Genomic DNA, 60,948 nt, shown 5'->3' with positions numbered 1-60,948 from the left:
TCCATATCAGGTCATAATCTCAAAATTCTTAACGACACGCCACATTATTCCTGAAGACGCTGGCTTGTTCTCCACTTCACCTTTCTTCCTTTGGTGTCATATCATGTACTTCCATTGAGATTCTATGCTATAGATTGATCCAAAAGAAATGGGATAATGTGTTCTCTTATCCTTGTTGTTTATCTATATCATCAAGATGAATTTATCTCAACTATATATTTGAGATCAAATATCTCCATAAATCTCAAGTAAATTATATACAAGAGTATGATATATAACAGTTCTTTGAAAAAAAAATTATCCTTCATTTTAACAGATAACAATTGTCTTAACTCGCCCATCATGCTTCCTTTTTCTTAATTTTTTTTAATGAAAACTAAATTGAGCAGTGACAAGATACTTCTCTGACTCTGCTCTCTGTTTGTTTTTATTCAAATAAAGAAATGTTGTTGATTCACATTTAAGCTTGAGCTTAACTGAAGGCATATACAGTTATCTTTTTCCCCTAACCATTCTTTTAAACGAGGCAACAACTTTAACTGAAGGAACCAATAACATTGTAAGAGAATTTTTTAACTGAGGAAAGTGAACTATAGCTAGATTCACAAGTCATAAACATTGGCATTTTCCTGATTCTGAGAGCATATTCACAGAATGACAGAATCAGATCCTAAATTTCCTTGTGATCCTGAGCAGCATGGTGCAACTATAACTGATTAATAGGGTTGCTGTCGCCCCACAGCACAATTAATATTTAATTGAAACTGAAGAAGGCGAGCAGGAATCATTGTCCTTCCTAATATTCCTTCAATTGGCATCCAAGTTTGTTATAAATACCCATTTAAAATCTCCCTCTTAGCTCATCCACTGCAACAAGAGTTGTGAAGAAAACTAGAGGGTTCTGCATCTTTCTCCTCACTTCTCTGCCATGGCCGATGTTGTTGTGGTGTTCGACTTCGACAAGACAATCATCGACTGTGACAGCGATAACTGGGTCATCGATGTGCTTGGTGGAACACAAATCTTTGATGAGTTGCTGAAAACCCTGCCATGGAACTCTGCCATGGTTAACATTTCATAGTTCATGGAATGGTACATGTTCCTTATTTCCTGGAGGACCTTCTTGGCTAACTTTTCGGAGCATATTTTTGTCTTCAGGATACAGTAATGAGGGAACTCCATTCGATGGGACGAACGATTGAAGATATCAAAGAAAGCCTGAGGAAAGCTCCTCTGCCATCCAATACCATTTCTGCAATCAAATCAGCTTATGATCTCGGGTAACTATTTAGTTCCTGCAATCAAAAATCTCAATGTAATCTGACTCTTGTGTCCTATGTGGTGGCTGCAATGCGATTCTCAGGTGTGAGCTGCGGATTGTTAGTGATGCCAATAGAATGTTCATTGAGACCATTCTGGAGCACCATGGCCTAATCAACTACTTCTCAGAAATCAACACAAATCCATGCTCTGTTGACGAAGGGAGGCTGAGAATTTTTCCTTATCATGACTTCCAGACTAATTCATCCCATGGGTGCAGCCTCTGTCCTCCAAATATGTGCAAGGTGAGTTGTCTTCCTGTTCTAAGCTCTCATGAAACTATCATGTAATGCTTTGCTAATTTAATTATATCCTGGAATTAGACTTTCAGAAGGTTTCTGGATATGCAGGGTATTATTGTGGAGAGGATTCAAGATTGGGCATTGGCAAAGGGGAAGAGAATTATTTATCTAGGTGATGGAAAAGGAGACTACTGCCCTTCGCTGAAGCTCAAGGAAGAAGACTGTGTAATGCCGAGGAAGAGCTACCCCCTCTGGGAGCTCATAATTGGCAATCCTCTGGCCGTCAGAGCCAAGATCCATGGATGGAGCGATGCAGAGGAGCTGGAGAGAATCTTGCTTCAGCTCATCAAAGACCCGAACATGGCTGACCACCAGAATGCTGAACTCTTCATTTCAAGTGATTGCAAGTCACAGACTGTGCCACTGTCTGCGCATGAGGCTTTGCCGAAGGCTCTGCCTGTTCCTAACTAAGACGAAACTGGCTCAATTACCATGACATAAACATATAAGACGAGTCCATTTTCTAAGAGCTTAGGCTTTTAGGATTATGGTAGTAATTAAGCACCATTAATTAAATATTAACTGTAAACTATCTAACTAGGGACAAAAGTCCCACCACCATATATTGTGTTCACGCTTCGCTCAAGTTTCTGAAATAAATTAAGAAGCTCTCCCTATAGATCTTCATAATCATTTTTTTTTTAGGAAATGATGACATTGCACTCTCAAATGCTCTTTCCCTATAGATCTAAGTTAATCTTCACTTAATACAATAGCTTCAGTTGGAAAGAGTGAGCAGCTATGTATTGATTCACTGACAAACTTCAAAGAGTGAACTATATTTTGAATGTTTATATACTATTTCAACCAATTAATCAATCACTTGTTATTATCTCGATGAATCTCCTCCAATTTACCATCAAAGTTTTAGCTAAAGAATTTTGATGGTAAGATAACCTAATAGTTTGGCTACATAGATGAATTTCTGGATGTATGCTTGCTTAATTTACTAGAGTTAAATTTAACGATGATGCATAAATATACTCTATTTAAATCAAACGATTCATTGCAGTTGCAGACAAATTCAAATAGGATCCGCCATCGGATGTGGATCTATGCGACCGAGACGTGATCTTAATCGATCCATTAAGGGAGATAAGACAAAAATCAGGTAGAGTAGAATCCTATATAATAATAATAACAATAATAATAATAATAATAATAAAAGCAGAGCAGGCGAGGACAAAATCCAGGTTTCGGCATCTAATCCTTCCGATGATACTGAATTCAAGGCTTGATAATATTACATCTCAAACTCCGCAAAGGTGGGACGACATACAATCACTAGCTACCTTCAACTATGGAATTTGGATTTGGATGGCCGGCGGCGGATTACATCTTCACAGCGGCGGCCTTGTCGGTCGGCTTCTTGCTGTACTTCTACGCGCCGTGCTGGGCGGTGAGGAAGGTCCCCGGTCCGCCGGCGCTGCCGCTCGTGGGCCATCTTCCCTTGCTCGGAAAGCATGGGCCGGAGGTCTTCGGTGTCCTCGCTAAAACCTACGGGCCAATCTTCAGGTCAATCCGTCCCTCCCTCCGTCTCTCATGCATGAATTTCCCGCTTCGATCGAGTTTTTCAGTTGGAAATTGAGATTAGATTAGATTTCAAACCAAATCGGTGTACGTCCTGATTCGCTAACTGATCTTCAGGTTCCACTTGGGGAGACAACCCATCGTCATCGTCGCCGACGCCGACCTCTGCAAAGAGATAGGAATCAAACGATTCAAGAGCCTTCCCAACCGCGCCCTCCCTTCCGCTGTTACTGGATCTCCCCTCCACAGCAAGGGCCTCTTCAACACCAAGTATATCTATATATTGGAAATTGGAATCGTAAGATAGATCGAGAATTAGAGCTAATTCGTTCTATTGCAGGGATTCAAGGTGGTCCGGCATGAGAAACACCATCATTTCCATGTACCAGCCCGCCCACTTGGCCTCCCTCATACCCTCCATGCTATCCTACATCAACACTGCGACGGAGCAGATCGCCGCCACGCCGCCACATGAAGACGTGGCCTTCTCCAAGATCTCGCTCCAGCTGTCCACCGACATCATCGGCGACGCCGCCTTCGGCGTAAACTTCGGCCTCTCCAAGGGAACTGCGCCGGACGGCGATGATGAGGTGTCTGAATTCGTCAAAGAGCACTTGTACTCCACCACTTCCATCAAAATGGACCTCTCCGGCTCCCTCTCCATCATCCTCGGCCTCATTTGCCCCGTCCTGCAAGAGCCGTTTCGGCAAGTCCTGAAGAGGATCCCGGGGACGGCGGATTGGAAGATCGAGAGGACCAACTTGAATCTAAGCAGCAAGCTGAACAAGATAGTCGCCGGCAGGGAGAAAGCGAAGCGAAGGGGGGCCAACGACTTCCTGTCATTGATACTCAACGCGAGGGACGCCGGTGGGGCGTCCGAGGAGCTCTTCACGGCGGACTACATCAGCGCGCTGGCGTACGAGCACTTGCTCGCCGGCTCGGCCACCACTTCCTTCACTCTGTCGTCGGTGATTTATCTGGTGACGCAGCACCCGGAGGTGGAGGAGAAATTGATTGGGGAGATCGATAGGTTCGGGCCGTTTGATTTGGTTCCGACTGCAGAGGACCTTCAACACAAGTTCCCCTACCTTGATCAAGTCTTTGCCTCTTAATAATTTGTATTCATTCTGTAAATCCAAACAAGAACAGACCTGCACTAATTTCCATCTATCGCTTGCTTGCAGGTTATAAAAGAATCCATGAGATTCTATACAGTGTCGCCACTCATAGGTAGGCATGCATCCCAAGATGTTGAAATTGGGGGCTATTTCCTCCCCAAGGTACGTATCATCACCACCATTATATATTCTCAAGTACAACGACAATGGATTGCTCGATGTCTTTAACCAAATGGTTCTTGTTGCAGGGTACATGGGTTTGGCTAGCTCCGGGGGTGCTGGAGAAGGACCCGAAGTACTTCCCTGAGCCTCACTTGTTCCGGCCGGAGCGGTTCGATCTCGCCGGTGACGAGGAGAAGCAAAGGCATCCGTACGCGCACATCCCGTTCGGGATTGGCCCCAGGGCTTGCATTGCCCAGAAATTTGCAGTGCAGGAGATCAAATTGGCAGTCATCTATCTGTATCGCCACTTTATTTTCAGGCACTCTCCTAAGATGGAATCCCCACTGGAGTTTCAGTATGGAATCGTGGTCAACTTCAAGCATGGAGTCAAGCTTCGCGCCGTCAAGAGATCCAGAGCTTAATTTGCGGTGCTTCAATTCTGGGTTTTCTGCAAATCAGAATGTGTGTCTATGGTTTTTTTTTTTTTTTTTTGGATCGGCCGCTTTTTAATGTATGAAGAAATAAATGCTTAGAACGTTGAAGGAAGCAGTACAAAGGAAGATTCTGAGCAATCATATATTCATATTGTGGTTATTGTAAAACACACTCATATTATCTTTATATAAATTTAATTTTTAATATGGCGAGTTGATCCTGAATGGTACTAGTTTTTTGGTTGTTTTTTTAAAAAAAAAATAGCTTACGTAGAAAAATTATTTAAAATATAATATAAAAAGGCTTTGGTGATCATTTTGAATTGATAATTTTTATGTAAAAATCATACCATAAAATGATTTACAAGATAATTATGTTTGGTAATTAAAATTTGTAATGTAATATAATATAATATAATGTAATGTAATTAATATTAAGAAAAATTATCTATGTGGTTCTTGAATTTTTTAAATCATCTATTTTTAGCCTTCTAACTTTTTTAATTGTCTACTTTTGGCCCTCCAATTTTTTTCTGAACAAATCAATCATTTAATTATTTTTTAACTAGTCACTTATGACTCTTTCGTCAAGTTTTTCTAAAAAGATTAACGAAAATTACGAAGCGTATCTCCTGCGTACCTTTTAGAGGGGTAAAACATAGAAGAGGTGGCAGATCTCATACCAGTAGCAGCATTAAATAAAGCGAAGTTATAGAGCACAGCGCTGCCAACACCCTTCCACAAAAGGCTGTAGAACTTTTGGCGGTCAACTAGAGGAGTGAATAGCCCAGCAAAGAAAAACAACCTTCCTTAAATTTTATAGCTTAATAATTATCAACACTTGTAAAAAATAGTTAAAAGACTAAAAAAGACAAGGCACAAAGAAATTACTTAGTTACAATCGGGAAGGTTGTTAATTCAAGAAAGATGTAAAGCTCACTAAAATTCTCCTCTGGGCGAAGAAGTCTCTTACAGCAATTAGATATCACAATTAGAAAGTTAAACAAAAGAAATTATTTACAAGTGTTCTGTCTAAACTTCTGGGACCAGACATATATTATAGCTCTGGTCGGGGTGCCTAGAAAGGGACAAACTTTTATCCCCGTCATAATAGGAAGCGCCATGTTGCGTTTCGGATTACTTTTGGTTTCTCATCCCTCGAGTACAAAAAAAAATATATTATTATGTTTAGTTAAAGAGTTGGATACTATGTATATATATAATCTTTGATTATAAAAATGATTATATTCTTTTGTTTGATGTCCATTATTTTTTATAAAAAATTTAATTTATATTATTATAAAATAATAAAAATATTCATATAATTAAATTTAAGTAATTTTATTACTTCTCTCAGATTAAACCAGACTAAATTAAATCACTACCACCTCTGGATGGTGACGCTGCCATGGCTCACCCAAGGCCACGCCTTCCCCTTCCTCGAGCTCTCCAAACGCCTCTCCGTCCTCGTCCACCTTGTCTCCTCCCTCGCCATGCTCGCCTCGCTCTAGCCCTATCTCCATTCCGAGTCCCACCCTTTCGTCCACCTTGTTGAACCCCCACCCCCACCCGAAGAACCTCTGCGCCCCTGATTTCGACCACCTCCTCGCATGCCTCCACCCCAATGTTCTCTTCTATGACTTCATTCAACCCTAGGCTCCCCTCGTTGCCTCTGTCATCGCCATCTCCACCATCCAGTTTCTAACCACCGCAGTCTCCACCGCTATCTTCAATTCGCGCACTATTCCCGCTACCCCAATTAGGATCTCCCCTTTCTGTCACTCTGCCTCGATGCCAAGGAAAACCTCAAGCACATTGCTGGGATGAACCAGATCGCCAACGACATCTCCGACCTCGACCGCTTCTTCTAGTGCATGGATTGATCCACCGGCTTCATCGGCGTAAGAACCTTTTGGGAGATCAAGGCCAAGTATATCAACCACTTCGAGTAGGAGATCAGGAAGGAGGTCATCCCGGTGGGCTCGCTCATACCGAACAATGACAATATCGATGGTGATGGAAGTACCCTTTCGGTGATGAAGTGGTGGGATGAGAAAGTGGCGGATTCGATGGTGCTCGCCACGTTCAAGGGCGAATACTTCATGGAGGTGGTGTCAGTGCAACTTGAGGGCTGGTTTAATCGAAGAGATGATAGTACTATAATTATATTTGACATTTAAATTTTAGTTAAATATTGGACCTGAAATGTAATTGGATTACATGTTATTAGCCTTTTAATCAGATTATAAAAATTTATTATTTTTTGTAATCCAGAAAATTATACCAAATAAAGTAATCAATCTTATAATATGATCTTGATTATATTACAAGGTTGATCACCCATTACCAAACATAGATTTTTGAAGAGAACTCAGAAATTAAAGAATTCATCAATAAGACATTAGGTTGCATTTATTTAGGGGTAATGTAATTGAGCTTGTTAATAAAATTTATAATGTAATGTAGATAAAAGAGTCGTATAATAATCTTTGATTACAAGGATGATTATATTCTTTTGTTTGATGTCCATTATTTTTTTATAAAGAATGTAGTTCATATTATTATAAAATGATAAAAATATCCTGTAACATCTGCCAGCGGCAGCGGTCGATAATGGTCAACGACGGCTGACGGAGGTGGTAGGCGGTCGGCGACCGACGGCGGCAGCGATGTCAATGATCGATTGGTGTAGGAAATAGACTAGGGATATATTTGGTATTTAAATTTTAGTTAAAGATTTAGTTTGGAATGTATTTTAATTCACATGGTCTTGGCATTATAATCTAGATTAAAAATTTTATTATCTTTTATAATTTAGATTATATTAAATTATAGTTTTAAAACGGTACCAAATCTATCAAATAAAATAAAGTAATTAATATTATAATATAATTTTAATTATATTATAAGACTGGTTACCGAAATGATTAATTTAAATCTTTTAGAATATTTAAATAAGATATAAAATTAGTCATTTAATAATATCTTCAACATTGTCAAACCTGGCCTTTCGGTATTAGAGACAGCAAAAGCATGTTGACTTCATATCTCTTATTTGAAGATTCTATTTGACTTTGTATTTTAATGAATGTGGTAGGTGATGAAATACTTAGTGGTGTTCATATGAGTTCATGGCGTCGTGATGGCCAGATTTATCTTTAGTCTAAATGTATATGCACATATTCAATGAATAATTAATAAATTTTTAAATATAATAAAATAGGTATTAATGTGTTTGATTTAAATTATCATATATAATTTTAATTATATAATTATCAGATACTCATATGAAAAATTAAATATAACTAAATGTTATTTAATTTAATCTAAATAATCCAATAAAAATATATTTATTTTAAGAATTTAATCAATAATCTAATTTAATATTTTATTATATTACCTCAGTTATAAAATCAACTATACATATTATTTTTTCAATTTTTCTTTAATTTTATTTTTTTTATTTTATTTTATGTTTTTTTAATTTTTACTTTTTTTACTTTTTCATGGTTCATGTTTTTTACGTTTTTTTTTATTTTTTTACTATTTTTTTCCTTTTTTTACAATTTTTTATTTTTTATTTGTTTTTTTACGTTTTTTTATTTTTTATTTATTTTTCTACTTTTTTAATTTTTAATGTTTTTTTTTTTTAAATTATTTTTTTTTACGTTTTTTTATTTTTAAATGCCTTTTCTCTTTGTAATTTTATTTTAGATTTTTCATATTTTTCTCTTATCGGAGGATATTTTTAGTTACAAAAATTTGTTGGCCCTGAAAAATCTCAATTTTTCAAGGTTTTTCGATTCCAAGCTGCATGTTCCTTTTACTACAAAAAAATACTGATTTAGGGACGAAAATTTAGGACAAATATTTTTCGTCCCCAAATCGCAACAAGTTTGGCGACAAAAATAAATTTTGATCCAAATTAGCAACGAAATCTGCAACAAAATATTTTCGTCGCAAATTCCCAACGAAAACTATTTTCGTCACAAAATTCGTTCCAAATTCTAGGACGAATTCTGGATTCGTCCCAGATTCTAGAACAAATCCAGGATTCGTCCCAAAATCTAGGACGAATCCAAAATTCATCCCAGATTGAAAAAATTTAAAAAATATTAAAAAAAATTATAAGGGATGAATCCATGGATTCGTCCCCAATTCTGGGACAAATCCTGGATTCGTCCCAAAATCGAAATATTTTTTTTTAAAAAAAATAATCGAAAATTTTAAATATGGATCTTGAGATATCAAAATTTTATGATAAAAGTTTCTATGTGTTTTTATCATTCTCCTAATGGAAAAATATCCTCAACTATAATTTTGACCTAATATTTTGAGTGTGGTGATTTTTTAATCTGAATTTGACGTAATTAGGGTAAAAAAATCACCACACAAAATATATTAGGTTAAAATTATGGATGAGGACATATTTATGATCGGTACAAAATTAGGAACCCATACAAACTTGTTTCATGAAATTATGACATCTCTAGATCCATATTTAGTGTTTCCGATTAATTTTATTTTATTTTTAAATATGGCACGAATCCAAGATTCGTCCCAGATTTTAAAAAAAATTATTCGAAAGCCCCAAATATGGACCTAAAGATCTCGAAATTTCATGAAACAAGTTTCTATGAGTTTGTATTTTTCTCCCCATCATAAAAATATCATAATCCAGAATTATAACCTAATATATTGAGTATGGTGATTTTTTTTAACATGAATATGACCTAATTCATGGTAAAAAATCACTACACTTAATATATTAAGTTAAAATTATGAATAAAAATGTTTTTAAGATAACGAGAAAATTAGAAACCCATAGACACTTGTTTCATAAAATTTCGGCATCTCTAGGTCCATATATAGTGAAACATAGATTAATTATTCTTTAATTCTTTTTTTTTTTAATCTGAGACGAATCTTGGATTCGTCCCAAATTTTGGGACGAATCCAAGAATTTGTCTCAAATTCTGAGACGAATCCAGGATTCGTCCAAGATTTAAAAAAAAATAAAAAAAAAAGAAAATCATTCGGAAGCCTCAAATATGGACCTAGAGATGTTGAAATTTAATGAAACAAGTTTCTATATATTCATATTTTTCTCTTCATTATAAAAATATCATAATCCAGAATTTTAACCTAATATATTGAGTGTGGTGATTTTTTTTAACATGAATATGACCTAATTTATGGTAAAAAAATCGTCACACTCAATATATTATGTTAAAATTATGGATGAAGATATTTTTAAGATCACAAGAAAATTAGAAACTCATAGAAACTTGTTTTATGAAATTCCGAAATCTCTATATCCATATAAGTGAAACATAGATAGTTTACTATTAATTAGATATGTTAACGTTCAACGCATGTTTGAATATGTGTCTAACACCTAAAATATAGATCTACAGATGTCAGAATTTCATGAAACAAGAGTCTATGAGTTTCTAATTTTCTTATGATCATAAATATATCCTCATCCTTAATTTAGAAATAATATATTGAGTATCATGATTTTTTTAACTTGAATTAGGTGAAATTCGGGTTAACAAATCACCACACAAAATATATTACGTTAAAATTATGGATGAGGACATATTTACGATCGGTACAAAATTAGAAATTCATAGAAACTTATTTTATGAAATTCTTAGATTTCTAGGTCCATATTTGGGGCTTCTGAATTATTTTATTTTTATTTTTTTAAATCTAGGACGAATCCAAGATTCGTCCCAGATTTTAAAAAATTTTAAAAATCATTCGGAAGCCCCAAATATGGACATAAAGATCTCAGAATTTCATGAAACAAGTTTCTATGGGTTTCTAATTTTCTCTTTATCATGAAAATATCATAATCCAGAACTTTAACCTAATATATTGAGTGTGGTGATTTTTTTTAACACGATTATGACCTAATTCATGTTAAAAAATCACCTCACTCAATATATTATGTTAAAATTATGGATGAAGATATATTTAAGATTATGAGAAAATTAGGAATTCATAGAAACTTGTTTCATGAAATTCTGATATATCTAGGTCCATATTTAGGCCTTCTGAATGATTTTTCTTTTCTTTTCATTTTTTTAAAATCTGGAACGAATCCTGGATTCATCCCAGAATTTGGGATGAATTCCTGGATTCGTCCCAAATTCTGGGATGAATCTAGGATTCGTCCCAGATTTAAAAAAAATAATAAAAAAAATATTCAAAAATCTCAAATATGGACATAGAGATATGTGAATTTCATTAAACAAGTTTCTATGTGTTCTTGATTTTCTCCTCATCATGAAAATATCATAATCGAGAATTTTAACCTAATATATTGAGTATGGTGATTTTTTGAACATGATTATGACCCAATTCTTGTTAAAAAATCACCATACTCAATATATTATGTTAAAATTATGGATAAGGACATATTTACGATTGGTGCAAAATTATGAACTCATAGAAACTTATTTCATAAAATTTCGACATCTCTAGGTTCATATTTGGGACATCCGAATATTTTTTTTTTATTTTATTTTTTTTTAAATCTGGAACAAATCCTAGATTCGTCCCGGAATATGGGATGAATTCAGGATTCATCCCATATTTTTAAAAAAAATAAAAAATGAAAAATCATTCGAAAGCCCCAAATATAGATCTAAAGATGTCAGAATTTTATGAAACAAGTTTCTATGGATTCCTAATTTTCTCCTCATCATGAAAATATCATAATCCAGATTTTTAACCTAATATATTGAGTGTGGTGATTTTTTTAACATGATTATGACCTAATTCATGTTAAAAAATCACCCAACTCAATATATTAGGTTAAAATTATGTATGAAGATATTTTTAAGATCACGAGGAAATTAAGAACTCATAGAAATTTGTTTCATAAAATTTCAACATCTCTAGATTCATATTTAGTGAAACATAGATAGTTTACTATTAATTAGATATGTTAACGTTCAACATATATTTGAATATGTGTCTAACACCTAAAATATAGACTACAGATGTTAGAATTTTATGAAACAAGTTTCTATGAGTTCCTAATTTTCTCCTCATCATGAAAATATCATAATTCAGAATTTTAACCTAATATATTGAGTGTGGTGATTATTTTAACATGATTATGACCTAATTCATGTTAAAAAATCAACCCACTCAATATATTTGTTAAAATTATGGATGAGGACATATTTACAATCGGTAGTAAATTAGAAACCCATAGAAACTTGTTTCATAAAATTCCAACATCTCTAGGTCTATATTTGAGGCTTCCGAATGATTTTTTTTTCTTTTTAAATATGTGATGAATCCTGGATTCGTCCCAGAATTTGGGATGAATCCTGGATTCATCCTAGATTTAAAAAAATAAAAAAAATCATTTGAAAGCCCCAAATATAGACATAGAGATCTCAGAATTTCATGAAACAAGTTTCTATGGGTTCCTAATTTTCTCTTCATCATGAAAATATCATAATTATAACCTAATATATTAAGTGTGGTAATTTTTTTAACACGACTATAATCTAATTCATGTTATAAAATCACCCTACTCAATATATTATATTAAAATTATGGATGAAGATATTTTTAAGATCACGAGAAAATTAGGAACTCATAGAAACTTGTTTCATGAAATTCCGACATCTCTAAGTCCATATTTGGAGCTTCTGAATGATTTTTTTTTTTTTTTTTTTTTTTTTTAAATCTGGGATGAATCCTGGATTTGTCCCAAATTTTGGGATGAATCCAGGAATTCGTCCCAAATTCTAATTCTGGGACGAATCCAGGATTTATCCCAGATTTAAAAAAATAAAAAAAATTATTCGGAAGCCCCAAATATGGACCTAGAGATCTCGGAATTTCATGAAACAAATTTCTATGTGTTCATAATTTTCTCCTTATCATGAAAATATTATAATTCAGAATTTTAACCTAATATATTGTGTGTGGTAATTTTTTTAACATGATTATGACCTAATTAATATTAAAAAATCACCCCACTCAATATATTATGTTAAAATTATGGATGAGGACATATTTACGATCGGTAGAAAATTAGGAACCCATAAAAATTTGTTTCATAAAATTCTGACATCTCTAGGTCTTATTTTATTTGTCAACGTGTGATTATTTAGCACGATCGACAGATAAATGTGGGTACTTCTTACCTTGATTATATAGTGCTTTGATCTTAGTGCATGAGCTATATTCGGATAGTTACTGTATTTACCTTGACTCCACTCATATTTTTCCTGAGTTTGATACTTATCCACTCGATCTTTAAGATAATCGATTTGATGTCTATACAGTCTCTCGTTGTCATCCATGATATATAGCAGATACTAGATACCATGCTTACTTGCTTTGATTGTTGTTTATTCACATACCTTATTGAGCATGCTGGTTTACTGTAGCATACCTGACTTCTGTTTATATATATGTGAAGGTTGCTGCATCTTGCGCATCATATCATTTCGTGCATGTTAATGACAAATTCTCCCTTGTGGTCGAGAGAGTCGTTGAACAGGGTCACACACTCGGCCACTCATGTGTAGTGGTAACTGGAGTGTGCTGCTTGTCTTGTAATTCTCCCACTCGATCACTCATGGGTAAGTAGCGGCTGGAGATGTGAGCAGTAGGGACCTCCGTTGCTATGTAGATAGTTAGTTACTATACGCCTATTCACTTGGTCACTCGAGAGTAGTAGCAGCTGGAGTGTTGTACAGTTGTCATTGATCCGACTTCTCGACCATACAGGAGTCGTGGTGCAGAGGGATGGGCAGAGTGACTATCCATGCATGCGCTGTTATTATTATACCTGCTAATATTGTTAATTGTTACTTACGCAGTTATTTTATTATATCCATGTGATATGCTTACATATGTTGAGATATATACCTGTTGCATGTGCTTAGACACTGGCTTACTTGTTAGCAGTATGTATATACCTCACATGTTACCCTTATAGTTATGAGTAGTACTATTGCAGTTTCTTACTTCCCTTGACTTTCTATAACTAGCTTGATATATGGATTCAAGTATGGACATTTATTATGATACCTCTGTAGTTTATGATACTCTTCCTTATGAGATTGCATACCTTTAAATCTCTAGATATATATATTATACTTATGTATTATCTATCTATTACTCGCTGAGTTCCAACACTCACCACCCCATGAACACAACAGATCTTCTGTCCTAAGATTTCCGTGTCCCCATGTCTCCTCACCGATCGGACAGTCATGCCATCCTCATGATATGCACTATATCCTTGAGATGTGATCTACCTCATTCGATCGGCAAGGGGACACGGGTATCTTGGGACAGTGGATATGATCTCCCCCATGAACTGATTTTCCTCCACCAGGTAGTAGGTAAAAGATTTATGGAGTCGTCTGAAGATCCTGTCTGCTAGTTCCATGCGGGTGAGCTAATTAATATACAACTACTTGGTTATGCTCTTTTTGTTTCAGCCATGTGGGTTGTGTATATAACTACGTGGTTGTATTTTATATCCGCCGTGTGGGCTATTGATAGCTTGTGAGTAACCTTATGGTATTGTATACATGTTTCATTTGTCATTGCTATAGGGAAGGTGCTGTCCGATTTTCATCGGACAACCTTATCCTTGGGGCGTGACATCCCAAATTTGGGACGAATTTCCAAGTTCGTCCCAAAATTTTATTTTTTCAAAAATCAAAATAAATGCGTCTAAAATGTAGAAGATGAACCTAGAGAGTTGTGAATCAAATGAAGTTCCTAAAGATTCGTATCGATCTCCTGATCACAATGATACCTCAAATATCTAATAAAATTTTTCAATCATAATAATAATTAGATGAAGTTTATAAATTATATGACCTAGTGAAAAAGAGTTAGAGTTTGAAAATGGTAAAGTAATTTTGATATCCAAAAATCACTCACCTAAATATATTGTGGAAAAATAATATTTGAGGCCATCATTATAATCAGGAGATCGATTCACACCCATAGGAACTTGTTTCATGCGATTCGGAACTCTTTAGGTTCATCTTCTACATTTTGGATGCATTTATTTTGATTTTTGAAAAAAATTAAATTTGGGGACGAACTTAGAAATTCGTCCCAATTTTTTTTTTAAGTTATATTTTTAAAAATTGGAAGATAACCCTAGAAAACTCGGAATGACACAAAACAAGTTTGTATGTATTCATGTTGTTCTCCTGATCTTATTAATGGACTCAAATATAATTTTTAACCAATATAATGATGTTTATAAATTGTTTATCCCAAACGAGTAATAAATATTTAATTCTTATTTCAAAAATTTTAAAACGTTAGTGTATTAATTAAAAATTATGTTTGAGTCCATTAGTAAGATCAGTAGAATAATACAAATCTATAAAAACTTATTTCTTGTACTCCGAGCTCTCTAGCATCATCTTCCAATTTTTAAAAGTATAACCTAAAAAAAAAAAAATTTGAGACGAATTTGGAAATTCGTCCCAAATTTGTGATGAAATTGGGGACAAATATATATTCATGGCCAATTAGTGATGAATCTAGATATTTGTCGCAAATATTACTTTGTTTATGTCAGCTTCTACGTTAAACAATTTTTTTTGTTGCAGTTTTTATAAATTTTTCAACGAAATTTATATTTCGAAGTTGATTGACAATGAATTCTGCTATAAAAATATATTTATTGTTAATTTATGACAAATTTATTTCGTTGTCATTTTCATTGCTAATTAGCGACGAATTAAGTTTTCGTTGCAAAATTCATCGTATATTTGCAATGAATAATATTCGTTTCTAAACTACATTTTTTTATAGTGAATTCACCTCCTCTAGTCTGTCCACCCGATCTAACAATAAGAACATCTTGTAAGATGTTTTTCTATCTTCAGAAGGTATCCGAAAAAGAGAAATTCATAGTAAAGGTAGATCACTAGAAGTAGAGCATTAGATTAATCACTTAACATTGATGTCTTAAGACAGCTAGCTGCAATTTCATAGAGAGGAGAGGAGAAGAGTTGAGTTGCATGATTTGTTTAAGAACAGAGGAGGAAAAAGGAGAATTTTGCTGTTTAGAATTTTACTGTTTGGTTTATATAAGAAAAATCAAAGATATTTTAAAGAATAAGTGTGTTTTAGTAAATACTAAAGTTAGATGTTATTTTTAATATGTGATTTAGTAAATTGCCCTTAGTTAGCTGAATGTGCGTCCACTTAAGTGTGTATCGGCTTTTCAATGTTTGAAGACATCAATGTTAAGTTGACGCACTGCAAAAAGAAATAGTAGTTGAATAAGGGATGATTTCCAAGTAGCTAGGTTCTGAGCATTCATGCCGTGGTTAAAATAAAACATAGTAATAGTTTAGAAGATTCACTCGGATATATAGTTTAAAAGTGAATTTGCACCGAGATACTGAGCCAAAGTTAATTAGACCGATCCGATGATAAAGCAAAACAATGACATCCTTGTTGAGATCAACAATTGAATTGTTAACCAGTTACGCACTTGGATGGATTCGATTTATGCCCAAATCAGCTGCGAAGTACTGCACAGATCCCATCCATAATTCCATATCATGCATTATTTCTTTAAACTAATACTGACGTGCTCAGGCAGAAGTCAAGAGAAGAGATCTATCATCCAATGCAAGAGATGCCTTCTAATCAGACACCAATCAGGCTTCCTTTCACTTACTGGTGCATCGATTCATTTTTTGCGGTGTGGTGTCTTTCCGAATGCTCTCGTGGCCTTTTCTTTCCAGATAACGATTGATTTTGCTGGCATCATGGCTACAGAGGTGATAACGTAAGCGTCTGACGTAACAAAGAAGGAATCGACGAACAGATGGACCCAATCCTAATAAATTCTCCAGAAGTCAAGTGCCGCGTGAAAACAAGAGAAAATGACAAACAAATAAAAGATGATATTAAAATCACGGTTGTAAGTAGTGAAAAGGTTAGTTGTTCGCCCAATGATTACTAACAATTAATGTAGTAATTAAGTGTATTTAAAAAAATAAGTGTGGTTTTTAGTAAATATTAAAGTTAGATGCAGTGAGTTGGTAACTTGCGCGTGGTCGAATGCCGACCACTGATTAATTTATTTTGTCCGTTATGAAGATGTTGACTTGGTCAATAATGTTAGACAAAGACTCACGAGGTCAAGTTGCATTAAAGCGTTCCAACTGCTATTTCGGTGAATTGACAAATATTAAAATAATAAATATACCTTTAACACATTGATTATAATATAGTATAAACTAATTTTAAACTAAAATTTGGTGGTAAAATATAATTAGATGGTAACCACTGTTCAATAAAAATAAAAGATATATTTAGCTCAAAAGTTTATATATTGTGCAAATTCTATTAAGAGTTAATTGAGCATTAAAAATATGATGCAATTTTATAAAAAATGAAAAAACAAACACGTGACTCACGTGCGTTGTCTCTTCCTCAGCCCTTCTATAGAATACCAGCTCCGACTCGTAATCTCCTCATTCACTCCGCCGTCTCCCCTGCATCGAGAGAGAGAGAGAGAGAGGATGTTGGAGGCGTCGGTGTCGTCGATCTTAGCGTCGGTATACTGCTGGTTCACACCGGGTGTCCTCTTCCTGTTCCTCAATCTAGTTATCGGCGGCATCGCTTTCGCCTCCGTATTCACCTCCCGCCACCAGCCCGGAAGCAGCGACACAGGAGCTTACGCCGGACACTACCTCGCCCGGTCACTCTCCCGAAGGTCCTCCGTCGTCCTCGACCGCTTTCGCACCTTCAAGCTCCACGGCGACGAATCCCTTGAGATCCCCGATCTGACCGCCGCCGCCGCCACAGAGGATGCGGACAACGCCAAAGTATCTTCCGGTAACTTCGTCGTTCGATCCCTCTCACGCTCCTCTTCCATCGTCCTCGACGGCCTACGGTCGTCCTTCTACGCCCGTCGCTACGGCTCCGGCCATATCGAGGATCCGACGGACGTCGCGCCTGCCGCTGGGTACGAGGTCAGCGACGATGGCAGAGGGTACTCCGCCGTCCATTCCCTCGCCAGATCCATCTCACGCTCCTCCTCAATCGTACTCGACAGTCTCCGATCCTTCAACCTTCATCGAAGCCCTCCTCCAGACGCCGCCGCCTCAGGCGAGATCGTGGACGAGGGACCCCTGGCCCTCGGGGAGCCACAGAGGGAGAATGAGGAGGACGAGGAGCTGCATCACTTGGACCGGAGCCTTTCGGATACGCATCCGACGGCGGGAGAGATGCCGCGGAAGCTGGCGGTGCGGATGAGGAAGTCGGCCAGCGATAATTCGGCGTTCGCGCACTTTAGCAAGGCGGAGGTGGAGGAGGTAGCGAGGGGGGCCGAGGATGTTGCGGAAGGAGACGCCTACGATCAGGTGGACGCGCGGGCGGACGACTTCATTAACCGGTTCCGGCAGCAGCTGAAGCTGCAGCGTCTGCAGTCCATTTTGAGGTACAAGGAGACACTTAACCATGGAAACTAATTAAAAGGTCAGATCTGGCCATTAAGTTACAATTTATGTTTTTCTAAATAGAGTGTATGACCTTGAATGGAGTATATTATATGTTTCTGCTGTAATTTTGCCTGTATCTTAATGTTGTGTGTTCGGATGGATCTAGTAGTTAATATGAGATATTATTATTATAAGATCTGAGTTCGAATTTCGATAAAATTAAAATAAATAATTTTTTTATATATTAATCAAAAGTTAATAGTGATAAGTGATTTATCATTTTCGCGTTAGACCACGAATTAATAGAAGCGAGACGTACATTAATTACCTTCTGGCTAGCATAATCGTACTTCACACATTCACGTAATTTAACACTATACATGTCCCACACTTTGACTTAAAGACTAGGTCAAAGTCACGAAGATAGAAGGATGTCTAAACAATTAGAGGGGATCGAGCAGCTACCCCACGGCCACCCATTCATGATACGAAGATAGTGGATCGAGCCGTATCAATCTTAGGACGATGTTGTCTCTGATGGTGACCCTAAAGCATATAACAAATGAAACAAAGGGCTTACTTTTCTAGACCAGGAAAATTACCATAGAGAAAGTAGACAGACACATTTTTTAGGACGCACTAATGAAGTGAAGTTAAGTAATAATAGTCCCTTCAAAAATCAATCTGATGCGTTGATGATTGATGATGAAGGATTTCATTCTGTGATCAGGATAGGGGTTAAAGTCAAAATGATTATTACGTGGATAGCATCGATCGATCAGGTGAAACATGTTCCGACCGGAAAAGAAGGTCTTGATCCACCGTCGCCTTCGATACGGGGTGAAACGACCAATGCTCAATGGATTATTGGACGCCGAACAGAGCAGGCGACGAGTTGCAGAAGTCAGGCCGAGCGGCTACCTCGCTCGGCCAGACAACGGAGTTTGATATAGACAGAGTTCAACTTCAGCCGAGCGGCTATCCCGCTCGGCCTGGCAGCAAGTCTCAGCAGTGGCATTGGCAGAGGGGAACTTCGGTCGAGCAGACACGCACAGGAGTAGCGAGGTTCTAGCCGACTGGGACGGGGAACCAGAGCGGCGAGATCTCGGCCGAGCAGCCAACCCGCTCGACCTTGCAGTATACTCCCTTTGATATCCAGTGACATCCTTTTGGGAGTTGGTGCCGCCCAACACCAGACATGGACAGCCAGAAGATCATACGGCGAAAGCTTCCACTGTCACTTCAGAGATATGCTCGGTCCGTTAAGGTACTGTGTCATGGACATTTTACTGACAAGTCTTTTCACGAAAAACTTTGAGAAGCGTGCTCGCACGCTACCGGAGCTCTATATAAAGGGGGGGTCCAAGCATCGACGGTGGTATGCAATCTTCACTGTTTGCGCTGCAGTCTTCTTGTTGCTCCGCCTTATACTTCATCGTCAGTGACTGACTTGAGCGTCGAAGGGCCAACGCCGGAGACCCTTTCCCTGGTCCGGCACTGATGTAGTTTGTGTTGTAGGTCCGAGCGGAGTCTGCAGGCGGTCAGTGGGAGTGCCACATCTCCGACTTTCCATCTCATCGACTTTCGGACATGATCATATTTAGCGTCGTATGTGGGAACTTAACCTGCATCCAAGCCGAAAAGATGGAGGACGCTGGATGATGTTGGTACCCCAAGGTTGTTTTGATGTGATCAAATAAGTTAAGTTAAATCCTGTTGTGTTTAACCCTGTCTAAGTGTGTAAGAACTTAGGATCACAGGAAGTCGAGCAAAAGACGCAGCTAGCGAGAAGGACGGCACGGGAGAGAGTCGATGGGCTTGGTGCGTCTGAGGGACGAGGTGCTGTGGAAGAGTACGCGGGCAGACGAGAAAGAGGCGCGCAACGTTCCGAGGGACGAGAAGCCGGAGCAGAAGGTTGCTCGAGGAGAAGGCCGAAAGTTGGGCTCGGGTGAGTCCTATTCCGGATGATCGAAATCACCCAAGCGAGCAGAGCCGGAGCAGAAGACCCGAACCAAAGCAAGCGGAACTGGAGCGGAAAGCCCAGACTGGAAAAAGTCAACATGGTTGACTTTCTTGGTTCGAGCGACCGGAACCGAAGTTTATCCGGATCACGTTTGACCGCGATCCGTTGCGAAGGGGATAAAGTTTTATCCTCGCCCAAGTGCCTGGAACCCTTCCAGGCGCCCCAACTAAGGTTATAAATATAGCTTTGGCCCAAGAAGCTAAAAACAACAAGCATTCTTGCAACAACACTTATACGTTTCCAATTTTTCATTTAGCTTTCTGTTTTCATGCAATTATTGTTGTAAAGAGGTTTTTCAACCTAAAGGAGATATTAGTGCGCTTTACTTTCTTGGATTAACAATCTCCCCAGTTGTAACCAAGTAAAAACTTATGTGTCTCTGTCTTTTTGGTTTCCTTATTTTTTTATGCAAGTGTTTGTTTAAGTTATAAGTTGAGGAAAGTATTTTTGTTTGATTTTGTGCATGGGCTATTCACCCCCCCTCTAGTCGGTCGCCAAGGGTCCTAACAAGTGGTATCAGAGCAAGACTCACTTCAGGAGGACTAACATCCAAACGAAGCACACGAGATGGATGGACCAAGCATTTACCCACCAAAGTTCGATGGGGAATTCGCGAGCTAGAAAAAGAGAATGGAGGTATTTTTCAAAACAGACTTTGATTTATTATTAATAATGGAATTCAGTTTTGAAGCGCCCGAAGGCAAGCAAAAGTATTAATGGACGAAGAAGGAACAAGCAGAATTTGTGGCATACGGCAAAGCAGAGTTTCATCTGCTGAGCATCCTCCCGCCACAAGAAGTCAATCGGATCGGAGCTTACGGGTCTGCCAAGGAGCTCTGGGAAAAATTCCTGGAACTTCACGAAGGAACCTCAGAGGCGAAACTTGCGAGACGGGACTTACTTTATAACCAGATCAGCAACCTCTAATTAGAAGAAGACAAAACAATTGCACACCTTCACACGATGATCAAGGAGCTCATCACCGTACTTTCAAAGTTCGGAGAAAAGGTAAGCAACCGAGATTCGCTAAGGTACGCTCTTAATACATTCCCTAGAAATATGAAATATGCATCATTTGTAGATGTCTACTATATCTCTAAGGATTTAGAATATGTTACCTTAGAAGAATTATTTTCAACCTTTGAAGCCCATAAATCGAGATGTACATATACAAAGAAGGAGCCAAAGTACGACATTGCCCTAAGGCAAAGATGGACGAACCAATTTTAGAGTCCTCTCTCAACGACGACGAAACGGGTAGAAAGAGAAAAACGATCAGATGCTACCACTGTAATGAAGAAGGGCATGTTAAAGATAACTGCCCTAAGTTAAAGATCAACAAGAAGGACAAAGGCAAGAACAAGTACAAGACCCTAAAGGCGACGTGGGATGAAACGCCATCCGAATTGAGGTCGAAGCCTTTTCCGGACTTGCGTTGATGGCAAGTCATCAAGAAGACAAACACGAAGAAAGCTCGTCCAAAATGAGCATCGAGAGCATCGATGAAGAGGGAGCGTCAATAGAAGAAAGCATCAGTTCAAGGGGAGCTACGTACAACGAAATTGACAAGGTAAGTCAGGTACGATCTCTTCCACCTAATAAGTTGTTAAAATGTATTAAATTATTAACTAAAGATTGTTGCAAACTTGAAAAAGAAAATAAAGAGTTGAAATTAATTCTAGTTAAATCTTGTCTATTAGAAGAATTTGACAAAGTAAAATTAGAAAATGACATTTTACAAAAAGAAATAAAGAACTTGAAAAATCATGCATGCTCATATAATACAAGTAGTAGAAAATTTAATGGTCTAAATTGGTATTTTTATCACCACAAAGGATAAATTAGAAAAATTTCTCAGAAATATATACCAAAGAAATTTCTAGTTAATTCAGTTGGAAGGAACCTATATTAGATTTCAAAGACTTGTCTAAATTAAAGTTTAATTATACTTAGAGCTTTCAAAGACTTTGTCTAGAAGTGATTGATGATCCAATAACCAAGAAAGCCTACTGTCTCACCACAGCCTAGAAACCAATTAACAAAATAAAATGTTTAATTGACTAACTGATAAATCACTTAATTATAATTAAAAAATACTTTAAATAGTTACTATTTTTTTTAATCTTTTTGAACTTAAAAATTTTAACTTAAAAGTTTTTATTTTAAAGTATCAGCTTTACTTTTTCCAAAATTATTTCTACAAAATTAGTTTTTGCAAACTTAGAAAAATATTGATTTTTTTATGATATCAAAAAAAAAAATTTACTTAGAAATTTTTTCTAAAATTATTTTAAGTCATATAAAAATAATTTTCAAAAGTTTCAGAATTTTTCAAAATGTTGAAAATCAATTTTTTTTACTAAAAATTTCCTTTTTTTTTTTTTTGAAAAATTTAACCCTTTGATTTTTTTTGTACCCCATTTTTTATGTGATCAAAGAGGGAGAAGGGAAGATTAAGTCTAGGGGGAGATATTAATTTCAAATTTCACTTTTTTGCACTTTAATTGCAAAATTATTGCTTTTATTTTATGTTGGTTTACCCTAACTTAATTTGGGTTGCTCACATAAAAAAGGGGGAGATTGTTGGTACCCTAAGATTGTTTTGATATGATCAAATAAGTTAAGTTAGGTCCTGTTGTGTTTAACCCTATGTTTAAGTGTGCAAGAACTTAGGAGCACAGGAAGTCGAGTAAAAGACGCAGCTAGCGAGAAGGGCGGCACAGGAGAGAGCCGACGGGCTCAATACGTCTGAGGGACGAGGTGCTGCGGAAGAGTACGCGGGCGGACAAGAAGGAGGTGCGCGGTGTTTCCGAGGGACGAGAAGCCGGACCGAAAGGTTGCTCAAGGAGAAGGCTGGAAATTGGGTTCGGGTGAGCCCTATTCCGGATAACCGAAATCACCCAAGCGAGCGGAGCCGGAGCCGAAGACTTGGACCGAAGTAAGCGGAAGGCCCGGACGGGAAAAAGTCAACATGATTGACTTTTTTGGTCCGGGCGGCCAGAATCGAAGTTTATCCGGATTGTATTTGACTACGATCTGTTGCGAATGGAATAAAGTTTTATCCCCCTCTAGGCGCCTGGAACCCTTCTAGACGTTCGGAACCCTTCCAGGTGCCCCCACCAAGGTTATAAATACAACCTTGGTCCAAGAAGCTAAAAACAACAAGCATTCTTGCAACAACACTTGTATGCTTCCCGTTTTCGATTTAGCTTTCTGTCTTTGTGCGATCATTGCTGTTGATACGGATATATGGCAGAGTGGTAAATAAGTGGAGAGGGGAGGGAACTTTGGCCTTTGGGGTGGTGAGGGTTTTAAGGGGGAAAGGAGGGCACTGTAGAGATGGGGGGTTCGTTTGGAGCTTCCGTCGCCAGCAGAGTTTCCTCTGCCTTCTCCTCCTTGCCGGCTCCGACGCCGGCCACCGCTGGTCTTCACCTCTTCTCGTCTCTCTCTCCTCACCGTGCCGCTACCTCCCTCTCACGATCCTCGCCAGAGTCGCCGTTGGCTGCCATGCCTGCTCCTCTCCACTGTTAATACAGTCTGACCTGGCTGTTGTTTTGATATTGACACTAATTTAAGTTTGTATCAGATATTAATTAAACTCAGACTGATTAATGATCAAGGTTGATCATGTGGAGAGGAAAAGTCCAAGTACGGATACTTGGCACGCGAAGTCGGAGAGGGCTCGGCAGCTCGTTCTCCGGACTAGGTCGGAGAGGGCTCGGTAGCTCGTTCTCCGGACTAGGTCGGAGAGGGCTCGGTAGCTCGTTCTCTAGACTAGGTCAGAGAGGGCTAGGTAGCTCATTCTCTGGACCGGACGAAGTCGGAGAGGGCTCGGTAGCTCGTTCTCCGGACTAGGTCAGAGAGGGCTCGGTAGCTCGTTCTCTGGACCGGACGAAGTCGAAGAGGGCTCGGTAGCTCGTTCTCCGGATTAGGTCAGAGAGGGCTCGGTAGCTCGGTCTCTGGACCGGACGTGGAAGTCAGAGAAGGCTCGGTAGCTTGTTCTCTAGACTAGGTCAGAGAGGGCTTGGTAGCTCGTTCTCGAGACCGGACGTTAGGGTTAGGGAAGCTCTAAAACTAACAGAGACATTGGATCGATCTGTTGACCGATCCATGATATTGATTGGATCGGTCATCGACCGATCATCTGGATTATCTGATCGGTCTCGTGACGATCGGTAACCTACACAAACAATGGATTATCTCGATCGGCCTCGTGACCGATCGGTAACCACAAAGCAATTGTATATCCGATCGGTCCGTGGACCGATCGGGGAAGAAGGATGCGATGGGATTCGGAGCGATAGGGGGATCGGTCCGTGGACCGATCCACCATAGGCTGATCGGTCCACGGATCGATCAGAATCCTGGATCGATCGGGGTGTCCTGATCGGTCAGGCTATGGATCGGTCTGCTGACCGATCCACAACAATGTCGTTTGTCTTCTGTTGCTTTCATTCACTTCGATTCACCGATCAAATCATCTGCTGTGAGATTTTTGAGTTACAGTTGCGGTGTCATCAGTGCTTAATTTCAAATTAAGCTCCATCGAAAGAATAAGACCAAATGCTCTTTCTATCGTGTTTCACTGCAAATGGTGCAATTGGAGCGTCAACATTCACTGATCAGTTGGCAACAGCTTGACTCTTGCTTATTGGTTCGAGCTCAGAGACACCAGTGAAGACCATGGATGGTATTGGTGTGAGTTCAGAGAACCAGATGAGGAGGAAGAGTGATTGGCGACGCCTGAGTTGGTCGCAGTGATTCGATACAGGTGACAGTGATTCGGCTCTGGCTGAAGACAGTGAGAAAGAAGCAGAATAAGAAGAAGGCAGAAGAGAGGTTTGGTAAGATTTTTAAAAAACTCTCTGTCGACCGAAGCAAGGGTGCTGTGTTGTTGAGCTCTTGGCTGAGGAATCTCTTCTGTCTTTGTGTTCTGCTTCATGGCTGTAAGTTTCATTGTTAATTTCTTTTGGCCACTGAACTCTGTAAGTCTTGTGCTTCATTTCAAATCTTTTCTGTGACTTTGTGGAGAGGTTACTCCACCGAGAAGGAGAAATACTTAGCCGGAATTTGTTCGGGGTGTGATCTACCGAAAGATCAAGAGATCGTCCACCTTACGGACACGCCGAGGAGTAGGGGCAAGTTATCCCCGAACCTCGTACATACTCGTGTAAGCTGTGGGTTGTGTTTCTTTCCTTGCATCAGTTTTCTTTTTGTTTATTTCCGCTGTGCTAACAAGCTTTTGTGAGGAATTGATTGAGTTTTTAGTGGAGGCTATTCACACCCCCCCTCTCTAGCCGTCCGAAGGTCCTAACAAGTGGTATCAGAGCAAGACGCTCTTCATCCGGATTAACACCCTAAAGAGCAAGAAGATGGCTATGAAGGAAGGTTTTAGCACCAATCGTCCACCCTACTTTGACGGAGCGGACTTCTAATATTGGAAGAGCCGTATGGAGTACTTTCTCAAGACCGACATCTCCATGTGGTTCTCGGTCAAGGAAGGGTTCACACATCCGAAGGACAAATTCCCGGTCGGTCTTTCAGACCAATTCCCAGTCGGGCTTCCAGACCAATTCCCGGTCGGGCCTCCGGATCAATTCCGGGTCAGGCCTTCAGATTGCTTTTTTGTCAGGCCTTAAGATTGTTTCCCGATCAGGTCTCCAGATCAAGTCCTAGTCAGATCTCCAGATCAATTCCGAGTCAGGCCTTCAGATTGCTTTTTTGTCAGGCCTTAAGATTGTTTCCTGATCAGGTCTCCAGATCAGGTTCTGGTCAGACCTTCAGATCAATTCTTGGCCAGGTCTCCAGATCAAGTGCTAGTCAAGCCTCCGGATTACCTCCCTATCGGGATTCCAGACTCTCGCCCAAGTGCTAGTTATAAGTGAGCATGACTCTCACGCCCAACGACCTTCCAGGTCGGCTACTCCAGACTCTCGCCCCAGTGCAAGTTATAAGTGAGCACTGCTCTCACGCTCAACCCCCCAACGACCTTCCCGGTCGGTTGTCCCAGACTCTCGCCTCAGTGCGAGTTATAAGTGAGCTCTGCTCTCACGCCTCCAGACACTCGCCCCTGTGCGAGTTATAAGTGAGCAAGGCTCTCATGCCCAACGACCTTCCCGGTCGGTTGTCCCAGACTCTCGCCCTAGTGTGAGTTATAAGTGAGCAAGGCTCTCACGCCCAACGACCTTCCTGGTCGGCTGTCCCAGACTCTCGCCCCAGTGCGAGTTATAAGTGAGAATGACTCTCACGCCCAACGACCTTCCCGGTCGGCTGTCCTAGACTCTCGTCCCAGTGCGAGTTATAAGTGAGCAAGGCTCTCACGCCCAACGACCTTCCCGGTCGGCTGTCCCAGACTCTCGCCCCAGTGCGAGTTATAAGTGAGCAAGGCTCTCACGCCCAACGACCTTCCCGGTCGACACTCCTCACTTCACTCACTTGCCGCTCTGTCCGGCACTCATCATACTCACCGCTCACTTACCGTTCTGCCCGGCACTCATCATACTTACCGCTTCACTGGCCGCTCTGCCCAGCACTCATCATACTCACCGCCCACTCGCCGCTCTAGTCAGCACTCATTATCCGCGCCGCTCATCGTTGTTGCCCGATCGATGCTCATCGCTTCACTCGCCGCTCTGCTCGGTACTTGTCATTCACGTTTCGCTCATCGCTGTTGCCCGATCGGCGCTCACAACTTCACTCACCGCTCTGCTCGGCACTTATCATTCACGTTTCGCTCATCGTTGTTGCTCGGTCGACGCTCACCGCTCCACTTGCTGCGCTGCCCGACGCTCGCCATTCACGTTTCGTCCATCGATGTTGCTTGGATGTTAGCTTGATCACTCGAGGGTACCACTCGGCTACTCGCTTTATGTTGATCAGCCTATCGCTTAAGGGTTTTCTTGGTCGCACTCACGCCTTGGAAATTCCATCATTCTCTCTACTTTCCCGATCGTGATTTATCGTCACTCGGTCGGCACCTTCTCGGTCGCACTTACGGCTTCGCTCGTCGATCAGTCTCTCTATTATTCGATCGCGATTTACTGTTGCTCGGTCGACGCTCTCCTGGTGGCGATTTATTGTCGCTCGGTCGACATTTTTCTCGGTCGGGCTCACAACTTTGCGCGACCATCATTTTCTTTATTGCCCGGTTATGATTTTCGGTCGCTCGGTTAGCACTTTCTCGGTCGCGCCCACGGCTTCGCTTGTCCATTATTCTCTCTATCGCCCGGTCGCGATTCACTATCGCTCGGTCGACATTCTCTCATTCGTGCTCACGGCTTCGGCCTTCCATTATTCTCTTTATTGCCAGGTCGCGATTTACGGTCGCTCGGTCGGCACTCGCTCGGTCATGCTCTTTATTGTCAGGTCGCGATTCGCTGTCGCTCGGTAGACACTCGCTCGGTCACGATTATGATTTTGCTCGTCCGTCATTCTCTCCATTGCTCGGTCGCGATTTATCATCGCTCAGTTGGCACTTTCCCAGTCGCGCTCATGGCTTCGCTCGTCGATCAGTCTCTCTATTGCCCGGTCGCGATTTCTCGTCGCTCGCTCGATTCTATTTGGGTCCCTTGCTCAGCATCGCCACAGTTACTCGTTCGACGTTATGTGACAGACCCACGATACGACTCTGTAGTTAGTAGTGATTCTGTGTTTCATTTGGAGGGGTCTAGTCAGTTGGACTTGCACCTCTTTCGACTAGACTTGAGGGGGAGGCTTGTGATACGGATATATGGCAGAGTGGTAAATAAGTGGAGAGGGGAGGGCACTTTGGTCTTTGGGGTGGTGAGGGTTTAAGGGGGAAAGGAGGGCATTGTAGAGATTGGGGGGGGGGGGGGGGGTTCGTTTGGAGCTTCTGCCGCCAGCAAAGTTCTCTGCCTTCTCCTCCTTGCCGGCTTCGACGCCGACCACCGCCGGTCTTCACCTCTTCTCGTCTCTCTCTCCTCACCGTGCCGCTACCTCCCTCTCACGATCCTTGCCAGAGCCGCCGTTGGCCGCTATGCCTGCTCCTCTCCACCTCCTCCTCCTTCGTCTCTCTCGACGACACCACCAACAGGAGATGCTCGGGAGGGGGGTTGACGCCGACGAAGCTGCCGGTGCTACAACCCCCACCACATCCCTTTCTCTCTATCTCGCAGCCCTAGTCGCCTAAGCTCACCAGCCGGACTGACAACCTCTCTATCCCTCCTCCTCGCGATGTCGCCGCTAGACGCACACCGTTGTCGCTTCCTCTCTCGCCGACAGCAACTTCCAGCCACCACTTCCTCTCTGCTCCCCTTGCGCATCACGACCCCCATTGCGAACGGGGACAACCCTTTCTCCTTCTCTGTGTTGACATCGTATTTGTCGGAGTCGTGCCCGGCACTACTGGTCACCCTCATAGTTAGGGCCTTTGCGACGCAGTTGTTGCTCCCTCCGTGTTATGGCTAAGGGTCGCCGCTTTTAAGTTTCCGACGCTTATACGGCGTAGCTGCCTCGTCGTTGTAGGCCCCCGACCTACGTGCCATTATTGTGTTCCGATTTTGTGCCGATCTGGCTTGTGGCATGTGTTCCAACCTATGCGTTGTGCATGTCTGTATGTCATTTCCCGGCCTACGTGCCGATCGCGTGTCCCGGCCTGCATGCCGATCTCGTATCCCGGCCTGCATGCCGATCTCATATCCTGGCTTGCGTGCCGAAGTCATATCCCGGCCTGCGTGTTGATATTCTATCCCGGCCTGCATGCCGATGTCGTATCCCGATCTGTGTGTCGGTGTCTTATCCCGGTCTGCGTGCCAGTGCCTTATCCCAGTCTGCGTGTTGGTATTATATCCGGATCTCTAGCTCGTCTTCCGGCTCCGCGTTGTCAGATCCAGCTCTCCATCCTGATCAGGAGTCGGCTACTCTTCCGGGTCGCGACAACTCAAGTCGCGTCCCATCCGAGGGCGCCCCCTGGGCCAGAGTACGTTCTCCGTTCATATTCTATGCATATTTCATTATTTTATGGCTTAGTCTTATACTCATATGTTCGTTGGATCCGCCTCGAGCCTCGGGGTACCAGGGACCGGGGGGACCCGGTCGCTGGCTACAGGTAGCGTTGACCAGAGGACTTCTGAAGACTTGGTTAACGTAGAAGTCATCTCAGCATACCCCCCTTCGGGACACCGCAACTTCGTCAACATTCCATCCACTTCGCCCGGCGGTTCGTCTGACTCAGATTCCGGATGGGATCAATTTCGGGGTACTAGGGACCGGGGGGACCCGGTCGCTGGCTGCAGGTAGCGTTGACCAGAGGACTTTTGAAGACTTGGTCAACGTAGAAGCCATCTCAGCATACCCCCCTCCGGGACACCGCGACTTCGTCAACATTCCATCCACCTCGCCCGGCGGTCCGTCTGACTCAGATTCCGGATAGGATCAGCTGTAAAGAGTCTTCTCCACCTGAAGGAGTTATTAGTGCGCTCTACTTCCTTGGATTAACAACCTCCTCGGTTGTAACCAAGTAAAAACTTCTATGTCTCTGTCTTTTTGGTTTCCTTATTTTTTTTTATGCAAGTGTTTGTTTAAGTTATAAGTTGAGGAAAGTATTTTTGCTTAATTTTGTGCAGGGGCTATTCACTCCCCCCCTCTAGTCGGCTGCCAAGGGTCCTAACAGATGACTCACCACCGTGACGCTCACCCAAGAAGAGCTCGACATGCTCGTGTAAGCTCGAGCGGCAAAGATGATCGAGCAACAACAACACAACAGGCGTTAGCCGATCGACAAGCGCCGCATCTTGCAACATCGGCATCCGAGAGACGAGCGGGGCAGGAAGACCGAGCGGAGCAAATCTCTGTATGGGGGCAGAATAGAAGGTTGACCGACATACAGGGGGAAGCGCCGCCTGCACCGATCCTCTTCCATCGCGCCTTGTTCCAAACCCCCTCAGAAATAGCCCAGGCGAATTAAGAACGAGGATCGTCTTTGGATGATGCTCCCATTCGGGACGCACGAAAGGACAAGGCGCCCCGAAGCCACGTGTCGCCCGAATAGATCAATCGGCAGTTCTCTGAGGAGATCTTACAAGACCCTCTGCCCAAACACTATACCCCGCTGGCAATCGGGACATACAACGGATCGACTGATCCAGATGATCATCTGGATAGGTTCGATAATGAAGCCACACTACATTAGTATACAGATGGAGTGAAGTGTCAAGTCTTTCTCACTACCCTCTCTAGATCGACGCAACGTTGGTTCAAAAGATTGCCAAACAGATCTATACGCAGCTTCAAGAACTTTCGAGCTGCATTTTTACATCATTTTGCTAGTAGCCGATGCTATCAAAAGACGAGCGTCGGCCACTTCTCCTTGAAGCAAGGATCAAAAGAAACGTTCTGAGCCTACATACAGCGTTTCAATCAAGTAGCCATGAACATCGCCTCGGTCTCATCCGAGACAATGATGAACGCCTTCACTCAGGGGCTCGTCGAAAGAGACTTCTTTCGATGTCTCATCAGGAAGCCGCCCAGGGACTTCGACCACATGCTCAAGAAGGCCAACGAATATATAAATGTGGAAGAAGTCCTAGCGGCGAGAAGAAAAGAGGCGCCAACCGAACCCTCGGCGGCGACCGAACGCCGACAGTCAAGTAGCCATTAGCCGCCCAAAAGGCCGAGGGTCGTAGGAGCGCGGCCACACTAGGAGACTAGGACACATGTCGTGTAGCATGTGGCTTTCGGTCGGCAGAAGGCGACAAAAGACAAGGTGAGGACATCGATGTTCTGTTCTTTCCACCAGTCGGCAACCCACAACACATGTGATTACCACGGTCTGATACCAATTGTTAGCCGACTGGCTCCAAGAGGATTCCGCCATCGATCTCCTTCATCCGATCGGTGACAAACACATTATCTACTGGGCAGCGGGAGGATGAAAGAAGGGCGCCCGAGCGACACCATCAACATCAACGGAGGGATGACACTGATCCCTCCTGAGTCCCGGTCGAGCGAAATAGACCTTCCGCTCAGGAAGAGGAAAACAGAAGCAACACATCTCGAGGAAAAATAGGCATAATCGCCGGAGGGTTGATTGGCGGCGACTCTAACAGAGCCAGGAAGTCGTACGCTCGGCGGTTGGAGATCCACGTGGTGGGATGTAGCAAGGAGAAGGTCGAAGGGTCCGAGATCAACTTTGGCCCCAGCGACTTGGAGGGAGTAGAGATCACTCACGACGACACACTGATCATCCGGTCAGTAATCGATAATTACACTATTCACCAAACTTTTGTTGATGTAGGGAGTTCGGTGAACATTATCTTCAAGAAGGCGTTCAATCTATTACAAATTGATTGAAATGAGTTGCTGCCCATGACGACTCCTTTTTATGGTTTCACAGGCAATGAAGTGCTACCGCTCGAACAGCCCCGACTTGCCATCTCGCTCGGGGAAGAACCATTGAGGAGAACCGGAACCACGAATTTCATCGTGGTGGACGCCCCGTCGGGCTACAACGTCATCTTGAGCCGACCGACTCTCAATGAGTTTTAGGCGGTAGTGTCTACTTATTGTCAAAAAATCAAGTTCCCGGTAGACGACCGGGTGGGCAAGGTTAAAGGTGATTAGCTGGCCACTCGGTGATGCTATTTCGAGATGGTCAAATCCGTAGCTAGTAGTGCTCGGAAGAATCCACGCTTGGAGGTGAACGTAATCACTGAAAAGCCTCTCACATTGGTGTATGAAGAAAAGGAGGAGGTTCAAATCCATCCCAGCCGACCGGAAGCAACCACCTTTATTGCCACCGACTTGGAGGTGGAGAAGAAGGTAGAGTTGATCACCTGCCTTAAATAAAATTATGACGTGTTCCCCTGGTCGGCACACGAGCTTCCCGGTATCTCCCCGAGCATGGCTCAGCACGAGCTTCATGTCCGACCGGACGCTCGGTCGGTGAAGCAAAGAAAGAGGGACTTCAGCGCAGAGCAAAATTTGATCATCCGAGCGGAGATAGAGAAATTGCTGGAGGCTGGCCATATTAGGGAAGTTCAATTCCTGAGCTGGCTGGCTAATGTCGTGTTAGTCTCCAAGCCGGGCAATAAATGACGGATCTGCATCAACTTCTGCGATTTGAACAAGGCATGCCCAAAGGACTTCTATCCGTTGTCCCGGATAGACCAGATGGTGGACTCAACGGTGAGTTGCGAGCTGATCTACATGCTCGACGCTTACCAAGGGTATCACCAAGTGCCGCTCGCCCGTGAGGACCAGGAGAAGGTCAGCTTCATTACGGCCGACGGAACGTACTGCTATAACGTCATGTCGTTCGGACTCAAGAATGTTGGAGTCACTTACCAAAGGCTGATGAACAAGGTGTTCCGATGATAGATCAGCCGTAATATAGAGGTATATGTTGACGACATATTAATAAAATCCCTCCAAGTTGCTGACCTATGCACAGATATCGAGGAGACCTGTTGAACGTTGAGGACTTATGGGATAAAGTTAACCCCGACAAGTGTCTATTCGGCGCAAAGAGTGGTCGCTTCCTAGGTTACATTGTCATCGAGCGGGGCATCGAACCCAATCCCAGCAAAGTCTGAGCGTTGCAAGACATGCCGTCGCCTCGGAACTTGAAGGAAGCTCAACGGCTGACCAGTCGGAACACCGCGCTGTCCAGATTCATATCCAAGTCATCCGACCGGAGCCTACCATTCTTCAAAGTGCTTCGCCGAGCTAGAAAATTCCAATGGGACGCCGAGTGTGATCGAGCATTGGAAGAGCTAAAGCAATATCTTAACTCCTTGCCTATATTAGCTAAGCCAATTGTTGGTGAGCCACTTTGGATTTATCTATCATCCAATGAACATGTCATTGGATCGGCTCTAGTTAGGCAGAATGTCCAAGAGTAGCATCATGTATACTTTTTGAGTCATATATTGAAGGATGCAGAGTCTCGCTACACCAGTCTTGAAAAATTAACTTATGCTTTGGTTCTCACTGCTCAGAGGCTTTGTCCGTACTTCCTAGCACACACAATCATTGTGCTAACTAATAGCACCTTGGGGCGAGTCCTTCTCAACCCCGAAGCATCAGGAAGGCTAATCAAATGGGTGATCGAGTTAAGCGAATTCTGTTGGGTTCTTCGGGCCGCGAAAACCGCTTTTCGCGTCGCGGAAACCCCGAATCACCCAAAGCCGTAGATCCGTGCAAAGAAAAACCGAACGAAAATACGAGTACGAGTTTCAAAGACTCTAGATCTACACTAGATGAGAGTTATACCTTCGAAGCGTGCCCTTTCGCGTTCCCGCTCGTCCAAGGAATTGCCGGATCTCTAGAGTATCAAAATAGATACTCCTCTAGAAGTATCCACACGAACACGTAGGTGGAGAAAACACACAAAAGGTGTGCTAGCACCTTGTGTGGTCACGGTAAGAGGAGGAAAGGGAGAGAGCTCTCTTGAGGAAGAAGAAGAAGAAGTAATGCCTTGAATGAAAATCAAATTTCATTCACCACTTTTGTGTGGCCGGCCACTCCATGGAGTGTAACTCCCATTCCACATTAATCACAATTAATGTGAAGCCATTAAGAGGTGTTGTGTAACTCCTATGATGTGACACATCATGAAGATGTGGACCATTACCATTGGTCCACATCTTGCCACCTCACAATGATGTGGCAAATGAGTAACCTCCACTCATTTAATGTGGCCAACCCACATTAAATGCAATGGAGGCTTGTAACCTCCATGAGGTGGCAAAACAAGATGATGTGGAATAATACTATTGGTCCACATCTTGCCACCTCACTCATGATGTGGCAAAGAGTCAAGTCAAACTTGACTCTTCCTCTTCCTCTCTAGTCAAGTCAAACTTGACTCAATCTCTCTCATGGTTGATCTAATCTAACCATTTGATTCAAGCCAACTTAATATAATGAATCTAATTCATTAAATTAAATTGATCTAATGAGTCATAATCTAAATTAGACTCATTAAATACATGAATCAACTTGAGTCTAACTCAATTAGCCCAATTTGGATTACTTTTAATCCAATTTGATTCATAAATGAATCTAATCCTCTTGGTTCATCATATGAACCAAATCTCCATCTAAATGTCCTAAGTGTGTGACCCTATAGGTTCTTGTAACGTTGGCAATGCCCTAAACCCATTTAGGAGCATAAGTAATGAGCGGTATCTAGCAACACATCATTACTACCCAAGTTACAAGAAATGTCGAGATCCAACATCACCTTGTGACTACTAATTGTGACTGCTCACAATATGTGACATTGTCCTTCTATCCTAGACATCTAGATTGATCAATGTGAGGCATAGACCGTGTCATCCTCTAATCAATCTAAATCTTGAACTCCAAGTAGACTCACTCGATCAAATGAGTTCAACATCTAATGTTGACTCATTTGGGCATGGTCATGCACTTCGTGGTCTAACTCTATCAAGAATACCGATGTCGCTCCCGTCATATGGGAGGGATAGATCCCATCTACATCACTCACATCCCTCTGCATAATTCATTACATACCCAGTAATCGCCTTTATAGTCCACCCTGTTACGGGTGACGTTTGACGAAACCAAAGTACATAACTCCTTATGTAGGGAACCATGGTGACTTCAGGTCTAAGGACCAATAGTCATACTAATAGTCACATGAGAAAGTATATGACACTCATATAACGATCCATGATACTTTCTCATGGTGGGTCATTCAGTATACATTCTCTAATGCATACCCATGTGTCAGCTTGATATCTCTATATCCATGACTTGTGAGATCAAGTCATCGAGCTGACCTACATGCTAGTCTTATTGTATTAACATTGTCCCTGAATGTTAATACTCGACTAGGAATGATTTAGAGTAGTGTTCCCTATATCATCTCACTATCGATTCAACCAATCGATTGATATAGGTAAGAACCTTCTACTCAAGGACGTTACTATACTTATTTTATCTGACACTAATACAAATAAGCATAATAACCAAAAACCAAATGCCTTAATATAATAACAAGAATATGATATACATGAGTCCATACAATCATCAAATGATTGGCTCTAGGGCTCTAACTAACAAATTCGACATACAATATCAACCCCGAGCGACAATCAAAGCTTAGACCTTGGCAGATTTCATCATAGAGGTTCAAAATGTCGAGCCGGAGGTAACATGGAAGATATATGTTGACGACTCATCCACTCGGCAAGACAGTGGAATCGCCATATTGCTTATCTCACCTTGGGAGGACCGGATGCAGCTCTCCGCACGGCTTGACTACCGAGCCTCCAATAATGAAGCAGAATATGAAGCATTGATAGCAGGCCTACAGGCATCTCGACATGTGGGAGCCGCTAAAGTCCTCATCCACTCAAACTCTCAGTTGGCCGCTTAGCAGCTATCCGAGATGTTCGAGATAAACAATGCCCGACTCAGGCTCTATGCGGAGGCCTTCGAGAAGCTGAAGACTAACTTTTAGGAGGTCATTATACAAAAGATCCCCCGATCGGAGAACCAGACAGCGGATGAGTTTCGATGATCGCCATAGGGCAGCCGATCGAGCAGGTCTCGCTTATGGCACATATTGACCAAATGGAAGAAATGACCTTCCCGAATGACTGGAGGACAGCTCTGACAAAGTTTCTGCGGTCGGGAGTAACACCTGCCGATTAGGAAGAAGATCGCATGCTAAAGAAGAGAGCGGGACAGTTCACCTTGATTGGGGACTAGCTTTATAAGAGAGTCTTCTCCAGGCCCCTACTCAAATGCGTCGGATCGGAAGATGTCGAGTACATTCTGGGGGAGGTGCGCCAAGGCTCCTGCGGAGGCCATCCGGGCAGTCGTGCGTTATCTCGAGAGATACTCTTGGCCGGATATTTTTGGTCGACCCTCCAAGAAGATGTCGAGTAGACGGTGGCCACCTGCTTGTCTTGCCAGAAGTATCATAACCTTCTGCACCAACCGACCGAGGAAATGAAGGCGTTCACAGTATCTTGCCCGTTCGACCAATGGGACATGAATATCGTTGGGTCATTCCCCATGGCGATCGGTCAGCAAAAATTTCTGCTCGTCGCGATCGACTACTTCTCGAAGTGGGTGGAAGCCGAGCCGCTTGCAAGAATAACCGAGCAGATGTGTTGGGATGTATACTAAAAGCCTATTTTTTTATATGAAGATAAGAATCACATTGGTCAAATATTTGTATTTATGTTAAATGTAGTTGTTCATTCAATTTATATTGTAGATAACATGATGTGTGGTGCCACACAGAAGATAATGTTATAAGTTCCTTATAAATTATAAATAGTAGCTCACAATCAAGATTGATTGGGACAAACCATTGGAATGGTTGTAGTGTAATTTGGTATTAGTTTATCTTGACTATAAAGTTACACTAGTACACTATGTATGTATTGAGCAGGACCATTTGAGGTTGTTTCTTTTTATACTGACTGCATAAAAGAACAAAACCTCTGTTATTATGGTATGTGTATTCTTAATCCCGATATAATAACAAGCACATAGATTTAGTATTTATTTCTTTAATTTATCAATGGGTGAGATTTAGTTCGTTAAATCAATAGGCCCGATAAGTTGGGAAATGATATTATTTATATGGTGTGTCGTTGATTATAGAAGGAAACTGTGTCCTAGTAATCTAGGTTGATGATGTCCCCTTGAGGAGCTCATAAGGATTGTCATGTAAACCCTGCAGGTGGACTTAGTCCGACATAACAATGAAGTTGAGTGGTACTATTCTTGGAGCTAGATATTAATTAAGTGAGTTGTCAGTAACTGATTTAATTAATGGACATTCGATATCTTAAACACCGGGAGATTAATGCACTCATGATAAGAAGGAGCCCATAATGTAATTTGGGATTGGTGCGATAGTTCAATAATAACTCTTTAGTGGTATGAGTTATTATTGATGAACTTGAGTTCAGTGTTCAGGGTGAACATAGGAAGCTCAAGCTCATCGGGAGATCAAAACCAATTTCTCCTCTCGGTCTCTGTTGTAGCCTCCATAAAGTCCACTTCTTACCCAAGTAATGGGTCGGCCACATCCTTACTTGGTGCAAGGGGGCTGGCCAAGCATAGGCTTGGAAGCCAAGAGGTGGTCGGCCAAGCTTGGTGCCCAAGCTAGGGGCCAACCACTAGAAAAGGAAAAGGAAGTTTTCCTTTTAAAAAATAAAATTTTGTTAAAATCTTTCATTTCTTGTAGTTATCTACAATGGTTAAAAGAAAGATTTTAATTTTGTTGAAAACTTTCCTTTTATAGCTATTCACATGATTTTAAAAGAGAGTTCTAAATTTTTAAAATCTTTCCTTTTATAGCTATCTACAAAGGATTAAAGAAATATTTTAATTTTGTTAAAATCTTTCCTTATTTGTAGTTATCTATAATGCTTAAAAGAGAGATTTTAATTTTGATAAAACTTTCCTTTTTTGTAACTATGATTTAAAAGAGAAGTTTTAAATTTAATCTTTCTTTTTTTTTTGTAGTCGTATACAATGTTTAAAAGAGAGAGATTAGTTTTTAAAACTTTCCTTTATTGTCATGTACAATAGGAAATTTAGAAAAGAGAGATTTTAATTGTTGTTAAAATTTTCTTTTTTAAAGGAAGGTCACAAATAAGGAAGTTTTAATTATGTTTAAAACTTTCCTTTTTTACCGTGACCAAAGATTATAAAAGAGAGGTAGAGGGTGCCTCAAAAAAAATAACACACATAACCTTAAGCCTTCTCTCTTTTCCTTGGTGTGGCCGACCCCTTCCCTTCTCCCTTTCTCTTAGGCCGACGCCCCACTTATCTCCTCTTTTGCTTCCTTAGGGCCGGTGGTATCAAGGATTGAAAGTCCTTGTGGCCGGTTGCTTGGAGAGGAAGAAGAAGAAGAGGAGAAGCACTTGGTGGCCGGTTGCTTGGAGGAGAAGAAGAGGACAAAAGTTTCCTATTTTGGCATCCCTTGGTGGCTCGAGAGTCTTGGAGGAGAAGAAGTGGTTCGGGTGGATTCCATCTTGGTAGATCGTTGCCCACACAACGTCCAAGAGGAGGAGAGGAATATAACAGAAGATCAAGAGATCTTTAGCTACAAAGAAAGGTATAACTAATTAATGGTTTCCGCTTCAAATTAATTAGTTAGTTTTCTTTGCATAGATTCTGAAACACCAACGCAAGAGGCTAGCGATTTTATGTTTTGATTTCGTGCTACCGATTTTGTATTTCGATTTTGCATTTCGATTTTGTGTTTCTATTGTGGTCTCTGTAGTTAAACATAAGGTTACTATAAGAAGTTAAATATCCAATTTCTTTGAAAGGCTTTATCTAGGAAGTGGTGGATGGTCCCATACCAAGAAGACCAAGTGCCTCGCCATGTTTAACCTGGAAGCCAATCTTTGAAATGGATATTTAATTAACTTCTGTAATATGGTTTAACCTCTAAAGAACACATGGGTTAAACTTGGAGTAAAAATGTTAAGTATCGTTTCCAATCCAAGTTTAACTTCTGAAGAACAACTTGGATTAATAATGTTAAGCATCGTTTGAAATCCAAGTTTAACTTCAGTATAGCACATGGATAGCTAGGAAAAGTTCTGTGCTTGTACAAAATTTTTATACAGGGGAACAAAACGAAATCCAGGTGTAGTAACCAACAAGATGGTCATTAAATTCGTTTGCCAGAACATCATATGGCAGTTCGACATCTCATGCCGACTCATGTCATACAATGGGAGGCAATTCGTCGGTCATGGGCTCAGAGAGTAGTGCGAGGGTTATGATATCTAACATGCCTTCACATCAGTGGCCTACCCCTAGGGCAAAGGATAAGCCGAGGTCGCCAATCGAGAGATCCTCAGAGTTTTACGCGCTCGACTCAACCATGTTAGAGGCGGCTGGGTCGATGAGCTCCCCAGTGTGTTGTGGGCCCTTTGCACGACCCCGAAGGAGGCGACCGGCGTAACCCCCTTCCACTTGGTATACGGCGGTGAAGCAGTCGTCCCCGTGGAGGTCGGAGTAGAATCCGATCGAGTGCAGTACTATGATGAAGGAAACACCGAACGAAGGCTCATAGAGCTCGACTTGGTGGATGAAATGCAGGCGAAAGCAGCTGTTCAGCTCACGGCGTACCGGCAACGGATGAAATAGAACTACAATCGGAGAGTGATCCCGAGGTCCTTCTAGGTCGGTGATCTCGTCTGAAAGAAAGTGAAGTCGGCCGGCGACGTCACCAAGCTCGAAGCCCCATGGGCAGGACCTTTCAAGATCGTCTAAAAGCTCTTTTCAGGCACTTATTACTTGGAGGATGAAGATGGAAGGTAGCTCGAGAGACCATGAAGCGTGAATCATCTCCAACCCTACAGGGCCGAATGAGAGGTGTGCGAGTGAATACCATGTATTTTTGTATGTTTCCTGAACACAGGGCAAAATATGAATAAAACCCGAAGGCCTCTTGAACCCGGGTCTACAGCAACGGTCGAATGGAGACCTTAAACCCCAGTGTTCACCTAATCTTTCTCAACGGTCGAGCGGCAGCCTTAAACCCTTGGCTCAGTAAACGGGCAAGCGTCGATGAATAGTTGACCGTGAACCTGGGCTACTCAAAAGCTCGAAGTCTTCAGAATATAGTGACCGCTCGGGACTATTCTTCAAAATACTTCCAGGGCTGATCGGAAGGTCGTAGAATCATAATAGAACTCTGAAGACAAAGGATCGATCGTCTGATAGACTCATCGTGGATGTTCGGAGGAGTCACAAGGCCACGAGTTCTTGCAATGCTCAGAAGATGAGTTGAAAAAACATACCAGGAGATAAAACTTGTTCGAACGGACAAGCATTCATTTAAACTTCAAAAATTTTACAGGAACTCTCGGCCTCACTCAAGGTAGTCTAAAGTGTCGTCGGGCAGTGACACGATAAGTTTGTTTCGGCTGATGATATCACTGGTCAGAGCTACCGACAAGTAGCCACCCTCTTTGAGCTGGTCGATCATCCCATCGATCGCCAGGTCGAACAAGCGAAGTGCCCGGTCGGTAACTTTGTCGTTGAACTCGTTTGAGCGGATGTAGTTCTTCTTCATAATTTCGAACCTGCCAGCCTCGGCATCTTGGTAAGTCTTCAAAGTCGCTCGGGAGGCCTACAACTCGTCCTTCGCGGTGGCCAAGGCATTATCTTTGTCGGCGAGTTGACCACAAAGGGCAGCTTCTTCGGCTGACAGGCTGTTCCGCTCGACGACTAGGAAATCCTCAACTTCTTTGAGTTTCTGGGCGAGGGCCCATGCCTCCTTATTCTTTAGCTCAAGTTTTTTGATGGCCCGATTTTTCCTCACATTGGCTGACTCGATCTTGTTGTCGAAGGTGGTGACCTACTTATTGAGCCAAGCCAGTAGAGTGGCCTGCCCTGAACTCTTGTCCCGTTCGGCCTCGAGCAGTTTTGTTCTCTTCTCTAGACCGGCTCGCAGTTTAGCCACCTCGATGTTCGTCTGCTCTTGAGCGGCAAAGGATTGGACGCTTGACGCCTTCATCTTCTTTACTTCCTCCTCCAAAAATACGAGCCTTTGGCACATGGCCAGACTCTCCACCCAGTACTGCAAACAACAAAGAGAATATAAGCGTCGATCGGAAATACACTATGAAAATGCAAAACTTACCCCAATAGACATCTGGGTGTGGTTGTCCGCAAGCGCCCTTGGAGGCATCATCGCTGCACAGGCCCGGGCATCGACCCATATTTAGGGAAGCGGTCCTTGGATGATGATTTTGTGCTCGGGAGCTTGGGATGCAACGCATGCCGACTCGCACCACTCTTCGATCGGCGGGTGAAGAATCACTGTAATATGGCGTTGGTCACTCGAGGCTAATTGTGTAAAAGCAGCTCGCCCGGACGGTCGGGATGAAGAGGCCGGGCGGATGCCGGACTTCTTGGCCTTCGAGTTTGGTGGCAGGAAGGCTACTAGCGGTACACAGAGGGTTCCTTGTGGCAAACCGAAGAGGGAAGGAGTCCGATCTTGTGGTCAGATCTGGCCATTAAGTTACAATTTATGTTTTTCTAAATAGAGTGTAGACTTTGAATGGAGTATATTATATGTTTCTGCTGTAATTTCGCCTGTATCTTAATGAGCAAGTAGCCGGGAGCATATTGTCTTCTCAGATGGATCTATTAGTTAATGTACGGGGTATTATTATTATTATTATGAAATTGGGGATTTGAATCTTGTTAAAATTAAGATAAATATTTTTTTTATATATTAGTTATTATTTTAAAGATTAATAGTCATACTTTTCGTGTTAACCTGACGAATGGATAGAAGCGAGACGTACATTAATTACCTTCTGGCCTATAGCATAATCGTACTTCACACATTCACGTAATTTAACACTATACATGTCCCACACTTGACTTAAAGACTAGGTCAAAGTCACGAAGACAGAAGGATGTCTAAACAATTAGAGGGGATCGAGCAGCTACCCCACGGCCACATGATACGAAGATAGTGGATCGAGCCCTATCAATCTCGATCACGATCTCACTGATGATCTAGGATAGTGGATCGAGCCGTATCAATCTTAGGACGATGTTGTCTCTGATGGTGACCCTAAAGCATATAACAAATGAAACAAAGGGCTTACTTTTCTAGACGAGGAAAATTACCATAGAGAAAGTAGACAGACACATTTTTTAGGACGCACTAATGAAGTGAAGTTAAGTAATAATAGTCCCTTCAAAAATCAATCTGATGCGTTGATGAAGAATTTCATTTTGTCATCACGATAGAGGTTAAAGTCAAAATGATTATTACGTGGATAGCATTCATTGATCAGGTGAAATATGTTTTGATCGGAAAAGAAGGTCCTGATCTGCCGCCGCCTTCAATACGGAGTGAAATGACCAATGCTCAATGGATTATTAGACGCTGAACGGAGCAGGCGACGAGGTGCAGAAGTCGGGCCAAGTGGCTATCTCGCTCGGCCAGACAACGGAGTTTGATATGGACAGAGTTCAACTTCAGTCGAGCGGCTATCCCGCTCGGCCTGGCAGCAAGTCTCGGCAGTGGCATTGACAGAAGGGAACTTCGGTCGAGCAGACACGCACAGGAGTAGTGAGGTTCTAGCCGACTGGACGGGGAACCAGAGCGGCGAGATCTTGGCTGAGCAACCAACTAGCTCGGCCTTGCAGTATACTCCCTTTAATATTTAGCGACATCCTTTTGGGAGTTGGTGTCGTCGACACCAGACATGGACAGCTAGAAGATCATACGACGAAAGCTTCCACTGTCACTTCAGAGATATGTTGGATCGAGACGCGCTAGAGGGGGGGGGGTGAATAGCGCTCGCGGCTATAATCGTTCGATTATCGGAATCGTAAAACGTAAGAGTTAATGCAGCGGAATAAAGTAACACAGAGAGACAAGGGATTTTTACTTCGTTCGGAGCCTATGACGACTCCTACTCGAAGGCCCGCGATCCTTGATCGCTTTCCGTGGGCAACAACTATAAGCTCGACAAGAGTACAAGTATTACAGTTAAGTATTAAAAAGAATACAGTTATACCGACGACGATATCGTAATCTGAAGATTTCGGAGCTCCGGGTCGTCGGTGTCTCGTAGCAGCACTTCGGGATCGTCTCGTGAGCAGCTTGTAGCAGAAAGATCGCTTGGAAAATGTGTGCTGAAGCTGCTGGTCGAGACCCCTTATAAAGGGGGTTCAAGGCGCCTTATACTGTTCACCAAGGCGCCTTGAAAGAGCCGAGTCACCCGCGTGGATCAGCACGGACCTGGTCGAACTCTATCTGGTTCAAGGCGCCTTCAGCCTATCCAAGGCGCCTTCAACCTCCGGTCCAAGGCGCCTTGAGCTCCATTCAAGGCGCCTCCAGTCTGCTGCGCTGGCCTTTTCCTGGCTCGCACCCGAGGCGCCTCCAAGCTCCATGGAGGCGCCTCGACACTGTTCATCCGAGGTCTTTTTTCGCACTTTGGTCCCTGCAAGATATGTTAATCCCAAAAATACCCTGCAGCACAAAGTTAGCACAAAACAATGATATAACTATTGAAATATTTAACAGTCTCTGGACTGTCCGAGTCTGACTTCAGGTTTCCTTCCGGAAACCCTAGGTCGACCCAACGCCTACTGTTCCCTCTACGGGGAACGCGTCCTCACCTACTCCACTCAGGAGATTTACCTGTTGCCAGTACGATCCTCCAGATCGACTGGACTTTTGCTCGGCACTCGATGCTTCCGGACTTTCTGCTGAACATCCGCTTCACCGGCCAGTTCAGACTTTCACCTGGTTCGCGACACCAGGACTTTCCTCCTAGGGTTACCACCCCCTAGGTCTTTTGCCTGAAGCCATCGACCTGCCAAGACTTTCCGCATAGGGTTACCACCCCCTATGACCTAGGGTTACCACCTCCTAGGGTTTTACCTTGCCTAACCGCAGTTAGGACTTTCCTGAAACACTCAGCAAAAGCTGTCAGATAACAAAGCACCTTAACTTTGAATCCTTTGCCATTATCAAAACTTAGGTTCGATCGTCGGATGCTTCTCGCACCAACAATCTCCCCCTTTTTGATTATGGCAACACGTAATTCAAAGTTAAGAAAAACAACATATGTAATAACTGCATAAAGTTAACCAAGCTTAAGTAAATAAACTTCAAATGCAATAACAGTTAAGCTGAAAACTTTTAATTTTGTAATATTAAACTCCCCCTTTATAAAAGCCCTCCTTTGAATTTTCCTTTAACTTTAATTTACCTACTCTCCCCTTTTGCCATATATCAAAAAACAAACCAGTTTGAAAGTAGATTTGTATTTTTCTGAAGGAAAATTTTAATAAAATAAATTTTCTTCTTAGAAAAATGACTTAGCTTTTTGAATTTTGGGATTTGCCAAATTTGAAAATACTTAGCTATATATTCAGCTTCGAAATGATTTGAATTGAGAAAATATTTTGTCAAATAGCTAAGTTTAGAGTACAATTTAACTAAGTCTAGGTAAAATGGTCTTAAAATTAACTAAGTTTGAAAATATGAGTATTTGAATACTCAATTACATGGACAAGTTTTTTGAAAGACTGTAATTAACTAAGTTTTTTTTAAAAAAATATTTAGTTTTAGAACAGAGGGAGTAGTAGTAGTTTGTTTTCTAGTCCAAGCATGAGTCAAATTAAATTATTGAGTTTAATTTGATTAAGTATCAGAGCCTTAAAATACTCAGGTAAAGTAAGTACAATCATGCTTAAAATTGAGACACACTTTTCCCAATTGTCTAACCTTTAGCTACTTGCTGATTGCCTAGAGGGCAGTAGCTTTCACATGGTTAGTCAAATTAAGTCCATTTGGTCCAGTTAGAGTTGGCTAGAGCTGGAAGACTTGACTTGATTATTATTTATGATGTGTTTAATGCCCAGACTCATATTGATGCACAAATATAAGCATTCCTGAGTCCAGGCTGTACCCTATGCATCTCACGCCATTCTAAGTTTGTCAAACACACGCAAAGTATACCTAGGTGATTGTGAGATGCTCTGACTTTAATCTGGGGGTACATGATATCTAGGGGAAAACCTAAGCTAAATCCAAATTTTTTAAAAATTCTAAGAAATTAGAATTTTGAAATAAATATTTTCCTAGAAATTTTAAAAGCAAATGATAATCAATTAAAAAAAATTGTCTATTCTACCCAACACATTCCTATTTGTCTTCTAAGTGAGCTGAACTCAAGTTCAGGTAAGGGTTTTGTGAAGATGTCAGCTAGATTTGATTTTGACTCAACATAGTTGAGTATAATATCACCCTTAGCTACATGATCCCTTACAAAATGGTGCTTCACTTCTATATGTTTAGTCCTTGAGTGATGAATTGGGTTTTTTGTTAAATTTATGGAACTTATATTATCAATTGAGATTTTTGTGTTATGATAGTTCAGTTGATAGTCTTTAAGAGTGTGCATCATCCAAAGTAATTGAGATGTGCATTCACCTAAGGCTATATATTCAGCTTCAGTGGTAGATAAAGCAACACAATGTTGCTTTCTACTTGACCAACTTACTAGGCATTGTCCTAGAAATTGACAACTACCACTTGTGCTTTTTCTATCTAACTTGCATCCGGCGTAATCCGAGTCAGAATAGCCAAGAAGGTCAAAGGTGCACGTTCTAGGGTACCAGAGTCCTATATTTAGAGTACCTTTAATGTACTTAAGTATTCTTTTAACATAGGTTAAATGTGACTCTTTTGCACAAGATTGGTATCTTGCGCACATACCAACCGCAAATAATATGTCGGGTCGGCTTGCAGTTAGGTAAAGCAAGCTTCCTATGGCACTCCTATAGTACTTTGGGTCTACTGGTTTTCCTTCAGGGTCAGAGTCTATGTTAATGTTGGTTGCCATTGGAGTATTTATTATTTTTGAATTTTCCATGCAGAATTTTTTAATTAATTCCTTTGCATATTTAGTTTGATAAATGTATATTCCATCTTTAGTTTGTTTTATTTGTAAGCCTAAGAAAAAATTAAGTTCACCAACCATACTCATTTCAAATTCATTTTCCATTAATCTAATAAATTCTTTTAAAAATTTAGAGTTATTTGATCCAAAAATTATATCATCAACATAGATTTGAGCTATGAAGATGTCTTTTTCTACAGTTTTTACAAATAGAGTTGGATCTATTTGCCCTTGGTTGAAACCTTTGGATATTAAGTGATTTGATAATCGTTCATACCATGCCCTAGGGGCTTGTTTAAGTCCGTACAAGGCCTTTTTTAACTTAAATACATGATTAGGATATCCTAAGTCCTCAAATCCTGGGGGTTGGCTTACATATACTTCCTCCTTAATAAATCCATTTAAGAATGCTGACTTGACATCCATTTGGTATAGTTTAAATCCTTTGTTTGCCGCATAGGCTGACAACATTCTAATGGATTCGAGTTTAGCTACTGGGGCATAGGTTTCATCATAGTCCAAACCTTCAACTTGGCTAAATCCTTTAGCTACAAGCCTAGCCTTATTTCTAATTATTTCGCCTTGATCATCTAGCTTATTTCTAAATACCCATTTTGTATCGATTATTGATTTATTTGAGGGTCTAGATACAAGTTCCCAGACTTGATTTCTCTCAAATTGGGCTAGCTCTTCCTGCATAGCTATGATCCAATCCGGGTCAGGTAGTGCTTCTTCTATTGTTTTTGGTTCGATTTTAGAAATTAGGGCAATCTGACTGTGGATTCTATAGGAGGATCTAGTTCTGACTCCTAGATTTGGATCACCCAAAATTTGATCAGATGGGTGAGAGGTACTGGCCCTAGTTGGTCTTATAAGTGGGTCAGGGGCTGGTTCCTCTGGTTTGTTAAGATTTGGTTGAATTTCATCATCTTCTATATTTCTTGGATCAATATCAACATTCTCATTTATATTTGGTAGATTATTTTCTTCATCAAATATTATATTAGTTGTTTCTTCAACTTTTAGGGTGTTTTGATTGTAGACTCTATAGGCTCGACTGTTTGAGGAGTATCCTAAAAATATTCCTTTGTTAGATTTGGGTGTAAATTTTCTTAAATAATCTTTAGTATTTAAAATGTGAACTTTACATCCAAATACTTTTAAATAATTTAAGTTAGGAATTTTATGATAATATAGTTCATAAGGGGTTTTCTTGTGAAATTTGTTGATAAAAATTCGATTTTGAATATGATTTGCAGTATTTATTGCTTCTGCCCAAAATTGGTGATTTAAATTATATTCATTTAACATGGTTCTAGCGGCTTCTTGTAGAGTTCTATTTTTACGTTCCACCAGACCATTTTGTTGGGGGGTTCTAGGACATGAAAATTCACGTTGATATCCATTTATTTTACAAAATTGGGTAAATTTATGATTTTCAAATTCCCCTCCGTGATCACTTCTTATTCTTTTAATTTTAGTATCTTTTTCATTTTCTATTAATTTACAAAAGTTACTAAATATTTCATAGGTTTCATCTTTAGTTTTTAGGAATTTTACCCATGAAAATCTAGAGTAGTCATCAATTATTACTAAGCAATACTGGTTCTTGCTTAGTGACTTAGCTCCATGTGAATCAAATAAGTCAAGGTGAAGGAGCTCAAGTAAGGAGCTGGTTCTTTCAAGATTTGTTGATTTGTGTGTTGACTTAGTTTGTTTTCCCTGTTGACAAGCATTACAGATAGAATTTTCAATGAATTTTAGTTTTGGTAAACCTTTAACTAGACCATTATGACTCATTTTTGAAATGAGTCTAGTGTGAGTGTGACACAATCTTCTGTGCCACAAATCAATTTCCTCTTCTTGTGTTAGAAAACACTTTGTTGAGGATGTCGGTAGATTAATTGAATACATATTATTTATCCTAAGTCCCTTAAGTAAGATTTCAGGATTTTCAATGTTTTTAACTAAACACCTGGTTTTGTCAAAAGTTACTAAGTATCCGCTATCACACAATTGACTTATACTTAGTAAATTAAACTTGAAATTTTCAACTAAAAGGACTTTTCGAATAATAAAATCGGAGTTGAGTTCGATATTACCTCTTCCGATTACCCTAAGTTGACCTTCGTTACCGAATGCAACTGATCCTAAGTTCTTGTACGTGAGTTTAGTAAACTTCAATTTATCTCCAGTCATGTGTCTGGAGCAGCCACTATCCAACATCCATTGATCCAATTCCTACATAGGAAGTGGTTGAATTGTTTTAATGGATTTCACGATAGTTAAATTGAAGTAAACTTGTTAGAGATAAATTTTGCAAGAGTTTTGAAATAATTTTGAAATTTAATTTTAAATTTCTTAATCATCTCACCCGGCCTAGATTTTCAATCAGGTAATCCTATAATTGTTGTGAGATGAATTATAATTCAATTTTAAGGTTTGGGTTAACTTTGTGTTAGACTCAGGTTTAGCTTTGGGTTCAACAAGTAAGCATTCTTTGGATAAACTTCTGGGCTATGGTGAGTCACAAGGAACTCATTAAAGTAACCATGCCTTCGAGGTTTTCCAAATAGTCCTACCCATTGAGCTTAGTACTAAACCTTGGTCTAACTAGTTTGGATCCATTTAAGGGTAGCTTCGGTCAGTTCCACTTGGCCAAATGCACCAGGTCGAAGCCATATCTTCCTAGACATGCGATGCCCAAGCTTCCCTAACGTACTATCATCCAAAAACTTCACCAGTACTGTGGTTCAAGTTAACTTTAGTCCGTTTTAATCTAACCTTAATTACCCTGCCGAGTAATCTACTCTTGTTTTACCCATTTCGGGTAGATTAGGTTCAGTTACCCTGCCGGGTAGTTTAGTTGAGGGTGCCAGCGAGTCTGGATCCTCCATTTTGAGTTTTAATTTAATTTCGAATTTTGAATTTATAACTTAATTTTAAATTTTGAAGTTGATTTTAGTTTTGAATTTTATAATTTAATTTTGAATTTTGTATTTAATTTTTAATTTCAATTTCGAACTTTGAATTTTGAATTTGATTTTTAATTTCAATTTCGAATTTTGAATTTTGAATTTAATTTTAATTTTAATTTCGAATTTTGAATTAATTTTAATTTTAATTTCGAATTTTGAATTTTGAATTTAATTTTAATTTTAATTTCGAATTTTGAATTTAATTTTAATTTTAATTTCGAATTTTGAATTAATTTTAATTTTAATTTCGAATTTTGAATTTTGAATTTAATTTTAATTTTAATTTAGAATTTAGAATTTTAAATTTTTAGGATTGTTTTTCTGTTTGCTCCCCCTGGATCACGGCCTTGATATGGTCTATCGAGGTAGTATATTTGATCCTTCGGAACCCAGTATTGGCCAGGTCCAACTTGATTGACCAAGTTAGACTTGGAGACCCATGCTTGGACTGATTTAATACTTTGTTTGTTTATTAATGATAAATAAGATCTATATTTACTTTTGTATCCCAGCCCAGTTCTGTTGTAGACGGCTCTTTGTGTCCCAAGAATCAAGTCCAAATTCTTGGAGCCCAAAGTAAACCGTTCTAAGGTATTTTCTAAATCTTTGACCTGATTTGTTAGACTTGAATTTTCTTCCTCAAGTTTTTGAACTTGAGTTGGAAATTCAGTCTGACTCTGGTCAGGTAAGGGTTTGGTGTTAGCCACTTCTTTAAGAACACTTACTTCCTTTAGAAGTGACTTAACTTTCAGGTTTGACTTAGCTAATTTGCGCAATAAATAGCTAACTAAAATGTTCAACCGGGAGATACTTACAGCGGGGTCTGGTCCTTCGGAAACGGATACGGATCCGTGGCTTTGCTCGGACTCTGCCTCAGACTCGCTCTCGCATCCGTGGCTTTGCTCGGACTCTGCCTCAGACTCGCTCTCGCATCCGCATTCGACGACTTGGTCCCGGGCCATTAATGCGAGTAGACTCGTTTGTTCGAGCTCGTCGTCGTCGTCCTCCGATGAAGATTCGTCCCATGTTGCCTTAAGGACCTTTTTCCTTCTTTGCTTTTTGACCTCCTTCAGGTTAGGGCAGTTGGATTTGATGTGCCCTTTTTGGTTACACCCGTAGCATGTAACTTCAAACTTCATCTTTGTATTTTGTGGGCCTTCCTTTGATTTTACTGCCTTCTTTAGATCTCTTTTGTCGAATCCTTCGTCTTGTAGAGCTTCTTCACGAGGTTTACCAGCTCGGTTGTAATGTCACCTTCTTCATCGTCAGAATCTGGTTCAGCTTCCGATGCTGGTTCGGTTCTCCGTCGTGGTCTCGGTTCCCGGGTTCGGCTTGTACCTGCAACCAACGCAATACCTTTCTCGGTTGGCTGTGCATTAGTCTGCTCATGAAGTTCAAATTCACTAAAAAGTTCATCTAGTTTTAAAGAAGATAAATCCTTGGAAACTTTGTAGGCATCTACCATTGATGTCCATAATGTATTCCTTGGAAACGAGTTTAGGGCATACCTTATTACGTCCCGATTTTCTATCTTCTGGCCAATTCCGTGAAGAGAGTTAAGGATGTCTTGTATTCTCGCGTGAAGAGAACTCGCCGTTTCGCCTTCCTGCATTTTTAGATTATATAATTTATTAAGTAAAAGATCTCTTTTACTTACCTTGGTGTCGTCAGTGCCTTCGTGGAGTTCGATTAGCTTTTCCCAGAGCTCCTTTGCAGAGGAGAACGGGCCAACTCTGTTGAGTTCTTCCTTGGTAAGACCACACTGGAGGGTGCAGGTAGCTTTGGCGTCGGCTTCCACCTTTTTAATTAGAGAAGCGTCCCACTTCTCGCAGGGTGTAGTTTTGCCGTCGTCATCGATTGGCAGTTTCAGTCCCGTCTTTATGATCATCCACGTTTCGAATTGTATCTTAAGATACGTTTCCATTCTTCCCTTCCAGTAGCCAAAATCCTCTCCGGAGAATAGCGGGGGACGTACCGTGCTGAAACCCTCTTGTTGGGCCATTTATAATATGTAACAAACGAAAACAACAGAATATGTTCCAAGACTAAGTCTTGGATTAGTAGTGCTGGAATAAAGAATAATAAAAACGAACTCGAGTGGTGTTGCACCTACTTCGAGCAAAAGTCGATTCGAGGGAAAAAATTTGAATATAGCTATAAGGCTAAATTCTAATTCGACTCCGAAAACGAAAAAAAACTGCGAAAAATCTGTTTTGAAAGGTGGTTGCACCAATTCAAAACGGCCCCGCTCTGATACCAATTGTTGGATGCAGCGGAATAAAGTAACACAGAGAGACAAGGGATTTTTACTTCGTTCGGAGCCTATGACGACTCCTACTCGAAGGCCCGCGATCCTTGATCGCTTTCCGTGGGCAACAACTATAAGCTCGACAAGAGTACAAGTATTACAGTTAAGTATTAAAAAAGAATACAGTTATACCGACGACGATATCGTAATCTGAAGATTTCGGAGCTCCGGGTCGTCGGTGTCTCGTAGCAGCACTTCGGGATCGTCTCGTGAGCAGCTTGTAGCAGAAAGATCGCTTGGAAGATGTGTGCTGAAGCTGCTGGTCGAGACCCCTTATAAAGGGGGTTCAAGGCGCCTTATACTGTTCACCAAGGCGCCTTGAAAGAGCCGAGTCACCCGCGTGGATCAGCACGGACCTGGTCGAACTCTATCTGGTTCAAGGCGCCTTCAGCCTATCCAAGGCGCCTTCAACCTCCGGTCCAAGGCGCCTTGAGCTCCATTCAAGGCGCCTCCAGTCTGCTGCGCTGGCCTTTTCCTGGCTCGCACCCGAGGCGCCTCCAAGCTCCATGGAGGCGCCTCGGCACTGTTCATCCGAGGTCTTTTTTCGCACTTTGGTCCCTGCAAGATATGTTAATCCCAAAAATACCCTGCAGCACAAAGTTAGCACAAAACAATGATATAACTATTGAAATATTTAACAGTCTCTGGACTGTCCGAGTCTGACTTCAGGTTTCCTTCCGGAAACCCTAGGTTGACCCGACGCCTACTGTTCCCTCTACGGGGAACGCGTCCTCACCTACTCCACTCAGGAGATTTACCTGTTGCCAGTACGATCCTCCAGATCGACTGGACTTTTGCTCGGCACTCGATGCTTCCGGACTTTCTGCTGAACATCCGCTTCACCGGCCAGTTCAGACTTTCACCTGGTTCGCGACACCAGGACTTTCCACCTAGGGTTACCACCCCCTAGGTCTTTTGCCTGAAGCCATCGACCTGCCAAGACTTTCCGCATAGGGTTACCACCCCCTATGACCTAGGGTTACCACCTCCTAGGGTTTTACCTTGCCTAACCGCAGTTAGGACTTTCCTGAAACACTCAGCAAAAGCTGTCAGATAACAAAGCACCTTAACTTTGAATCCTTTGCCATTATCAAAACTTAGGTTCGATCGGATGCTTATCGCACCAACAAGATATACTCGATCCGTTAAGGTACTGTGTCATGGACATTTTACTGATAAGTCTTTTCACGAAAAACTTTGAGAAGCGTACTCGTGAGCTACTGGAACTCTATAAAAAGGGGGGGGGGGTCCAAGCATCGGCGGTGGTATGCAATCTTCATTGTTTGCGCTACAGTCTTCTTGTTGCTCCGCCTTATACTTCATCGTCGATGACTGACTTGAGCGTCGCAGGGCCAACGCCGGAGACCCTTTCCCTGGCCCGGCACTGATGTAGTTCGTGTTGTAGGTCTGAGCGGAGTCTGCAGGCGGTCAGCGGGAGCGCCACATCTCCGGCTTCCCATCTCATCGACTTTCGGACATGATCATATTTAGCGCCGTATGTGGGAACTTAACCTTCATCCGAGCCGAAAAGATGGAGGACGCTGGATGATGTTGGTACCCCAAGATGATGTTGGTACCCAAGGTTGTTTTGATGTGATCAAATAAGTTAAGTTAGATCCTATTGTGTTTAACCCTGTCTAAGTGTGCAAGAACTTAGGATCACAGGAAGTCGAGCAAAAGATGCAGCTAGCGAGAAGGACGACACGGGAGAGAGCCGATGGGCTCGGTGCGTCTGAGGGACAAGGTGCTGTGGAAGAGTATGTTGGTTGCTACTCGGAAAACCTAATGGTTCCACTGTACAAAAATTTTGTACAAAGGTCTGAACATTTTCCTAGCTACCATGTGTTCTTTTAAATTAAACTTGGATCGCCTGTGGAACTTAACACGTTTGTTCCAAAGTTTAATCTATTTGTTCTTTTAGGTTTAGACTCGGATCTCCTGAGGAACTTAACACGTTCGATCTAAATCACCTAAGTTATTAATTTCATTAAATATTAGTTTCCAAAATTGGCTCCCAGTACTGACGTGGCGAGGCACATGACCTTCTTGGATATGGGAACAACCACCACCGACTAGACAAAGCCTTTTAAGGAAAGTTAATATTTAATTTCCTTAAATAACTTTAGGTCAACCGAAAAGGACAATCAAATCACAAGGAAAAAAAAACACAACATCGAAAACAAATTCGAAATACTAGAATCGCATGCCTCTTGTATTTGGTATTATTTCCAAAAATAACTAATATGATGCGGAAAGGAAAAATACTAGTTATACCTTTTAGAAAGACCTCTTGATCTTCTACCGTATTCCTCTTCTAACCTCGGACGTTGTGTGGGCAACGATCTTCCGAGATGAGAACCACCAAGCACCTTCTTCTTCCTTACAAGTTTCGGCCATCAAAACTTCTCCTAGGATGAAGAGGTTCGGCCACCACCACCATTCTCCAAGGGATGCTAGAAACAAGACTCCTTTCTCTTCTTTTCTCCAAGCTAGATCCGGCCACTTCTATGCCTCCAAGAGATGATGAAGTCTCGGCCACAAGAAGGAGAAGAGAGAAAGAGAAGGGGAACCTCTTGGGGCAGGCCACGCCAAGGAAGAAAAGAGAAGAAGAAAAAGAATAGAGTCGTTCACCATGAAGTCTCCTCTACCCCCTCTTTTATAATTCTTGGTCTTGGTAAATAAGGAAATTTAAATAAAAACTTCCTTAATTCTTTTACCATGAAAAGGAAAGTTTATTTAATTAAAAATAATTTTCTCTTCTCCAATTTATTTGGCCGGTCACCTCTTTCCCAGGAGAGTTTTAATTAAAACAAAAATTAAAACTTCCTAATTTGTTTCTAGAAATTTATAAAAATTTCTCCAATAATTTTAATCCCTTCATGATTGGTTAATAAAAAGAAATTTTATAAATTAAAATCTTTCTTTTAAATATGTGGATAATTTCCAAAAAGAAAAGTTATCTCTAAAAATTAAAATCTTTTTTCAATCTACACATAAGGAAAGATATTAAATCTTTTCTTAATCTTTTGTAGAAACTAATAAAAGAGAATTTTTAATTTTTAAACTTTCTTTTAAATCATGAACATAATTAAAAGGAAAGTTTTTATCAAAATTAAAATCAACCTTTTAATCTACAAATAAGGAAAGAGATTTTAACTCTTCTCTTAATCTTTTGTAGAATCTTATAAAAGGAAAGATTCAAATTTTTAAACTCTCTTTTAAATCATGTTATCCACATAAGAAAAATTTTAAAATTAAAATTCCTTTTTATTTTAATAGGGCCGGCCACCTAAGCTTGAGTTCAAGCTAGGGTCGGCCACATTAATTCACCCATGAACCAAATCATGGTCGGCCCTAGCTTGGCCAGCCCCTATAGGATGGGTAAGAAGGTGGGTATGTGGTGGGTATAAATCTCTATATACAAGAGGCTACGATAGGGACCGAGAGGAGGAATTGGTTTTGGTCTCCCGATGAAATTAAGCATCCCGTGTTCGCCCCGAACACACAACTTAACTTCATCAATAATAATTCATTCCACTAAAGAATTATTATTGAACTACCGCACCAATCCCAAATTACATTTTTGGGCTCCTTCTTATTATGAGTGTGTTAGTCTCCCTGTGTTTAAGATGTCGAATGTCCACTAATTAAGTGAGTTACTGACAACTCATTTAATTAATATCTTAGTCCAAGAGTAGTACCACTCAACCTCATCGTCATGTCGGACTAAGTCCACCTGCAGGGTTTAACATGACAATCCTTATGAGCTCCTCTTGGGGACATTTTCAACCTAGATTACTAGGACACAGTTTCCTTTTATAATCAACAACACACACTATAAGTGATATCATTTCCTAATTTATCGGGCTTATTGATTTATCGAACTAAATCTCACCCATTGATAAATTAAAGAAATAAATATTAAATATATGTGCTTGTTATTATATTGGGATTAAGAGCACACACTTCCATAATAACTGAGGTCTTTGTTCCTTTATAAAGTCAGTATAAAAGAAACGACCTCTAATGGTCCTACTCAATACACTCTAAGTGTACTAGTGTAATTATATAGTTAAGATAAACTAATACCTAATTATACTACGACCTTCCAATGGTTTGTTCCTTTCCATCTTGGTCGTGAGCTACTGTTTATAATTTATAAGGTCCTGATAACATGATCTTCTGTGTATGACACCACACACCATGTTATCTACAATATAAATTAATTGAGCAACTACATTTATCATAAATGTAGACATTTGACCAATGTGATTCTTATTTCTAGATAAATGTTTATACCAAAAGCTAGGCTTTTAGTATACATTCTAACAATCTCCCACTTATACTAAAAGACTAAGCTGCCATAACTGCTACCATACATCTGATTCCCAAACCTTCAACATGCCCATCAAAAGCTCTTGCCTTAAGGGCTTTAGTGAAAGGATCTTCTAGGTTATCACTTGATGCAATCTAGGCAGCAACAACTTCTTCTCGTTTATACGATTTCTCGTATTGGGTGGTACTTGCGCTCTATTGCGTTTACTTGCCTTATAGACTTATGGTTTCTTCGAGTTTGCTACTGCACCATTATTATTACAATAAATTGTAATAATCTTTGGACAAACCAGAAATCATATCTAAGTCCATCTTGAGGTTATTGAGTCATTTAGCTTTTATGGCTACCTCAGAGGCTTGCCATATACTCAGCTTCTATGGTGGAGTCCAGAAAAACACCTATGCTTATCACTCTTCCATAGTTATGACTTTTCCTCCTAAAGTAAACACAAAACCCCGAGGTTGACTTATTATTGTCCCTATCTGATTGGAAGTCAAAATTCGTGCAACCCACAGGGACCAAATTAACTGCCTTGTAAGCTAGCATATAATCTCTAGTGCCTCTAAGGTACTTTAATATATGCTTTACTGCAGTCCAATGTCCTTGTCCAGAGTTGCTTTGATATCTACTAACTATGCCCACGACAAAATAGATATCCAGTCTCGTACACAGTATTGCATACATTAGGCTTCCTACAACCGAAGTATAAGGAACTGCCTTTATGTCCTTTATCTCCTTTGATGTCTACGGAGACATTTCTTTAGATAAAGTTACTCCATGCTAAAAAGGTAAGAAACCTTTCTTGGAGTTTTGCATGCTTAAAATGAGCAAGGATTTTTTTTTCGATATATGAAGCTTGGGATAATTAAAATATTCTTTTCTTGCGATCCCTTATTACTTTGATCCCAAGAATATATTCATTCTCCCAAGTCCTTCATATCGAATTGTTTGGACAACCATACACTTACTTCTGACAACACTTTGATATTATTTCCAACTATCAAAAATGTAATCTACGTATAGTACAAGAAATACCACAACGTTTCCATCATACCTTTTGTATACACAAGACTTATCCGGTTAAATAAATCCATAGGTCTGGATAACTTTGATAAACCGGATGTTCCAAGACCTTTAAAGCTTTGTCTCAGTCCATAGACTGATTGAGCTTGCACACAAGATGCTCTTAGCCCTTTGCAATGAACCCTTCTGGTTGCTTTATATGGATGCTTTCTTCAAGACTTCCATTAAGGAATGCTGTCTTGACATCCACTTGCCAAATAGATAAAAGAATCCAGATAGATTTAAGCATGGCTACCAATGAAAAAGTTTCCTTTTTCATCAAGCCTTGCTTTGAAAGTTTCTACCTTCCTGTCTATCCCTCTTTTCCTATTATAGACTTCTTTATACCCAAAGGCTTTTACACCATTTGGTGGTTCTACTATCTTCCAGATTTTATTAGAATACATATATTCTAATTCTGTTATTCATTACTCTTTGCCAAGATGCTGCATCTTTATCATGGAGTGCTTCGTCATATGTCCGGAGATCAGGTTCATGTCCTCCAGGGATCGAGTCCAAAAACTCTCCCAAAACATGAATCTTTTTAGGTTGCCTAACAACACTCCCACTACGACGAGGCACTTTCTGCAATTGTGTATCATTTGTGATACGTGTTGCAGTTTCTTGTGATATTTCATCTTGTACAGTTGGTGCTAGGTTAGACATGTCCTTTATTATTTCCTTAAGAACAAATTTACTTATGGGCACGTGATTGATTACATAGTCCTTTTCTAAAAATCGGTCATTGATGCTAACAATGACCTTCTGATTTTTAAGACTATAATCCTACTTTCATTTCTCTAGGATAACCCACAAACAAGTGAATTCCTGTCCAACTTATCATTATCTCTCTTCAGCATATGTGCTGGACTACCCGAATCCGAATATGCTTCAAAATAGGCTTACGCTTATTCAGCAATTCTATATGAGTAGAGAGTTCTGACTTTGGAAGGTACTATGTTCACTTCCGTTTCCAGAGTATATCCTTAAAATGAATTTGGTAATTTTCCAAATAACTCATCATCAATCTACTTATTTCTATAAGAGTCCTATACCTTCCTTTTTCTACACCATTCTGTTGGGGTGTACCAGGTGCAGTTAGTTGGGATTGAATCCCTACTTCTGATAAGTGACTCCTAAATTCTCCCAAAGAGGTACTTGCCACTACGATCTCACCGTAGTGTCTTGATACTTTTACTTTGACTTTTCTCCGCATCAGCCTTGTACTTTTTGAACTAATCAAAAACACTTAGTCTTGCGACATATCAAGTAAATGTATTTGTATCTTGAATAGTTGTCTATAAAATAGACGAAATATTCGATACTACCTCTTGTTTGGATAGTCATAGGATCACACAAATCAGAATGAACCAATTCCAACATATCTTTGGCTCCATACCCCTTAGACTTAAAAGCTTCTTGGTTATTTTTCCTTCCAAGTAAAACTCGCAGGTTGAAAAGATTACCACTACTAATGAACCCAAAAGTTCATCAGCTACCAATGAATCCTACTCAAGTTAATATAACCTAGCCTTAGATGCCAAAGATATAATTGGTTCATTTCCGAAGGTTGCTTCCTCTTAAAGTTAGAAGATGTGTTATAATTTCCATTTATTGCATCGTGGGAGTTATTGGATTATAAATTGTCAACCAACATACCAGAATAGATTGTTGGTGCAATATCCCTTAGGTCAAGGTTGACTGAGTTGACCAAGCTTAAGTCTTGGTCATAGTTTCGATGTTTGACAATACACGTAGACACATGGATAATGCAGGTGCAGTTATTCATGTGGGGAGATTCTGATCAGTGACTGATCAGTGTGGATGAAGCAGAGTCAAGTAGGTCAACGGTGACAGGATACCTGACTGGGAAGTCCTAACTGGAAGGTTAGGCAGAAGAAAAGTCCTAGTGAGTGAAGCTAGGCAGAAGGAAAGTCCTGGTGAGTGAAGCCAGGCAGAAGAGAAGTCCTGGTGAGTGAAGCTAGGCAGAAGAAAAGTTCTAGTGAGTGAAGCTAGGCAGAAGGAAAGTCCTGGTGAGTGAAGCCAGGCAGAAGGAAAGTCCTGGTGAGTGAAGCCAGGCAGAAGAGAAGTCCTGGTGAGTGAAGCCAGGCAGAAGAGAAGTCCTAGTGAGTGAAGCTAGGCAGATTGGAAGTCCTGGTGAGTGAAGCCAGGCACGAGGGAAAATCCAGATGGGTCAAGGTTGACCAGACATCAGGTGAAAGTCCAAGTAGGTCAAGAGAGTGACCGGATACTTGGCATGATGAAGAAAAGTCCAAGTAGGTTAAAGGGATTGACCGGACACTTGGTGGGGAGTCCTGGCAGGTCAAGGGAGTGACCAGATGCTAGGCATGATGTACCAACAGGTCAAGGTTGACCGGATGTTGGTTTGAGAGGCTTGGGACTTGTTTTTGGGCAAAAACCAAGAGCTGGATCGATCAGTGGATCGATCCAGGTCTTTCCCCAGCGAACAGAGAGCCTCTGGATCGATCAGTGGATCGATCAGTGGATCGATTGGGACGCTGCTGATTCGCACGATAAGCGCTGGATCGATCCAGGCGTTTTTCCAGAGCACAGAGGCGCTCTGGATCGATCCGTGGATCGATCCAAAGCCTCCCCGATCGATTGGGAGTTTTTGAATCGATCGGGATCCGACCGTTGCGTCGTATTTGAGCTGTAGGCGGGTGTCTCCTTCGATAGCTCTCCACTGTTTCATCTCAGATCTCTCGCCAGCTCCTCCACAGCGCTCTAAAAGCTCAGATCGCCAGTTCTTGAAGGAGCTTGGAGGTTTTCCAAGTCAAGAGGCGGATCAAAGCCAAGAAGAGAAGCTAGGGTTAGGGTTTTCTGTACTCATTGTAAGCTTTGTGCTTGTATTTTGTTTCCCTTTCCTTTCTTCTTGTATTGAGAGTCTTGTAGGGCTTCTCCGCCTTTGGTAGTTACCGAAAAGGAGTGTTTCATAGTGGAGGTGTGTGTGTGTGCGTGGATCCTTGGACTAGTCAGCTCTTGTGAGGTGGATACCAAGTAAAATCCCAAGTGTTAGCGTTGTATGTTTGTGTTTCTTGTATTTCCGCTGCACATCTTCAAAGAAACAAGCAACATCAACCACGAAGCACGCAACGAGCTATTCACCCCCCCTCTAGCTACTTTCCGGTCCTAACAATTGGTATCAGAGCAAGGTTGCTCTTCACCAGAATCATCACCGGAAGGGGCAAACAAAACAAGCCAAGCTAGAGGGTGAAGAAGTTGGAGCAAATTCTTCAAGTTCAAGATTTTATCAAGCTCAACTTCAAGATGCAATTCCAAGATGGACTTGGATTTGACACAAGGGTGGCTCCACCATATTCATCTACAAGCTTCGATTCTTGGAAATCAAGAATCGAAAATTTCCTTATGATGGAGATAGAGCAATGGTTTGCTCTTATGGAAGGCTTCGAAGCTCCAACAAACTCCAAGGGCAAAGTCCTCAAGAAAAGCAAATGGAGCCCGGAGCAAGTCCAAAGGTGCGAAGCAAATGACAAGGTAACCAAACTATTGGTTAATTTATTGCCTAGCACAATTCTATGCAAAATTGGACAATTCAAGGATGCCAAGGAGCTTTGGAGCAAGTTGGCAATTATTCATGAGATCCCCTCCACTGTACCAATCCCAGAAGAATCCAAAGAGGGCGACTCATTGGAGCAAGACCAAGAGGAGGACTCCGAGGTTGAGAGATGCTCAACTTTCGAAGAAGAAGTCCAAGAAGCCTCATCTTCAACGGAATGCAATGAAGAGGGCAAGGAGGGAGCTTACTCCTTGTTCCATGAACAAGATGAAGATGAAGAAGCCTCCACCTCTGGGATTGAGGGGGGGCAATCCTTGGTGACGCCGGATCAAGAAAAAGAAGAAGCTTCTACATCCGGGTCAAAAGAAGAAGAGGAGGAAGAGGTTTCCACCTCCACAAGTCAAGCCAAATCTAATGGAGGAGCATCGTTATCGGATCAAGAGGAAGTTTCTACCTCCGGATCAAAAGGAGAAGATGCCATCCCTACACAAGAAGGTATAAATGTTTCAATTAAGAATAAAAATCATATAATATGTTTTGAGTGTAGGGAAAGTGGGCACTACAAGAGCAAGTGTCCCAACTTGGCCAAGAAGAAGGGTCAAGTGACACAAAAGGGCAAGGAGAAGCCCAAGGAGACCACCCCCGGGACAAAGAAGAGCAAGGAGCACATTGTGTGCTTCTTGTGTCAACAAAAGGGGCATTACCGAAGTCAATGCCCCAAGGGGAAGAAGATAGTCAAGGTTCAAGGAGGCATTAGTCAAGGGGGAGCCTCCAAGGTAAAGAAGAAGGTAACATTTATTGAGCCTACCCCTTTACGTTATGGTAAAGAGCATGATAGTTCTAATTTTTATCATTTTAACGCAATTTACCATAAGAATAGAAAGCATGAGGACATTAAGGAAAAGCATGTGGCCCTACATGCCAAGACTACCCAACCTAAGGTTAGGAAG

At 41.1% G+C, this 60,948-nt stretch overlaps 3 protein-coding genes across 3 annotated transcripts; all 3 read left to right on the top strand.

The window, feature by feature from the left end:
- The first annotated feature begins 856 nt into the window (after positions 1-856).
- Positions 857-2,255, top strand: LOC121999848 (inorganic pyrophosphatase 2-like). The gene is made up of 4 exons (XM_042554482.1): positions 857-1,066; positions 1,159-1,280; positions 1,364-1,565; positions 1,671-2,255. The coding sequence occupies exons 1-4, from the start codon at positions 929-931 to the stop codon at positions 2,031-2,033; spliced, it is 825 nt and encodes a 274-aa protein (XP_042410416.1). The 5' UTR covers positions 857-928; the 3' UTR covers positions 2,034-2,255.
- Positions 2,256-2,842: 587 nt separating this feature from the next.
- LOC121999847 (cytochrome P450 711A1-like) lies at positions 2,843-5,010 on the top strand. The gene is made up of 5 exons (XM_042554480.1): positions 2,843-3,137; positions 3,270-3,422; positions 3,493-4,249; positions 4,337-4,432; positions 4,519-5,010. The coding sequence occupies exons 1-5, from the start codon at positions 2,923-2,925 to the stop codon at positions 4,852-4,854; spliced, it is 1,557 nt and encodes a 518-aa protein (XP_042410414.1). The 5' UTR covers positions 2,843-2,922; the 3' UTR covers positions 4,855-5,010.
- Positions 5,011-17,420: 12,410 nt separating this feature from the next.
- LOC122001991 lies at positions 17,421-18,371 on the top strand. Its single transcript, XM_042557005.1, has one exon. It carries the CDS (start codon positions 17,421-17,423, stop codon positions 18,369-18,371), a length of 951 nt encoding a protein of 316 aa, XP_042412939.1.
- The last annotated feature ends 42,577 nt before the right edge of the window (positions 18,372-60,948 follow it).

The sequence above is a fragment of the Zingiber officinale genome, chromosome 7A (genome assembly GCF_018446385.1).
Source record: "Zingiber officinale cultivar Zhangliang chromosome 7A, Zo_v1.1, whole genome shotgun sequence".
NCBI lineage: Eukaryota > Viridiplantae > Streptophyta > Magnoliopsida > Zingiberales > Zingiberaceae > Zingiber > Zingiber officinale.
The sequence above is the reverse complement of the archived record's forward strand: the minus strand, read 5'-3'. Positions and strand labels throughout refer to the sequence as shown.

Bases quoted from the DNA above. Each gene is read 5' to 3' on its own strand.
- LOC121999848 (XM_042554482.1), top strand. From the start codon at position 929: ATGGCCGATGTTGTTGTGGTGTTCGACTTCGACAAGACAATCATCGAC. The intron at 1,067-1,158 runs GTTAACATTTCA...TTTTGTCTTCAG, and splicing joins TGCCATGGAACTCTGCCATG to GATACAGTAATGAGGGAACT. The intron at 1,566-1,670 runs GTGAGTTGTCTT...CTGGATATGCAG, and splicing joins GTCCTCCAAATATGTGCAAG to GGTATTATTGTGGAGAGGAT.
- LOC121999847 (XM_042554480.1), top strand. From the start codon at position 2,923: ATGGAATTTGGATTTGGATGGCCGGCGGCGGATTACATCTTCACAGCG. The intron at 4,250-4,336 runs GTCTTTGCCTCT...GCTTGCTTGCAG, and splicing joins AGTTCCCCTACCTTGATCAA to GTTATAAAAGAATCCATGAG. The intron at 4,433-4,518 runs GTACGTATCATC...TTCTTGTTGCAG, and splicing joins GGGGCTATTTCCTCCCCAAG to GGTACATGGGTTTGGCTAGC.
- LOC122001991 (XM_042557005.1), top strand. From the start codon at position 17,421: ATGTTGGAGGCGTCGGTGTCGTCGATCTTAGCGTCGGTATACTGCTGG.